The 72,089-nt window shown below is 36.5% G+C and overlaps 1 protein-coding gene, 1 non-coding gene and 3 pseudogenes across 2 annotated transcripts; 2 read left to right on the top strand and 3 right to left on the bottom strand.

The window, feature by feature from the left end:
* Nucleotides 1–8,833: 8,833 nt before the first annotated feature.
* On the bottom strand, nucleotides 8,834–12,211 carry LOC130963449 (uncharacterized; annotated as a pseudogene).
* A 12,429-nt stretch (nucleotides 12,212–24,640) lies between these two features.
* On the top strand, nucleotides 24,641–25,093 carry LOC130963448 (uncharacterized). Its single transcript, XM_057889562.1, has one exon. The coding sequence runs from the start codon at nucleotides 24,641–24,643 to the stop codon at nucleotides 25,091–25,093; it is 453 nt and encodes a 150-aa protein (XP_057745545.1).
* A 75-nt stretch (nucleotides 25,094–25,168) lies between these two features.
* On the top strand, nucleotides 25,169–25,737 carry LOC130963447 (uncharacterized; annotated as a pseudogene).
* Nucleotides 25,738–52,832: 27,095 nt separating this feature from the next.
* LOC130964779 (small nucleolar RNA R71) lies at nucleotides 52,833–52,940 on the bottom strand. Its single transcript, XR_009080853.1, has one exon. It is a non-coding gene; the product is annotated as a small nucleolar RNA R71 (small nucleolar RNA).
* Nucleotides 52,941–63,039: 10,099 nt separating this feature from the next.
* LOC130961677 (uncharacterized) lies at nucleotides 63,040–65,907 on the bottom strand (annotated as a pseudogene).
* Between the last annotated feature and the right edge of the window lie 6,182 nt (nucleotides 65,908–72,089).

Raw genomic sequence — 72,089 nt, 5'->3', positions numbered from 1 at the left:
TCCTCTCTTCTAAGCCATCCTTGCCCTATAACTTCTGAAATCACTTAACACACGGATCACGGCATCAAATAGTGATAGAGGAGGATTGAAATATATCTAATTTAATGTAAAAGAAGTATGTTTTCATCCATGAAGCAAAATCAGGAAAGGAACACAAAATCATGCATTTTCATAGGAATAAGTGTGAAAGACCATTGATAAATCCTCAAAATCTATACAAGATAAATCCTAAAAATGGGGTTTATCACTATGGTGTTGGAGGAACGGAGGAAATGTGGGATTTGTTTGGTGTTAAGGTTAGGACCAGAGTAGGCAAGTTTAGAACTACCCTGCTCGCGTACGCATGAATCACAACTCGAAAGGGTTGGTCGCGTCGTGACCAGCTGGACACGTACGCAAATACCGGGTCATGCGTAGGCATGGGTCACGCGTACGCGTGAGCGTACATTTTTCCAGAAATTTACTAAGTTTGATAAAGCTACAGAATTCCATTTTAAAACCCTAAACTTTCGACACGCATCACTTTTTTGTTTTAAAATATTTTTCATTCGTTCTTCGAACGGCGTAATCTTCACGGACCCAATTTTCATGAGATAAATTTGAAACCATTTGGGGGTCTGAAAGTCATGTTATGCTTCGCCGAATTTCGGCAAAAAATCAATTTTACACAGAAAGCTCCAAACCTCAATTTTCATTAAACCAAACTCAAATCACACTTCCATTACATATATTTAGCATATCCACATACCATTTATTTTACCAAAGTCATCCACAACTTGCTTCAATCAATTATACATCAATATATTCCTAATATCATACCTATTTCTCATGACTTTAGTCACAACATACACCAGAAACTCATATTCATTCCTTTTCCTACTTTACAAGCACCAATAAGTCATCATTCAACAGCCCAACTCCAACATCAACAATTAAGCAAAAACTCATCATTTATCATTAAGTACTAATCAATTTACATGTTCATACATTCATTCCTATCTTAAAGTCAACTAGCCTAAGTCTTCACAGAACATTATATATTATGTACGTGAAACCTAAACCATACATTGGCCGATTTCCACATATTTTCCGAGACACCACCAAGGCACTAAATACAACTCTCAAGGTTCAAAATCTCCAAGGCAAGATCTCCCAAACTCCAACAGGCCTCCAATGTACTCAAGCAATCTCCAACATACACATTTACAAGCCTAATACACACATATCACACATACACACCAAAATTCAATACCCAACATAATCAAAACAATGAATGGCTAGGGTTCTAGGATTCTTACCTTACCTGAACGCCAAATAAGCGAGAGTGAATGTTTTCTATAACATCAAAGAACCAAAATCTCAACATCACTCTAATAAATTTTGAAAATTGGGAGAAAGAGAGGCTGAGAATCAAACTGAAGGTTCCTTACCAAATTAATCACTGGGCTTTGCAGAGCTCAACGCCACAGACGTGTGGCCGTAAACGGTGCGGCAATCGGAGTTCGGAGCGAAAAGTTACGTGAGATTGAAGTGGAACTGAAGGTTTGGAACTTCACCCTCGTTCTTCTCCCTTTCCTTCAGCCCCAACGTGAAAATGAAATGTTTTTGGGGAAGGAAACTGAATCTCTTGCTTTTTATGTGTTGGGCTTTGGGCTCGGTTTGGACTCCTTTTAATCGGTTCGATCCGTTCAGCCCAATTTTAGGCTAAATTTTTTGAAATTAGTGTCAAAATTCTTATTTACTTAGCTTTATCTTATTTTAACATAAAATTCACATTTCTAATTTTTTTTTTAATTAATTTATTGATTAATTATTTATTAATTTTTCAAGATTTACATATTTTATCGTACTGCAAAATAAATTAAATATCAAAGAATTAGCATCCACAAAGCTATTAAAAAGAATTGTCTTTGACTTGTACAATGGTATACTTATAAAATTAACTTAAAATACAAATTACAAATATTTATAAGAATTTAATTTTGATGCACTGAGAGTGTAAAGTAGTTTTACACGTACATTCAATTACGTAATGACACATCAGTTAAAATAACTACCTTTCACATTGACTATGTGGATGGTCATCCAAAAGAACGGATGTGATTGCACAAACTGAGTAAAACGCTTTTCACTACCAGTGCCTCAAAGTTAAACTTTATTTATAAACTGAATTTAGCATACATGAAAAAAATTAGTAAAAGAATCAACTAATCTTATCATCTATTAGAACTATTTCTATATAAGTTGTCTTACTCTTGTCAAACTTGGATGGGACTTTCTATAGCCTTATAATTCTTGTCTTTATTTTCCATACTTTCTCTTCGTATAATCTACTATAAGTGATACTATTGATAGGATCATAGACAGTAGACAGTAGCCATTAGGTGTGAAAAAAATAGAATAAGAACTATGTCGAAATTATAAATTTTCTAAATGATAAACATGTGAGAAAATTCACTATTGCTTATTATATATACTAATAATATATCAACATTTTTAAAAATATATCAATAATACTAATAGTTGAAAGATAATTGTACTTGTACTATAGTTATAATAAATTTAGTTATTATTCTAAATAAATAAAATAAATAACATATTCCAAAACTAAAGAAAAAAGGATTAGCGGTAATTACATTTGGAATGTTTCCATGTTTTTTTATTCATTTTTATTTGTCATTTTTTTACCGCAATGTTAGATCATAAAAAATCTAAATTTGAAATATAATAATGAATGTCTTGTGATAGAAAAATAATAAGATATATATATATATATATATATATATATATATATATATATATATATTATTGTAGTAAAATATCACACTATGAGCAATTATATTTTTGAAGTAAATTTATTTATACACTATATCTATTATATTATTTTATGTAAAATTAAAATCTGCTCTCATAATTAAGCATCATATATATTTGCTTCCAACATTGCCCAAAATTATATTGGAATTATGTGACAATCTTAACACAGTAAACGAAGTATAATATATATATATATATATATATATATATATATATATATATATATGTGTGTGTATATATATATTGCTTTTGATATTGTCCAAAATTGAATTGAGATCATGTTCACAATCTTAATACCGTGTAACTAGAGTATAATTAATACCTAAAATTTTAATAATTAAATGCCTAAAATAAGTTAATTAAATAACAATAATTAATGCCTAAAATATTGAAACGAAATTTTTATTAAATGTGAGAAATAAAAGTAAAAATAAAAATTGATAAATATTAATAAATGTCATTATTATATCCAAAAAGAATACTTTTATTTAGGAGGGAAACAGAGCTCATAAAAAATTAGTACTTCACTTTTATTAATCGGAAAAAAACTCAATTTTGTTGTAGAATAAATAAATAAAGAAGACTATAGTATTAATATTCACTATAATTACTATCTCAATATAATAAGAATGATTAATATATTTACTAATATTATTATTGTAACTTAAGACTACAGGAAGAGAAAGAACTTATATTATGATGTAAGGAGAGAGAGAGAGAGAAATATTTTTTTGTTTTATTGCTTGTGTCTTTTACTCAGAGGCAAAAGCCTCTATTTATAAGCGTATAGGAAAGTAGTTTTTCAAACTACATTAAATGAGATTCTCCTTGAAACCCTGAGACTTGTGGGAAAATGGGCATCCACCAAGGCTATCTTATCACAACACTCCCCCTTGGATGACCATTTAGGATTATTGCCTCGTTAAAACCTTACTAAAGAAAAACCTAGTGGGAAAAAACTTTAGTGAAGGAAAAAGAGTACAATATCCTTCGTGATAGAGATTGCCTCATTAAAAACCTTGTCAAGAAAAACCCAATGGGAAAAAAAACTTGACCAAGGGAAAAAGAGTACAGTCTCCCCCTCTTGCCGACATCATTTAATGTTTCAAAATCGGCGCATCCCAATCTCATGTACCAATCTTTCAAAGGAAGATTTTGGGAGTGACTTTGTGAAAATTTTGCCAGATTATCACTTGAGCGGATATGTTGAATATCAATTGTCCCTTGATTTTGAAGATCGTGAGTGAAGAAGAATTTGGGAAAAATATGCTTTATTTTATCACCTTTGATGTATCTGCCTTTAAGCTGAGCAATGTATGCTGTATTATCTTCAAACAAGACAGTTGGAGCTATCTTATGATCAATCAGTCCACATGATGACAGGATATATTGGATCAAACTCCTCAGCCAAAAACACTCGCGACTTGCTTCATGAATTGCTAGTATTTTGGCATGATTAGAGGATGTTGCAGCAATCGTCTGTTTCGTGGACCTCCATGATATAGCTGTTCCACCATATGTGAACAAGTATCCTGTTTGAGATCTCCCTTTATATGGATCAGAAAAGTATCCGGCATCTGCATAGCCAACTAGTTGTGACTTGGATCCATAGGGATAAAACAATCCCATATCAACCGTTCCATGAAGATATCGAAAGATTTTCTTGATTCCACTCCAATGTCTTCTGGTTGGAGAGGAACTATACCTTGCTAGTAAATTCACAGCAAATGATATATCGGGTCTTGTATTATTAGCAAGATACATTAGCGCTCCAATGGCACTAAGATATGGTACTTCAGGACCAAGGATATCTTCATTTCCTTCTTTAGGACGGAATTGATCCTTCTCCACATCCAAAGATCTTACGATCATTGGGGTACTCAAGAGATGTGACTTATCCATATAAAATCTCTTCAAGATCTTCTCTGTGTATGTTGTTTGATGAATAAATATCCCATTTTTTATATGCTCGATCTGCAGGCCAAGACAAAATTTAGTTCTTCCAAGATCTTTCATTTTAAACTCTTCTTTTAGAGTTTTTATAATTGTTGGAATCTCTTCAGGAGTCCCAATGATATTTAAATCATCAACGTACACAGCAATTATAATGAACGCAGATGTAGTTTTCTTTATGAAAACACATGGGCAGATACCATCATTCTTGAATCCATTTTTGGCCAGATACTCAGTAAGACGATTATACCACATTCGTCCAGATTGCTTCAGACCATATAAAGATCTTTGTAATTTGACTGAGTATAACCCTTGCGAATATTCATTGGATGGTTTAGATATATTTAGTCCTTCAGGGACTTTCATATAGATATCCCGATCTAATGAGCCGTATAAATAGGTTGTTACCACATCCATTAAATGCATATGCAGTTTATAATATGCAGATAAACTGACCAAATAACGCAATGTTATCGCATCCACTACAGGGGAGTACGTTTCTTCATAATCTATACCGGGCCTTTGTGAAAAACCTTGTGCCACAAGTCGGGCTTTATAGCGCACAACTTCATTTTTCTCATTTCGTTTTCTCACAAATACCCACCGGTATCCAACAGGTTTTACATCTTCTGGTGTACGGACTACAGGTCCGAAGACTTCACGTTTTGCAAGTGAGTCTAATTCAACCTTCATGGCTTCTTCCCATTTTGACCAATCATTTCTTTGTCGACATTCTTCAACTGATCTTGGCTCAAGATCCTTACATTCATGCATGATATTTAATTCCACATTATATGCAAATATTTCATTCACAATTGTCTTATTTCGGTCCCATTTCTCTCATGTAAAGACATAATTTATCGAGATCTCGTCATTTTCACAATTTTCAGGTACCTGAACGTCTTCTGGCGTTAAATCAGAATTTTGGACAACTGCAGGTGTCTCTACTATGTCTTTTTCGACAGGAATAGTATTTACCTCTTTTCTCTTTCGAGGATTTTTGTCTTTGGAACCGACAGGCCTGCCACGCTTCTGGCGTGTATTTGCTTCAGTGGCTATTTGTCATACTGGGACATCAATTTTCTGCCCTGCCACGCTTCTGGCGTGAATTTGTTTCAGTGGCTACTTGTCCTACTATGACATCAATTCGAATTGGGGCATTTTTCACTGGTATATAAGATTTGGTAATCCTCTTTGTATCGGAAAATGCATCAGGCAATTCATTTGCTATTCTTTACAAATGTATAATCTTTTGAACTTCCAGTTCGCATTGCCCTAATCGAGGATCTAAATGCATCAACGATGATGCATTCCAGTTAAGCTCCTTTTCAGGAAGCTTATTCTCTCCCCCTAATGTTGGAAATTTTGATTCATCAAAATGACAATCCGCAAACCGGGCTTTAAATACATCTCCAGTTTGTATCTCAAGATACATCACTATAGAGGGAGAATCATATCCAACATATATCCCCAATTTTCTTTGGGATCCCATTTTGGTGTGATTAGGTGGTGCAATGGGGACATATATCACACACCCAAATATTCTTAAATGGGAGACATTTGGCTGCTGGCCAAAATCTAATTGCATAGGAGAGAACTGATGGTAACTCGTTGGCCTCAAACGAATAAGTGCTGCAGCATATAAAATAGCATGCCCCCAAACCGAGGTTGGGAGATTTGTTCTCATAAGTAAGGGTCTAGCAATTAATTGGAGGCGCTTAATAAGTGATTCTGCTAACCCATTTTGTGTGTGAACATAAGCTACTAGATGTTCAACACTTATTCCATTAGCCATACAATAAGCATCAAAAGCTTGGGAAGTAAATTCACCAGCATTATCAAGACGAATTGCTTTGATTGGATTTTTTGGAAATTGTGCTTTTAATCGAATAATTTGAGCTAGTAATCTCGCAAACGCCAGGTTGCGAGAAGATAATAAGCACACATGTGACCATCTCGAAGATGCGTCTATCAGGACCATAAAATATCTAAAAGATCCACATGGTGGATGAATAGGTCCACATATATCACCTTGAATCCTTTCTAGGAATTCAGGGGACTCAAATCCAATCTTTACTGGTGATGGCCTTAAAATTAACTTCCCTTGAGAACATGCAGCACAACAAAATTCACTAGATTTAAGAATCTTCTGGTTCTTTAGTGAATGTCCATGAGAGTTTTCAATAATTCTCCTCATTATGGTTGTTCCTAGATGACCCAATCTATCATGCTAAGTTATGAATTCATTTGGGCTAGTAAACTTCTGATTTACAATGGCATGTGATTCAATTGCACTAATCTTAGTATAATACAATCCAGATGAAAGTGAGGGCAACTTTTCTAATATAACTTTCTTATCATGAGTTGTGATACATAAGTACTCATGATTTCCCTCATTCATAGTCTCAATATGATATCCATTTCGACGAATATCTTTAAAGCTCAACAAGTTTCTTCGAGACTTTATAGACAATAGTGCATTATTTATTATGAATTTTGTTCCTCCAGGAAACAAAATTATAGCTCTTCCGGAGCCTTCTATCACATTGCCCGAGCCAATAATAGTATTAGCATATTCTTCTTTTGGCACAAGATGGGTAAAATATATAACACTTTTAAGAATAGTGTGCGAACTTGCACTATCCGTAAGGCAAATATCTCCAGGATATGTCCTTGCCATTTTTCTTCAAAGACAAATAATAATAATAAAATGAGTAGAAGTACATACACAGTAAAATTATTAACATGAATACTTAACAAACACAAATATTAAACTATTCCATCATTGATCAAATAGCCAATATTTCCTTCAGGATCCTTAAAGAAATTAGATACATCATAATGAGTGGTGAAATTTTCATCATTTGAAACAAAATTTGTTTTCTTTCCTTTGTCATCATTTTTCAAGGATGCTTAATAAAGATCAACTAGGTGCCTTGGGGTACGACAGGTACGTGACCAATGGCCCTTTCCACCACAACGGAAGCATTTATCCTTAATTGATTTACTTTGCCCATTATTTCTTTCTTTATCCCACTTCTGGTGAGATCTTTTCTTGTGAACATAATTTCTTTTCCTTCCATAATTTTTCTTGTTATCAAAATCTTATCATTTACCTCTTCCGGGGTTATAATTTGCCGCATTTGCTTCAGAAAATGGGGCGGCACCATCTGGGCGCGCTTCATAATTTCTCAAAAGTAACTCATTGTTGCGTTCAACAACAAAAAAAAAGGCAAGAAATTAACTCAAAATATTTTTAAATTATTTTTCTCGATACTGCTGCTGCAGGAGCACATTCGAGAGGTATGGAAGGTCGAGAAAATTTTCTCTAACATATCGGGCTTGAGGAAGTATCACCGTTTTTTTCATAATTATACCTTTTTCAAGGTCTTTCCACAGATCTGCAGGATCTTTTAATGTGGGATATTCATTTTTCAATCATACTTCAAGATGACGACGAAGGAAAAAAATATGGCTTTATCTTTATCCTTCTGGGATGTATTATTTTCAGCCTCAATGGTAGTATCTTCAAGATCCATTGAATCAAGATGGATTTTAGCATCTAATATCCATGGTAAATAATTATTTCCAGATATATCAAAAGCATTATATTCAAGATGAAAGAAATTCGACATAATAAAAATTTGTTACTTGAAGTCTTCCTAATAATTTCGTTAAAGTTTCGTGCTGATAACGTGTTATAGAATAAATAAATGAAGAAGACTATAGTATTAATATCCACTACAATTACTATCTCAATATAATAAGAATGATTAATATATTTACTAATATTATTATTATAACTTAAGACTACAGGAAGAGAAAGAACTTATATTATAATGTAAGGAGAGAGAGATATATATATTTTTTTGTTTTATTGCTTGTGTCTTTTACTGAGCCTCTATTTATAAGCTTATAAGAAAGTAGTTTTTCAAACTACATTAAATAAGATTTTCCTTGAAACCCGAGCCTTGTGGGAAAATGGGCATCCACCAAAGCTATCTTATCACAACAAATTTTACTATATTAAGTAGAAATCAAAAAAATTTGGTTTTGTGGATTAAAACAATGAATTTTCTAAAGACGTAACTGGGCTAAGTTGTAGTCACAATAATTGTATTCAACAGTTTTGATTTTAACAATAAGCCATCCCTAATCACCCCAACATATATATATACATGTTACAAACAAGACAAAAGATGAAAATATAGTTAGTTGTCGCCAGAAGACAACTTTTGCTTCTTCCACTGGTATGCAGCTTCTAAGATCTTAAGATTAGTCGTCTGAATTTCTTCAGGGAACAAATAGTCGATGAATTCCCCAATTCTGCCAAATCAAAAGAACAGGAGTTAATATGAAATCTAGTAAAGGCTTTTATAACCAGAATGGCAAAAATAGAATATTGACAGTAACAAAATACAAACCTGGCAGAACCATCTTCAGTAGTAACTTGTCTTCTCTTTTTGAGCTTCTTCGGCAGCTTAGACTGGACTAAGCTAACATCACCAAGCTCCCCAGAAGCAGCCTCCATGTTGAGCCATTTCTCCAATAGCATTGCCCTTTCCTCCTTCAGTTCCGGAGCTAACGATCTGAAGTAGTTAAGAGCTTCCTCAAATACCCCTGATTTAATTTAAGCACGAAACAAAAGTAGAGTGAATCAGGATATCATTCCAATTCAGATCAAAGAATAATCAAACAACAAAAGCATCGGGATCACATACTTCTAGCACGCTGAAGGCATTCCCTCTCTTGCTCTTCTTCTGTCAAGTCTAAACTGTTCTGATCTACTGCCGTTGCCTCAAATTCCGCATAGCTTATCCATACCTTCAGCTTCAAGTGCTTTGTTCAATTAAGAAGCCTTTCATAAAGCGCTCTTGCTCTCTCAAATTCACCTTCTGCAGTCTCAAAGTCAATATATGCCTGTTTTGAAATCACAAATTGATAGACAGGTTAGCACAAAAATGCACATAGCATATTAGAAAAACTAAGCATTACATAAGATGTTATAAATAATACATAAGAGAAAAGAAATGATGAAAGAATGATGGAACAAGAACGGTTAGGCATTGATTGGTACAAGGCAATAAATGTACCTTCCACAATAGCTCAGGCATATCCAATGCTGGTTGAGCGATTGCAAGCTCGAATATTGCTCTAGCTCGATCAGTCTCAGATAAAAAGATCTCCAATTCTGCATACTTGCTCCAAGCATAGCAATTTTCAGGCAACCACTCCAGATACTTTTCATATAGTTTTCTGCATCTATCTATGTTACCGAGCTGCAGTTCTATCTCTATATACTTCTTGAAAATCTGTTGTCCAGAGAGCAGGGCTGTGTAAGATAACCATGCTCCAATAAAAAGACATCATTGCAGTTACATCAACATATATATTACCTTGTCTTTTGGAGCCTTTCCAATGGCATGTCCTAATATCTGTCGAGCACCCTTGAGATTCAGCTGACATATTTCAAACTGGGCTGCTAGAAGCCATATCTTTGCAAATGAAAACTTACTGTGTGGTATCAAGTTGAGACACTCCCTATAAGAAAGAAAGCCACGGAGAGTAGCAGCAGTGTCAATATACAATACAAAAGATCAACACTGGAGTTTGGCTTCAATGCCACAGATGTTGTGATATTCATTTATAATTATTGAAATTGCAGTGCTATGACCATTATCCAAATCAAATTACTATATGTTAGACAAGGTTATGCTATATCATAAAGCTAATTATCATGGTGACTCCAACCAATCAATTTGATAGGGTTCAAAATTGAATCTATTTTGAGTCTACAGTGTCTTGAAGCACATAAGATACTTTAAATGCAGTACATATGCTAACTGAAGTAACACGTTCTCTATAGACTCGAGTCCACCTATTCACTAATTCCAAAATTACGAAATTTATGAGCAATTTTATTTTATTATAAGAACTTAAAAATTGAAGCAAGAGCCACAAACAGATGCGAACATTATATTGAAATTTAGAAGAATCCCAAAATTAATTTCTGAACTTCAGTACTACAAGGCACAAACCTGTATACATCTCTTGTCCGATCCACATCTTCAGCATCAAGCTCTTCGTAGAGTGCATAATTAATCCTAAGTAACACAGATGAATGGAAAATATTAGGGGGCAAATGAAAAAAGTAAAAATCCCGAATAAAAACATATTAAGGAATAAAGTTATTCGAATCAAACAAACCACAAATAGATGTATCGCTGCCAGAATCGCTTCTCCTCTGCAGGAGGAACATTGGCTATAGCTCTCTCATACACTTCCCTGATCCTTTCCTTATTGCCCACACTCTCCTCCAATCGTATATAGTCAAACTATGAATCATAATTCAACGGATTTTTCCTCACTTCATCCTCATACTGAAACCTCCTTTTGCCGACAATAGCATCCTCAATCCTTTCCCTGTCACCATACTGCTTCTCAAATGCCACAAGCTTACGGTACAAGTCTTCTGCCCTCCCCTTGGGGATATGATCAAGCGCAAACATATATATACACCTTGCACGCGCAGTCTCCTTACATCTCTCCTCAAACTCAGCAAAAGCAACAAACAGCTGCTCAGCTTCCTCATCATCAGCAAGCTTCACCACCGCTCTCTCATAAACATTCCTAGCCTTTGCCACCTCCCCATTCTTCATCTCGAACTTGGCATACCGAATCCATGCCCCAACCCTAGGGTGGCACTGCACAAAACGCTCGAATATCCCCCTGGCTCGCTCAATTTCATTGTACCTAAGCTCAAACTTGATGTAAGAGAGCCATCCCTGCTGATCAGGCATCCACTTCATCCACCGCTCGAAAACCTGCCATTGTGAAAAGTGATGTTACTTAGTCTTCATATAATCAGTAATATTCGTTAGCTATTAATTGTTTCAACTTATGCAGCAGTAGCATCAGAGACATATAAAGTGTGATGTTATATAAACTGTAATCCATGTGTGAGTAATTTAATTCAGTTCATTCACTCATAGAATACCTGTCTGGCACCAGCAACATTGCCAAGCAGTTCCTCCATATGTATATACTTGTACCATAACTGGTCGATCCTCGGTAAGTGGGTGACAGCGTGGTCCCACACATTTCGCGCATGGTTGATGAACTTGTTCTTCATCTCCACCTCTGCATACTTGAGCCAAAGGGCGTGGTTCTTGTAGTCAACTTGCAGTGCTCTCTCCCAAATGGAGCGTGCTCTCTCAAAGTCCTTCTGAGACGCTTCCCACTGTGCATACTTAATCCACACGCCAATGTTCCGTCTCACACACCGAATTAAGTCCTCAAACTCTTTTCGCTTGCGGAGGCGGTACTCGCCAAGCTCAGTGGCACCGGCGATCTTCTGCTTTGGCGGGCGGATCTCAGCCTCTTGCCGCTCCCGAGCCTCCCGGAGAATCTGCTCCGCTGTGATTTGAATCGGAGCAGGTGTCTTTTAAGAATGTTGGGTTTGCTTCTTTTAACAAAGACATCGCCCCAGTTGAAGGGTGCAGTAAAGCGAAGGATTTTCCTGTAGGAAAATCGCGGTTGCGGAATTTGAAGCGTTGGTTTAGTCAGCTACACTTTCTAACTAATTACTTAAAATTAGAATAATTTTAAACAAATGCTATATCAAATTATCAACTTTGAACTTCAGAGAAATTAACTAGCAAATAAGGAAAAATAACAAGGTTTTGTACCTATCTGGCTAGAACGGCGACAGTCGAGAGAGAAAGAGAGGAGAGGCAAAAGAAACCAACAACACGACCCTGGGGAGTACCTGGCGGCGCGATTGAGAAGCGTTGGAGACACTGTGGCGCGCCTTGCTCGACGGGATCCTTGCCGGTGCTGCCGGCGGCGGGGTTGACCGGAGGATTCCTTCACTGCTCGAGCTCAGGCTAGAGGAGAAAGGGGAAACTGAGACTGAAAATTGAAATAGGTGGGGGTTAGGGTATAATTTTAACTTTATAATTAAAGATTTTTTTTTGGCGACTAACTTTATAATTAAAGATTAAATTATCTTTTGAACATTTCTTTTTAAAATTTATTTTTTTAATTGTATTATAAATTTAAAAATATAATTTAATTTATAAATATTAAAAGATTCCCTTCATCATAATTTTTAAAAAACAAAATACTTTTTTAGAATTAATTTTAAAAGACGAAAATATTCTTTTTGAATTAAAATTGTTTATATAAGTATATTTGAATTTTTTAAAAATAATTTTAAAAAGTATTTCGTCTTTTTTTAATATATTTTTTATTTGCTTAATAATAAAATCTCTTTTAATTTATTGATTCAATAGATGGGTTATTATCTATGAAAGATTTTATTTGAATTTAACTAAGAATATTTAAATTTAAACCGATTTAAATTAAACCGCTCATCAAATCCTATCCAAATTGAAAATCAATTAAAACTATATTAATTTAGATTTAGTTGGATTCTAGTTTTTGCAAATAATTGGAACGGATCGAATTTCGAATCTATTGCATAACTGATCCAATCCAATCCAAATCGCACAATGTGCTATAATATTATTATTTTGAATTTGGATCTTTTAACTTTTGAATTTTCACTTTAGAGGGTAAGGTGTGATCTCTCACCTTGAATGATTTCTCTCTCATATTTTTTCTTGATCCTACTTATGAAATAAATGGTGAGAAATCACACTTTACTCTCTAAAGTAAAATTCAAAATTTAGAGGATATAAATCTTTATTATTATTTAATAAATATTTCATGTTAAAAATATTTATTTATTTATTTATTTTGACTAACCTATAATTTATTTCTGTTGTTATGTTATTGTTAGTTTTTTAAGATATTATTGAGACTTGTTATGTCATTGCTAGTTACTTAAAATTTGATGTTGAGACTTGTTATATATATTTAATTTTTTTAATTTATAAAATCGCAAATTCAATCCAATCCAAACCGCTTGAAATTGGATCGAATTAGATTTTTTTTTAAAAAAAAAGTCATCATATCCAAACCACATTGTGATGTGCAGATTAGTGTCGGTCTAAAATTTCACAAGGGTCAGTACAACTACCTTTCAATTTAGTACGAAGTTATTAGTGTATTGATTCGTTGCATGGGTGTGTATTTAAGGGAAAAATATTAAAAATATATATGAGCTCATGTTAATCATAGAATATCTTGTAATAATGTATTATATATTGGTTTCTAGCTAATAAACAATTAAATTCTTGCAGCCTCCTTATAAAAATAGCAATGGAATTTTGTGGGTTGGTATTTTTTTAGCTTTTGGAAAAAAAACATATTTATATAGGTATTAATAGAATTTTTTTTGAAATAATATAACAATAAATTTTACACAAAGTAATTTAATATATTTTGATTGAAATTTTAAAATTAATAATTTATTTATTGTAAAAATATAAAATAAAAAAAGTAAATTAAAAAGAATAAGAATTCATCTATACCAATAGATCTTATATAACGGAGGGAAAGTAGAACAAAAACAAAAAACAAGGACATCATTAATTCAACTTTAACTTCTATTTTATGTTAATCTTGTAATAATTTTGGTGCAAAGAAATATATTCTAGACAGTGCTTGACGTTTTGGAATCGAATATAAAAAGTATAAAGGTTTTTAATTCGCCAATAATAAAGAGAGTCAAACTGTGAACCAACCTTTAATTCTTGACCACGAATAAGTTTTTTTTTTTAATTGGTACTCTGAAGAAATTCTCATTTGCGATAACTTCATGCTGATATAATCACTTATAAATTTCATTGTCATGAGAAAATGACTTTATAGAACATTGATCCTTGAATTCCTTGCTTTATATAACACTTTTGTGTAGGTCAATATTATCCAAAATATGTCCCTTCTTTTCAAGGCTAAGCTAAGATTGAACCAAAAGTCCAAAACCACTCCTTATTATGAAAGTAAACCCGACATAAATATAACTGAGATAATAAATTAGTTTAAATGATAAAAAATTAGTCATCAGTGACATGTTGTTCCATCAATAGTTTTTATTTCTACATAAGAAATGCTTTCGTTTTTATTCTAAGGATTTACCTATCTTATGAAGGCACATTTTAATAATTTTTTTATATATTTATTATATTAAAAATATATGAAAAGTTATTTTTTCATTAACTTCAATAAAATATTTTTAATAATACTTTTAAAATGTATCTTTAAAACACATGTTAACAGGATCGATCTTTATTTAATAAAATTATATCAATCAAATTATTATTATACTCGGTAGAATTTTATTTTATTTTTTTCTATGAAGAAAAATTTTAGAGATTGCTCTATAATGGTGAATATAAAAATATTAAGACATAAATTTATTTTTAAAATTTGTTGTATAAAAATAAACAGAGTATATCTATCATAAAATATATAATATTCTTTTTTGTTTATTCTTCATATCTAATGCATGCCTTTTTATGCTGAGATAATAAAGAAATAAAATGTATTTGTTACACAAGAATATCCTTTATAGAGTAAGAATTTCTTACATTTATAATAATATTTTTTCACGTTGAACATAAGGACAAAATAAATAAAAAATGACTTCTTCACTTCCATGCTACATCACACAAAGTAGGCAAGTAATATAGGAAAACTAAAAGGGGATAAGTACAATCTAGTTATTTTGTCCTCAAATCACAACATGAAATAAACAAAACTAATGAGAAAAGATCGTGTTTTAGACTTTTTTCTTAAGTCCCACATCATCACCTTGATATCTTTGCAACTTGAAGTAGAATTGCTAAGCCTTCTAGCCCAGAGAATATGGTGCTGATGCTGATTTAAGAGGGAAAAATGAATCATTTGATGAATTAACGGACGAACTAATATTTCCAGTTCGGTAGATAAATGATTAATTCATCGCAGATCGGAGTTCCATTTAAGAATTTGTCGTTAGCTAATGAGTTGCTGCATGCATAAGATAGGATTCAAAATCTCAACACTTATTTAAATAGACCAATGAACTAATCACTAGACCAATTCAAGTTGGTTGTCATCGAAGATAATTAAGTGAGATATGAAATCTAAAAGTATTATCCATTACAAAATGTGCTTGGTTTTTACTTAATTAATCAATAGAGGAGAAAGCTAATAGAAAGACATAATATGTAACTAATAGTAATAGATGGAGGTTAAAAATAAAAAGGTTAATATAGAATGAAATATTAGATGGAAATCAAGTTAAGTAAATAATCGTAATAAGGTTGGTATTATTACAAGTTTTATAGCTTTTTAAGAATTAAAATTTTAGAACATTTATAAGTGAATGACATCTCTCGTCTCTTTAACTAACTTTTGAGATTAGTTAGTCCATTCAATTCTAATAGTTGGAATTTTGATAAGAATTCATAATGAATTTAACGGAATATTTATGTTTATTTGTGAAATGGTTATGGAGTTTGAGATAGTGTAATTGATGGAAATAATGAATTAAGTGTATGAATGTGTGGTATAATCGAGAAGTGTAATTTTGGTGATGTTTTTCCAATGTAACAATTTTACCACTAGTCTCCACTCTTAATTGTTTTTCCTTCAAATTTTCTATCTTTTATAACCAAAATATCTTCAACGCAACCGATTAAGGACTCTTCTTGAAGGAACAATAATAAAGCAATTTCAAGTTTTGAGTCCATGATTTCTTGAGAAAAGTCAAGGGAGGAATTGCATGAAAGGTTTATGTATCTAGGATTAGCACGTTCTTTGTGCAATTTACTCGTGGGGTCATTATAATTAAGATCCAAACTATGACTATAGTTAAGGTTAACAACATAACCAGTTTAAGAAAATATGCTTCCATTCAACAAGTTGTAACTTAAATCTAGTGTTACAGGACAAGTGCGGATAGGAAATGGAGTAGAGCCTGTTAATCATTCATCTTAAAACTAACAAACATGCCTAAGATTGCATCCTTTAATGTCAAATTTTCATGATTTAAGTTATAGCTATTGAGCCATGAATTGATGGATTGAAATTTCAAAGAAAGATAATGGCAGTGGTGACTGTCCGGAACTAGAAAGTTGTTGAGACACTTGTAACATTGATGGTCTTGAATTTGGTTTCGAATGCAAACATGCTAGTGCTATTGTAACCACAAGAGCATATCTTGAGCATCTTTCTGACTATAAGGCACATGAATTTGTGAATCTAACAGATCTTTCAACAACATGTTTTGTGGAAAAGTGTCAAATAGAGATGAGATTAGCTCTCTCGGATGCCTTCCCATCAATGTTTCCATTGCCACTACTCCAAAACTATAAACATCACATTTTTCTGTCATAGTCCATGAATATGCAAGCTCTGCAATGGATCAAGAAACCAAGGTAGTAGTAGTCAATGAACACAACTTTTGATAACAATAATTAATAGTCAAATTTATGTATGGTATAGTATAGAAAAGAAAAGAAAAGAAAAACTATACCTGGGCAACATAGCTATATGTTCCAACTCAAAGAATCAGGATCAATAAATCGAGCTAGACTGAAGTCTGAGACAACTGCATCAAGCTGTGAATTCAACAAAACATTGCTACTTGTCACATCTCAATGAACAATTGGAGGAATACAATCATGGTGCATGTAAGACAATGAAGTTTTCTTTGACCACAAGAGCTTGAAGTACATTTTTGACCAAAAGAAACTCAACACACTACAATATTTTGGGTCTATGGCCACAGTTTTTTTTTGTCACAGTAAAAAACCGTGACCATAGACCCTCTATGGTCACGGTTTTTTTGGGTGACTAAAAAAAGAAGCTATGGTCACTGTTTTTTTAAAAAGGGTGGCCTAAAATGGTCTATGGTCACAGTTTTGAGGGGTGACCTAAAGGGGTCTATGGTAATGGTTTTTTACAGTGACCAAAAAGGGTCTATGGTCATGGTTTTTCAAAAAAGAGTGACCTAAAAGGGTCTATGATCACGGTTTTGGGGGGGTGGCCTAAAGGGGTCTATGGTCACGATTTTGGGGGGTGGCCTAAAAGGGTCTATGGTCACGGTTTAGGGGGTGACCTAAAGGGGTCTATGGTCACGGTTTTTTACAGTGACCAAAAAGGGGCTATGGTCACGGTTTTTCAAAAAAGGGTGACCTAAAAGGGTCTATGGTCACGGTTTTAGGGGTGACCTAAATGGGTCTATGGTCACGGTTTTGGGGGTGGCCTAAAAGGGTCTATGGTTACGGTTTTAGGGGGCCTAAAGGAGTCTATGGTCACGGTTTTGGGGAGTGGCCTAAAAGGGTGTATGGTCATGATTTTAGGGGTGATCTAAAGGGGTCTATGGTCACGATTTTTTACAGTGACCAAAAAGGATCTATGGTCACGGTTTTTCAAAAAAAGGTGACCTAAAAGGGTCTATAGTCAAGGTTTTGGCGGGTGACCTAAAGGGGTGCATGGTCACAGTTTTGGGGGTGGCCTAAAAGGGTCTATGGTCACAGTTTTAGGGGTGACCTAAAGGTGTCTTTGGTCACGGTTTTTTACAGTGACCAAAAAGGGTCTATGGTCACGGTTTTTTACAGTGACCAAAAAGGGTAGCCTAAAAGGGTCTATGGTCACGGTTTTGGGGGGTGGCCTAAAAGGGTCTATGGTCACGATTTTAGGGGTGACCTAAAGGATTCTATGGTCACGGTTTTTTACAGTGACCAAAAAGGGTCTATGATCACGGTTTTTGGGGGTGGCCTAAAGGGGTCTATGGTCACGGTTTTGGGGGGTGACCTAAAAGGGTCTATGGTCACGGTTTTGGGGTGACCCAAAGGGGTTTATGGTCACGATTTTTTACAGTGACCAAAAAGGGGTTATGGTCACGATTTTTCAAAAAAGGGTGACCTAAAAGGGTCTATGGTCACGGGTTTTAGAGGGTGGCCTAAAGGGGTGTATGGTCTCGGTTTTAGGGGGTGGCCTAAAAGGGTCTATGTTCACGATTTTAGGGGTGACCTAAAGGGGTCTATGGTCACGATTTTTTACAGTGACCAAAAATGGTCTATGGTCACGGTTTTTCAAAAAAGTGTGACCTAAAAAGGTCTATGATCACGGTTTTGGGGTGACCTAAAGGGATCTATGGTCACGATTTTGGGGTGGCCTAAAAGGGTCTATGATCACAATTTTGGGGGTGACCTAAAGGTGTCTATAGTCACGGTTTTTTACAGTGACCAAAAATGGGTCTATGGTCACGGTTTTTCGGAAGGGTGACCTAAAAGGGTCTATGGTCAAAGTTTTGAAGGTGACCTAAAGGGGTCTATGGTTACGGTTTTTTACAGTGACCAAAAAGTATCTATGGTCACGGTTTTTCAAAAGGGTGACCTAAAAGGTCTATGATCACGGTTTTGGGGGGTGACCTAAAAGGGTCTATGGACACAGTTTTAATCATTTGAGTTTAAATTAATTAAGATTTTTTTATGTATTTTTTAAATAATTTTAAATATTTTATCTTTTAAAAATTTTAATATTTAAAATCTAATAATAATTTCATATGATTTATTTTAAATATTAAAAATTTAAATTTAATTTTATAAATAAAAAATTAAGTTTAATACTATTAATTTTAAATTAAAAAAAATTAAAACTTAATAACATAAAAAATAATTTAATAATGAAGGTGTTATATAATTAAATTTAAGAAATTTCTATTATGAATAAATTATGGTTTATTTATTAAATTGAGTTCTTAGAGTTAGAGATTAATTTATTAGGAATTATTAAATGGATTTTTGCAAATACTTTAGATTTAAGTCAATTAATATTTATGTATAACTTTTATTTTAATTAGTTATTTTATATAAATTGAAATTAAAGTTATGATGGTGAAATAAGGAAAGGTCATATAATTTAATTTAGGTAATTGATATTTTGAATTTAACCGTATTTTATAAAATATAATTAGTATGTTTACTTTATAATTTAAATTAGAAATAATTATTTGAACTCAATGATATTTTGATAAATGAAATTTTAACTGTTATGAAAATAATCCTTACAATATTATATTTAAATTCTAGATTACTATTCTATTGCAAATATTTTATAAAATTGTTATATTACTCATATATATTTAACTCTAACTCTAAAATTCCTAAATAAAACCCTAATTCCCCAATTCCTAAATCAAAACACAACGCACTGCACACACACGTTCAAAAAAGGAAGGAAACGAGAAACAGGGAGAGCTCGAGGGGGAAGAAGAAGGGAAGGAGAGGGAGAAGAGCGTGCCGGCGTCGCGTCCAGCTCGTCACCGTGGAGCTATCGCCACTCTCATCACGGGCAGTTGCTCGTTGTCGCTGCAAGGTTCTTCGTCAGCGCTACTGCAGATAAGAAGAGAAAGAGAGAAAGTCAGCACGAGAGAAGAGGATGAGGGGCGTTGTCTCGCGCCGTTACTGTCACGCCTTATTGTCGCAGCTATGGAAACTGCCACCGTTGTTGGAATCGTCAACTGAGGATAAAGGGAGAGCGACGTTGAGAGAGATTGACGAAAGCCAGTGAAGCGCGTGAGAGAAGGGGAGCCGATTTTCGTCACCGCCATCGCACCCAGTCGCCACCGGTGGAGCTCGCCGTCCCAGAAGGTGAATCGGTGTCGCGTCCTTGCTGCCAATAGTAGGTACATCTCTACATCATCTTGGAACTATCATATGTAATGCAAAATGAACATAATGCTTAGTTTCATATGGTAAAATAAACTGGTGGTTCTATTCTGGTTTATATTTATATTTTGTCAAGATTTGAAGTCTAAGATGGTGGTCTTCAAGGCCGAGTTAGATAAAGGGTTTGAATGTGGAGCTTGAATCCAAGAACAAGAAGCTCAGTGAGGATCTTGTTGCTGCTGAAGCTAAGATGGTAGTAGCTGTTGGTACCAGTGGCAAGGTATGAAAAGCTTTGATTGGTTTGTAATATATATATATATATATATAAAGTTTGCAATCCAATACATGCGAAGAGCAATTCAAAAGCTTTTGGGTTGCACCGAAGAAAATCCAGAAGAAAGGAAAGGGTGCTGCCTAATTGTTCTATTCTCATACTTGTATTTTGGATGAGATGGAATGAGTCTTAAAAGGACATTAGTTATCTACATGTAATATTTTGATGTCTTGTGTACTTTTTGAAACGAGATTTTACGTGTTATTACATGTAATGAATAATTACACTCTATTTTTATTTGTGTTGTTTGGACTAAAAACAAATCAAGCTTATAATAAAACTTTTATGATTTAGATTTCTTGAATTTCTTATTTTTAGATTTATTTGGTGATTATCATCGTTTTGGGATGTGATTATGTTTTAAAAAAAATTAAATCCCATAAAACAAAACAGGCTATGGTCACGGTTTTTAAGTAGGGCTATGGTCACGATTTTAAGGAGGAGTGACTATAGAGGCTATGGCCATGGTTTTAAAGAGGGGTGATCGTAGAGGCTATGGCCACGGTGAAAACTGTGACCATAGATAAGGCTATGGTCACAGTTTTCAGGAGGGGTGACCATAGAGGCTATGGTCACGGTAAAAACCGTGACCATAGATAAGGCTATGGTCACGGTTTAAGGAGGGGTGACCATAGAGCTATGGCCACGCTAAAAATCGTGACCATAGATAAGGCTATGGTGACGATTTTAAAGAGGGGTGACCATAGATAAGGCTATGGTCACGATTTTCAAGAGGGGTGACCATAGAGGCTATGGTCACGATGAAAAATGTGGCCTAAAATGTGAGAATTTGAAAATTGTAACCGTGACCATAGAAACCGTGACCATAGATAAAAAAACCATGACCATAGACCTATGTCTACGAGAGAATAGGCCACGGTAAAAAACCGTGACCATAGGTCCAAAACCATGACCATAGATCTATGGTCACCCTTTTTCTTAGCTATGGTCACGGATTTTTACCGTGACCATAGGCCTTTTTTTTTGTATTGACATGAGGCAAAGGAGATGGATGAAATTCTTAAAGGACTACGACTTTAAACTAAACTATCATCCCGGAAAGGCAAATGTGGTCGTGGACGCCCTTAGTAGGAAGAATGCAAGTCTCTCCTGGATGAAAATTAAGGAAGAAGAATTAAGGACTACTTTTGAAGGACTTAAGCTGGGACTAAAAGTGACTTCACGGGGAATGTGTTTGGCACAGATGCAGTTAGCTTATGACTTTAAGACGGCGATCCGACGAGTTCAAGCTCAGGAGTCAGAGATGACCAGGCTTTTGTCATGTGTCGACAAGGACCAACAGAGAGAAGTAAGATGGGATGCAGAAGGGCTATGGCGATTCAAGGGTAAAATATGTGTACCAGAATCCGATAATCTGCGACATGAAATATTAAGGGAGGCACATCATGGAAGATTTTTTATCCACCTTGGTATTACTAAGATGTACCAAGATTTGAGTCAGATGTTTTGGTGGCCCGGAATGAAGAGAGACATTGCTACCTTTGTTTCCAAGTGTCTCACATGTCAAACGATTAAGATTGAGCACCAGAAGCCGACAGGAACTCTTCAACCTCTAAAAGTGCCATAGTGGAAATGGGAGGCAATTACCATGGACTTTGTTTCAGGACTGCCAAGGACCACATCCAGAAATGATGCCATCTGGGTAATTGTGGACAGACTGACCAAGTTTACTCACTTTTTACCAATTCGAATGGACTATTCAATGGAAATTAGGCTCGCACAACTTTATATTCGGGAAATAGTCAGGTTGCATAGGGTACCATCTAGTATTGTGTCAGATAGGGACCCGAGATTCACTTCACGATTTTGGGGAGCTTTTCAAAAAGCATTCGGAACGCGTCTGCACATAAGTACAGCTTATCATCCTTAGACGGATGGCTAGTCAGAAAGGACTATTCAAACACTGGAAGATGTGTTACGAGCATGTGTCCTAGACCAGAAAGAAAGTTGGGAAAGATACTTGCCACTTGTAGAATTTGCCTACAACAATAGTTTCCATGAAAGCATCGAGATGGCACCATACGAAGCACTCTACGGTCGCAAATGCCAATCACCACTATGCTGTGTTTTTAACCACGAGAAATTAACTGCGGTTAACTATAGATAAACATGTCATTATGATGCTGACTGTGTTTCCTCGAAATCACACCCTTTCTCTCTTGCTATCAGCCTATTTCTATCTAATTTTTCCATCCCACTTTTACTACATTTAATTAGGTTAGATTTCAAATTTTTATTTAAGACAATTACCAAGCAAAAATTCAATACCATTTTACCATAAAGAGAAGATAAGAACTGTGAGTGAGAGAGGAGAAACAGAGAAAATTTTGCATGCACTACCTGCATTTTTAGCCTCTTATTTTACCATTCATACACTATTCTTCAAGTTTTCTTCAAGGACTCAAACCATACAAGTACAAACTCTTGTCCGTTTTCTCCAATCTTTGCGTTTATACCGAATTTGACTAGGTAAACTCTTGTTCTTTCTCCTTTTCTTTTTCTTTTAAAAAGAAACAGTAACCATTATGAATCTTTACTCTCCTCTATGTATAGAGAACTCCTCATGAAGCACCCGTGGAGCACGCCTAAGGAGTTAAGGAGTTTCGAGCTCACAGTGGCTGAATTTCGACGTTTTGCGACACTTTAGGCCCTAAAACAAAACTCACCACCACCAACTGTGTTTCTGCCCTTGTAGGCACATTTTCTAGTGTGAGAAAGGTTTAATAACTGAATTACATAAGAGGTAAGGGTTAGGATTAGTTAGAGTATGGTTGTGCATATTTTCGGTGCTTATGTGAGCCACTTTGTGGTGAATTTCTGCTTGTTTTGAATTTCTGGAAATTTTGTGAGTTACCACAGTTTTGGCTTGATAAATATGTGTAAAATATTCTTATATTGCCTCTGGATTTTGTGTGAAAACAGCTGGAAACATGGAAGCGCTTGGGGTTTTAAGTTTCAAGCTTTAAACGTCACAAAAAGTGAAGAAAAACATAAAAACTGCACCTCTACAATTTCAGTCACTAAGAGCACGAAAATCATGGTAAAAAAGAGTTAAAAAATAGTTACAAAAGTAGTTTTAATCCTATGGAACGAAGGTAAAAAGATAAAAAGGGGTGTTATGGTCATTTTTGGGTAAAGAGAAAGTTAAAAATGTGTAATTTAAATGAAAAATAAGTAAAATTCTAAATTTAGAGGATATAAATCTTTATTATTATTTAATAAATGTTTCATGTTCAAATTGTATTTATTTATTTATTTTAACTAACCTATAATTTTATTTCTGTTGTTATGTTATTGTTAGTTTTTCAAGATATTATTGAGACTTGTTATGTCATTGCTGGTTACTTAAAAATTGATGTTGAGACTTGTTATATATATTTAATTTTTTAATTTATAAAATCACAAATCCAATCCAATCCAAACCACTTGAAATTGGATTGGATCGGATCAGATTTTTTTTTTAAATAATCATATCCAAACCGCGTCGTGATGTGCGGATTAGTGCCGGTCTAGAATTTCACAAAATAGGAACTCGTTGCAAGTATAGTCTAGGCCAACAAGAAATTCCCACAACCAAACTTTAATTTAAAGGTTTGTCACAATCAAAACAAATATTAACCAGGAGTTTTAAGTCCCAGGTCGTCTCCCTCGAACCCTGCAACTTAGGTGAACATTCTTGGTTGTGAAATACGGGAGTGGTAAGACATTTATTTGGAATGGACTTTCTTCTGCTATTCGGTCTAGAGGAAAGATTGTTTTAAATGTCGCATCCAGTGAAATTGTGTCTTTACTCCTACTTGGTGGTAGAACGGCTCATTCTAGATTTTCAATAACCATTACAATTACTGATGAATCTACTTGCAACATCAAGCATGGCAGTTTGAAGGCTAAGTTGCTCATCCAAAGTAGCTTAATAATTTGGGATGAAACTCTAATGCTCAATAAAATGTGCTTTGAAGCACTTGATCGAATGCTCAGGGATCTTATGCCAGTTACCGATCAACATAAGACACATCAACCATTTGTCGGTAAGGTTGTTGTTCTAGGAAGTGATTTTAGACAGATACTTTCGGTGATTCCGAAAGGGAGTAGACACGATATATTGTCATCAGCTATTAACTCATCCCATCTGTGGTCATTTTGTAAGGTTCTGAAACTGCATACAAACATGAGACTTCTAATGTCTTCTTCGGATCAAGATGAAAGTGAAATGAAGAGATTTGCTAATTGGATACTAGATATTAGAAATGGAAATATTGGTTCCATTGTTGGTGATGAATCAGAAGTTGAAATTCCAGATGATCTGTTGATTACAACTACTGATGACCCTCTCTCTCATTTGGTAGACTTTGCATATCCAAATTTATTGCAAAATATGTCAGATTATAGGTATTTTTAGAGTAGGACAATTCTTGCACCCACGTTTGAGAGTGTCGAAAAGGTAAACGATTTTGTCTTGACAATCTTTCCAGGGATGAAAAAAGAGTATTTGAGTTCTGACACAACATGTCAAGCTGATGAGAATGAAGATGTAAAACAAGAGTGCTTTGCACCAGAGTTCCTAAATGATATCAAATGTTCGGGACTACCCAATCACAAGTTGACTTTGAAGCCAAGAGTCGCTGTAATGCTAACATAGACCAGAATTCATGTTTATGCAATGGGACAAGATTAATAGTTAACGAACTTAGCAACAACGTAAATTGGAGCAACGGTAGTGACCGGTAGAAATATTGGAGATAAATTGTACATTCCAAGAATGAACTTGATACTTTCAAATTCAGGATTGCCATTTAAGTTTCAACGGAGACAATTTCTATTAAAAGTATGCTTTGAATGACCATTAACAAGAGTCAGGGTCAATCATTATCATATGTAGGACTTTACTTGCCAAAATCAATGTTCACCCATGGATAACTTTATGTTGCTTTGTCAAGAATTAAGAGTGGCAGTGGCCTCAGGGTTTTACTTCTGGATGAAGATGGCAATCCAAAGTCATCAACAACAAATGTTGTGTTCAAATAAGTTTTTAATAATATTTAGGTAAGAATAATATTATTTTCATTTTAATAGCATGTTATGATTTACACTTTTGTACAAATATTTACTGTAGATATAACTAATTTATCTATAACTCTATTTTCCGATTTGAGATGAAATGTGTAACAGGAAGCACAACATCATATGCCAATTGCTTTTCTAATGAAGTTAGTAAGATACTAGGTTGTCGATAAATTTTTATTACCCTTTTGATATAAAGTTTAGTGTAAAATTGACATGCTATTATTACAGTTATATATGTTCGTATTTTTTCATGTCTACTTCCTTATCGTTCAAGAATATTATAGACTTTAAAATCTTCCATTTGCATTTTACTTTGAATAAAAATAAAACAGCATATTCAGTATGTTTACTATATAATGACAATGATAAACTCGAAAAATTTATGATTATAAAATATTATTTTCGATTTAACATGTCAAATTTAAATATAAGCCCATGCATCGCACGGATTTAACACTAGTTTATTGATTCAGTAGATGGGTTACTATGTATGAAAGATTTTATTTGAATTTAACTGGGGTATTTAAATCCAAACCGATCTAAATTAAACCACTCATCAAATTCAATCCAAACTGAAAATCGATTAAAATTATACCAATTTAGATTTAGTTGGATTCTATTTTTTGCAAATTATTGGATCGGATTAGATTTCGGATCTATTTCTCATAACCGATCCAATCCAATCCAAACAGCACAATGTGCTATAATATTATTATTTTGAATTTCGATCTTCTAACTTTTGAATTTTTACTTTAGAGGGTAAGGTGTGATCTCTCACCTTGAATGATTTCTCTCTCATATTTCTCTCTCATATTTTCTCTTGGTCCCACTTATGAAATAAATTGTGAGAGATCACACTTTACTCTCTAAAGTAAAATTCAAAATTTAGAGGATATAAATCTTTATTATTATTTAATAAATATTTCATGTTCAAAATGTATTTATTTATTTATTTTAACTAACCTATAATTTTATTTCTGTTGTTATGTTATTGTTAGTTTTTCAAGATATTATTGAGACTTGTTATGTCATTGTTGGTTACTTAAATTTTGATGTTGAGACTTGTTATATATATTTAATTTTTTAATTTATAAAATGGAAAATCCAATCCAATCCAAACCGCTTGAAATTGTATTTGGATCGGATCAGATTTTTTTAAAAAAATCATCATATCCAAACAGCGTCATGATGTGCGACTTAGTGCTGGTCTAAAATTTTACAAAATAGGAACTCGTTGTAAGCATAGTCTAGGCCGACAAGCAATTCCCACAATCAAAGTTTAATTCAAAGGTTTGTCACAATCAAAACAAATATTAACCAGGAGTTTTAAGTCCCGGGTCGTCTCCCTCGGACCATGCAACTTAGGTGAACATTCTTGGTTGTGAAATAGGGGAGTTTTGAAGTATAAAATAGAAAATGTAAAAGAACTAAGGAATAAAAGAACTAACAAATGATCAAAAAGGAAATTAATGCAATTAAAAAGAAGATAAGGTCAAAAGTAGTGAAAATGCTATAATTGTATAAAAGAGCCTTGACTTGGGAATGAAAATTAAAGAATCCTATCATCGTCATAGCCACAACTATGGCAACTATGATGAGTTAATCTCACTTCGTCAACCCCTAACATCGAGGAGTAAGTCAAGCAAGCATAATTGACCTTAATCCATAAGTCTTAGCTAACTTACTAATTAACTTAGTAAAAAGCTAGCGTCAATGGAAACAAGAGCCAACTAACAACCCAAGAATTACCACTAAATGTCGGACATGACTCTAGTATCCTAGGAATTCATTTTCCAAGTCAAGGTGTGAAAATCTACTCAAAATCTATAGTTGGCATTTTCACAAACACTTTATGGGCATAAAAACAAAACATAGTAAATTACAAAGGATAATAAGAACTATAACCAAAATATTCACAGTATCAACAATAGAAACTCAATCAAGCATATAGCAATCATAAATATCAAATTCATAAACAAAAGATTCAAGAAATCAAAATTGTTTATATTAACAAAGTAACTTGAACCAAAAGAAAATATAACAAGAGTAGTGTAATTAAAGGGAAATTAAAGAGTACTTACAATGAGATAAGCAAGATCCAAGATCAAAACTTGAAGTATAAAATTCTACAATGAAACCTAATTAAACCCTAAGAGAGCATTTTCTAAACTACACTACTCCTACTCCTAATAATGTCTTCTAATGTCTAAAAGTGAGCTCTCCTTCATATGAAATGATCATCCTTTGATAAAGCACTCCAAATGAGCTTCCAGCCTTCTGAAATTGGGCCAAGAAGCCCCCAAAATCGCGAGCCACGTGCTTCATTAATGAAGTGTGTGCGTACGCACACTTGCTGATTTCCACTTGTGCGTACGCACAGGAGGTTGTGCGTACGCACACTTGACTGTGTGCTTCTCCTTTGTTTTCTTCATGAAATCTCCCTTCTTGCATGCTTTCTTCCACTTCTACCAAACCATTTTTGCCTAATTGACCTGAAATCACTTAACAAACACATCAAGGCATCAAATGGAATTAAAGTGGAATTAAAATGACCAATTTAAGCACAAAATCGCATGTTTTCTCATTTAGGTCCAATCTAGAGAGAAATCACAAACGTATGCAATTTGGTGGTTAAGTGTGAGTTTATGGGATGAAATTTCTCCAATTCAAGCCAAAACTTATCATCAAATATGGACTCATCAATTCTCCCATACTTAAATGTAAATCTCGTAAAATTAGTGAATACTTAATCAATAAATTAATTTTTAATAAAAGAAATTAAAAATGTGAATTTTATAGTTTAATAGGATAGAGCTAATTAAAACAAGAATTTTGACACTAATTTCAAAGAATTTGGCCCAAGATTGGGCCAAACGGACCGAACCAGTTAGACCAGGCCCAAACCAAAACTGTGGGCCCAACCAACTCATAAAACAAGATGAGCTCAACTCATTCTTCATCATTCAAAGCTACTCCACGCTGAAGAAAATAAGGGAAGGTGAGGAAGGGTTTTAAAACCCTTGAATTCACTTCAATCTCATATAACTTCTTGCTCCGAACTCCGATCGTCGCACCGTTTGCGGCTACGGGACCACAGCGTCGAGCTCTACAAAGCCCAGTCAATAATTAGGTAAGGAAACCACTTGTGTTCAATTTCTTCCTTCCCGATTTCGAAAGTTATGAGCAATTATGTTGAAAATTGTTTAATTCCGGTGTTTAGGCTCGAATTAGCTTGAGGAGAATGTTCAATCTTGCTTCTTTGGTGCTTGTGTAATGTGAGAATCCTAGAACCCTAGCTAATTCATTGATTAAGTGTTTTGGGTATTGAATTTTGGGTATGTATTTGTGATAAATGTGTTAGGTGTATGTATATATGTGATATGAGGCAATTGGATATGTTGGAAGCTTAATTGGAAGCTTCGAGTGAAATCTAGTTGCTGAATTTTGGTGGTTGATGTAACACCCTCACTACCAGAATGTCATGCTTCCGGCTGCGCCACTCTGATAGCAAGAAGTATTACGACTACTTTATATACTTAATATTAAAATAGGAGCCTATGACTCGACACCGTATCGCTGATTTTTTTTTTTGAAAATCGGAAATAAATACTTTACCTTAAAAAAAAAAACAAACAGGCATAGATTCATATACAAGACTTCTTACATAATAGCTTATAATGTAATATACATATAAAATATACAACCCTATCCCTCTTATAAAATTGTAATAACAAAGACGAGGGAAGAAAAATTATCTAATTAATACAATATTATATAAACCAAAACACAGTATAACTCTTCATAATGCTCCTTCGCCCGATTCCTGACAAGTAGGGGTGTAAGTTACCGAACCGGACCAAAAATTATCGCAGAACCGAACCAAATTTTACAACAACCGATTGAAAAACCGAAAAAACTGGTTTTTTTTTGTTTTTTCGAACTAAACCGATCGGTTTGGTTTGGTTTTTGGTTGCCTTTGCTAAAACCGAACCGAACCGGACCGAACCGAAGAATGAGGGTTCAGTGGAGTGTAATTTTACTAAGTTGCCCTTTAACCTAGGTATAAAAGGGCAACTCAGCCACATAACCTAGCTTTCTTCTTCCCCTTTTACGCCACGAACCCTATACCCACTACCCAGTCTGCCAGTCACCCACACTTCTCTCCCCCATTCTTCGAAGGTTCCACCTCCGACCTCCATGCTTGAGAGAAGGAGAGGCTGAGGGAGACAGAGAACTCGCCAGTCGTAGCTCGAAGCCTCGAAGTCGCTCATTCATCGCCGTTGAAGGGTCGCCGTCGCAGGGTCACCGTTGCAGGGTCGCCGCCGCAACAAAGCCAAAGCCGAGCAGCACTCCAACGTCCAACCAGTTCGTCGCCGAGCATCAAACAATTCGCCGAGCAGCAGTCTGTCGCCGAGCAGTAATCCAGTCGCCGAGCAAGACTCCAGTGGCTGAGCCGCCGAACAACCAGTCCCTCTCCTGCAAAAACCCAAAACGGAACAGAACGATGTCTTCGTCGGGGGTTAGATTTTGTGCTTGGTTATAATTTTTTTTACAGTAATTAAGTAATTAATGTATATATTGTCAACAAAATCCTTATCTGCAATATTTTCAGTGATATTGGTACTTGATTTAGTGGGATTTTTAGTGATATTTGTACTGTTATGTGAGTTTCTGATTGTATATTAAGTGAATTGAAAGACTTATTTAAAAATATACAAAGTTAATGAACAGAAAAAATGAAGTTCTGGAGTTATTAGATATGAGAAAAACTTTGCAACTTTTGTTTTTTAGTTAATGTTGCTGTGTTGTTTTTGTTAACTACTAATGAGTCTCTTTGATTGCTCTTTCTTGTTCTTGTGATACTGATTATTGCTGAAGCCTTAGAAAAATTTATGTAACAGTAACTCTTTGCTGAACAACACAAATATTACTTCGAATCCTCAATTTTTTTTAATAAAAAATACTTCCAATCCCCTGGTTAGGGCATTTTTTTACTACTTTGAACTTCCTAGGGATCCCATAAAAAGAATTTCAACTTTACAAGTCAACAGCAGCCAATCACAGAGAAAGGATATGGACAATTAAGCTATGAAACACCATGAAATTTAATATGCACATGTACTAATCCAATTAAATCTAATTTTGTACAGACATCAACAGCCATTAATCAAATTGGTTTTGCCTTACTTTACAAGCTTTGCACCAAATGCATATGATAATTCAAACTGATGGCCATTCAATGTTCAATATATCAGTGTTTATTGTATGCTTGGACATGAATTAGGATAGAAAATTCTTGTTCTGGTGGAAGGTATTGGTTTATTTTATATAGAGGTTGTCTGCACCTTTTTCATAGAAGTCTAGTTTCATCTTTGTTTATTAATGAACATGCTTACTTTGAACAAATATCATTTTGACTTCAGTACTGTTATCAACCAAATTTATTTTCTTCGTTAATATATAATTAATTGTTGATTGGCTGCTTATGAGCTATTGTGGTGCTGTTCATGAGTTAAAAATGCTACTTTTTCTTGTTTTATTTTTGTAGAAATTGCACCAACCGGAGAAGATGAGGATGAGTTTGGTGTGGATTCAGATTAAACATGGTGGCTGTTTAGTTTTTATTTGTTTTAAAGTGAATGTTTCGGTTTAAACTGTGTTTATTTTTGTTGTTTTGCTAGACATTTTTAATTGTCTTTGTTTTATGTTTAATTAAGTTGAATTTGTATTGGATTTGGATGTGATATACTCTTGTTATTCTAGTTTATTGAAGGTTTTAAATTTCATTTTATGGCATTTTAAATTTTGATAATTAGGTGTAAAAAAATCAAAAAAACCGACCGAACCAAACCGCTGTTGGTTCGGTTCGGTTCGGTTCGGTTGCTCAAACAGCAGCCAATCGAATGGTTGGCCTCTATGTAGAACCGATCAGATCGGTTCGGTTGGTTTTTGGTGCAAAACCGAACCGAACCGAGCCGATTACACCCCTACTGAAAAGGTAAAACTGTAGGGGGTGAGAACCTAACCACACGATCTCACCACGGAGTTTCAGAATTGTCATAAGAAGATATTTAATAAGAAAACTGTTTTCAAGCTTAGTGATTATCATAGCCTTACGAATCTCTTAAAAACCAGTAGCTAATCATTCAAAACCCTTTCAAAGAAACAATATTTAATCTTTCAGAAATCCAAAACCTTTCTTTTTTTATAAAAAAATCTTAATCAAAAACTAACCACGCAATCAATCAACTCAATCATCAATTCAGCACCAAAGCTTATTCTCAAAAGTAGCACACCATGACAAACACAGGCAAAATAGACAAAGAAAGCACATGTTTAGGTAGCAGTTACAGCAAATAGTTCAGGTAGTAGTTAAGAACAGTTTAATAATTAGGCAAACCAAAACAAATTCAAACCCAAGCAAAGCATACAAATGCATATGATGCATGCCTATCCTATGGCTAATAAGCTCATCTGTCGGTTATACAGCCAACCCGACAAGTCCGGTTTGCTAAACCATTGGACTATCCCCCGACGCGCATCCCCATGAGTCTATGCATAGCTTTTTCTATATATATATATATATATATGAGACTCATGTCTCAGATAATTCAAATTTATAAGCCATATGAATAATTCATTCATCATTCATCAATATCTAAGCCATTTCCAATATCATCATCAATAGTCAATCCATATCTCACTTCCAAATTCATTCAAAAATCATATTTCAAATCAATCCTCATCATCCTTCTTTCCATTCCATTAATCAACAATCCCAATCCAAAACATAATTCTTTCTTTTCTAAATAAATCAATCTTAAAACATATAATGTTTAAAAACTAAATCTTTTTAAATAATTACTTCAAACGAAACTTCCAATTTTATAAAATTTCGGTAGCATCTCCTCTAAAACTCGAATTCTGCCACCCTTTTTGGGTCCCAACCAAACCAAACCAAACGCCTGTTAATCAGTCAAATCACTTCCAATAACCATTGTCACAACAACAACACTCAACCCAAGGAAATTACAAAATCCAGAATTCAATCAACCAATCCTATAAATCGTAATTTAAACCAACTTCATTCAACAGCGTCGATCAATAATTAAGAATTCTCGGTCTTCTCAAACAGTTTCAAACCAAACCATTCCTCAAACGCTGTTCGAACCATTTCCAAAATAGCAAATCATTCTCAATAAACAAATCGTTTTCAACTATTAAGTCCTTTCCAAATTTGTTTTAAAATCAAATTTCTATATTAAATCGGGTCCAATATCAAATCAAATTTCAATATTAAATCTTTTCTAAAATTATGTCATTTTCAAAATTAAACTAAAAGCCAATATTAAATTTTTTCCAATAATTCAAAGAAAACCACTATAACAACATCAGTCAACTAATCAGAATATTCAACTTTCTCAATTGATCAATCAATCAATCGAACTAATAATCTCATTCATCCAAAGCAACTCAATTCAATTCATAAGACTTACGAAACCACAAAATGTATTTTATGCATTAATATCGATTTATAACAACTCTGGAAAGTAAAACAAGTTTAAGAAAAGTGCCCCTACCTCGACTAGCTGAATTCACATAGGTTAAACATGGTAACTCCCTTCCCTTTTTGTTTCATGGCAACAGCGGTGATTCCAACGTGACCGAAACGGTGGCAGCAGCACTAATTTTAATTTTTCAAACATACCTTGGCAAAACTAAAACAGAGACATACGCTGTCATAATTAAAAGAAGATCATAGCAGAAAAATAAAATGGCAGCAGAGCAAGGATAGAAGAGTTACGTATTCAAAAATAACAAAATTGAGATTGAAACTGGAAAAGGGCAGTGCTGATTTGAAGACAAGAACAGAGGTGGCTGTGGTGGTTGAATGGGACCGAAGTAGTGACTAAGGTAGTTCAGTAGTAGCGGTGTTCAGAACACTTCTCTAGCGGCAACCACGGTGACTCCAACGGTAGTGATAGCTAGGGTTCGGAAGCGGTGGATCCTTCTGGTGGCAGCTCAGACGGTGGACGCCATGCACAGCGACGCTCTCCTCCACAGACCTTAGCAGCAGCGGCGATGGAAAAGCAACGCCGCTTCCCCTTCTCCCTTGCGAACTCATCTCTTTCCCTCTCCTCTGTTCGCGGTTCACGGCGGCGGCAGAAGCTTCATCAACGGCGATGCAGCAGCGGTGAAGGAACGGCGGTCTCTGACAACGAGCTCGGCAGCGACCAGGCACGACAGAGCTGGCGCCATCCTCTTCATTTGCGACAGCGACGCGGGCTCGGCTCTATGGAATGGTGGCGACGGCGTAGTGGCTTTGCGGCGGCAACAACAGGGCATGACTCCTCCATCTCTCTTTTCTTCTTCCTCCATTCGCAGCTGTCTCTTCCCTCTCTTCCTCCATACTGCTGCCGCCGAGCTTGGTAGGGTTTAGGGGAAACATTGGTGGTTAGGGTTAGTTTAGAAGGGGGTTAGGGGTGTTAATTTGGGGAATTAGGGTTTTGTGTATGAAATTGGGGATTTTGGGTTAATCTGAAATATAATTAAATCTCTAAAATTACTTTAAAATATTATTTATTGTATTAAAATACTAATTGATTTGAAATCAAATACTCTAATTGAAATTATAAGGTAATATAATTGATTTTCTTTATTTATAAAAATATTAGTATTAAATACCGAAATCTCAATTATTTAAACCAAATCATATAAAAATTCTTATCATTTTATATTTGTTGAAATTTATAATTTAAATATAGAAAATAATTTCGATCATTATAAAATCAGATAAAACCTTAAATTATTTTAAACTCAATTAATCAAAATTTGCTTTAATAATCTTTAATAAAATAATTTCTAAAATTAAAGTACTTAATAAATAAATTGAAATTAGCTCTTAATAAAATTTTTCTGAAATTTCTGGGTCTTATAGTTGAGGCTTGCAATTTTGCCTTGTAGTAGTGCCTTTGGGTTATACGAGAAAATCGGCCAAGGTATGGTTTAGGTTTCTCGTATTTAATATATAATGTCTTGTGAAAACTTAGGCTAGATAACTATAGGATAGGTTGGAACGTATGAGTATGTTTAATGCTTAGCGCCCTTGATGATGATTGTGATATGAATCGAGTATTTGTTGGATGATTGTTATTTATAGTGATAATAGGATGTTAAGTGATGAGTTGATAATGATTAACATGATGATATAAATATATATATATTGAGTAGGTGGATGAAAATCATGTTGGCATATTTGAGAAATTGATGCATGAGATTGTTAAAATTAAGGAATGGTAGGATGTAAAGGTTGTTGTGTTGCTGAAAAGGATACATTATGTTGATGATTTTGTGTATGGTAGGTTGAGTTTGAGTTGGTTTTGGTGAAAATAGAGGTTTAAGAAATTTTGTAAAAAATTGATTTTTGGCCAAACTTCGGTGAGCCATAACTTAGCTTTCGGACCCCCAAATTGTTTCAAACTTGTTTTATATACAAATTGGGTTCGTGAAGTTTGTGCCATTTGAAGAACGGATGAAAATGTTTTAAAACGAGAAAGTTATGCGCGTTGAAAGTTCGGTATGTAAAGCTGAAATTCTGTAGACTTAGCATTTTGACTGATTTGCATTGTTTATGTACGCTAACCCCTCCATATGCGAAGGGTAGTCTATGTCTGTCATGTATGCTATGCAAACATGTGTATGCGTACGCATCATGGGCCAAAAGAGACATTTGCATATGCGAGCATGAGGCTTCATACGTTGACGGTTGATTCTGTCCAGCATACATGTGTACGCGTACCAGGCAATGCGTATGCATGATGAGCCAAACGCACCCCACGCGTACACGTGGCTCTTGTTTCTGCAAACATGGGTTTTGTGTTTTAAAGTTTAATTTCAAGCCTCTAAACTTCTATTTTCACCCCTTTAACCCTAGATCTTAGTAATAGGCCTAGTAATGAAATGAAGCTAGAAAACGGTGGTATCTTGAGGGCGAAGAAAGTTTGAGAAATGATGATTCAGGTATGAGGAGGTAGGGTGAATATGTATATGTATATATATACTACATAAATTATGAAACTGGCTAAAGAAAGGAATAATGTTATATCTGAGCACTCTTTCTTGAAAGTGCGACCCCAGGAGATGGTGGAAGGTGAGGATCCCCCTCTTTGTTCCTCCTGGTGCTGTAAAATTGCCCCCAATGAGATGGTGGGAGGTTAGGATCTCCTCCTTTGTTCCTCCTGGCATATGAGAACGTACCTCCTGGGTAGACGCAAGGGTTTTGGTTTTGCCCCACTTGCTCCAGGTTGGTTAGTATAGAGGCTCCTCGGGTAGACGCAAAAAGTTGTATGAGTATGAAATGATTATGTATAAGTAATGTTATGGCCATAATGAATGATTATGAAATGTTTATGAATGAATATGAAATGATTAACTGAGATATGAGTTTCCCTGGGTAAAGTACCGTGGCTTGCTGGTGCACGAAATTGCAATAACACTTTTGCAATCCCGCACAACTAACCAGCAAGTGCACTGGGTCGTCCAAGTAATACCTTGCGTGAGCAAGGGTCGATCCCACGGAGATTGTCGGCTTGAAGCAAGCTATGGTTATCTTGTAAATCTTAGTCAGGATATCAGAAATTATCAGGTTTGATTGTGAAAAGCAAAAGAACATGAAATAGGTACTTGTTTTGCAGTAATGGAGAATAGGTTGAGGCTTTGGAGATGCTCCATCTTCTGAATCTCTGCTTTCCTACTGTCTTCTTCATCAAACACGCAAGGCTCCTTCCATGGCAAGCTGTATGTAGGGTTTCACCGTTGTCAGTGGCTACCTCCCATCCTCTCAGTGAAAATGTTCCTATGCTCTGTCACAGCATGGCTAATCATCTGTCGGTTCTCGGTCAGGCCGGAATAGAATCCAGTTATTCTTTTGCGTCTGTCACTAACGCCCCGCCTGCTAGGAGTTTGAAGCACGTCACAGTCATTCAGTCATTGAATCCTACTCAGAATACCACAGACAAGGTTTAGACCTTCCGGATTCTCTTGAATGCCGCCATCAGTTCTAGCTTATACCACGAAGATTCTGGTTAAGGAATCCAAGAGATATCTACTCAATCTAAAGTAGAACAGAGGTGGTTGTCAGGCACATGTTCATAGTTGAGAATATGATGAGTGTCACGGATCATCACATTCATCCGGGTTAAGAACAAGTGATATCTTAGAATGGAAGCAAGCATGATTGAATAAGAAACAGTAGTAATTGCATTAATCCATCAAGACACAGCAGAGCTCCTCACCCCCAACCATGGGGTTTAGAGACTTATGCCGTGGAAGGTACACAAAGAAACGTGTAAAGTGTCATGAGGTTCAGATACAATGTCAAAAGGTCCTATTTATAGTAAACTAGTATCCTAAGGTTTACAGAAATGAGTAAATGACAGAAAAATCCACTTCCGGGCCCTCTTGGTGTGTGCTTGGGCTGAGCAATGAAGCATTTTCGTGTAGAGACCTTTTCTGGAGTTAAACGCCAGCTTTTATGCCAGTTTGGGCGTTTAACTCCAAGTTTTATGCCAGTTCCGGCGTTTAACGCTGGAATTCCTGAGGGTGACTTTGAACGCCGGTTTGGGCCATCAAATCTTGGGCAAAGTATGGACTATTATATATTGCTGGAAAGCCCAGGATGTCTACTTTCCAATGCCGTTGAGAGCGCGCTAATTGGGCTTCTATAGCTCCAGAAAATCCTCTTCGAGTGCAGGGAGGTCAGAATCCAACAGCATCTGCAGTCCTTTTCAGTCTCTGGATCAGATTTTTGCTCAGGTCCCTCAATTTCAGCCAGAAAATACCTGAAATCACAGAAAAATACACAAACTCATAGTAAAGTCCAGAAAAGTGAATTTTAACTAAAAACTAATAAAAATATACTAAAAACTAACTAAATCCTACTAGAAACATACTAAAAACAATGCCAAAAAGCGTATAAATTATCCGCTCATCACAACACCAAACTTAAATTGTTGTTTGTCCTCAAGCAACTGAAAATCAAATAAGATAAAAAGAAGAGAATATACTATAGACTCCAAATTATCAATGAAACTTAGCTCCAAATTAGATGAGCGGGACTAGTAGCTTTTTGCCTCCGAACAGTTTTGGCATCTCACTTTATCCTTTGAAATTCAGAATGATTGGCTTCTTTAGGACTCAGAATCCAGATAGTGTTATTGATTCTCCTAGTTAAGTATGATGATTCTTGAACACAGCTACTTATTGAGTCTTGGCCGTGGCCCAAAGCACTCTGTTTTCCAGTATTACCACCGGATACATACATGCCACAGACACATAATTGGGTGAACCTTTTCAGATTATGACTCAGCTTTGCTAAAGTCCCCAATTAGAGGTGTCCAGGGTTCTTAAGCACACTCTTTTGCCTTGGATCACAACTTTATTTCTTTCTTTTTCTTTTCTTTTTCTTTCTCCCCTTTTCTTTCGTTTTTCTCCTTCTTTCTCTCTTTTTTTTTTGTATTCACTGCTTTTTCTTGCTTCAAGAATCATTTTTATGATTTTTCAGATCCTCAATAACATGTCTCCTTTTCCATCATTCTTTCAAGAGCCAACAATTTTAACATTCATGAACAACAAATTCAAAAGACATATGCACTGTTCAAGCATACATTCAGAAAACAAAAAGTATTTCCACCACATCAAACTAATTAAGCTAGTTTTAAAGATGAATTCGAAATCCTGTACTTCTTGTTCTTTTGTGATTAAAACATTTTTCATTTAAGAAAGGTGATGGATTCATAGGACATTCATAACTTTAAGGCATAGACACTAAGACACTAATGATCATAAGACACAAACATGGACAAACATAAGCATAAAAAAAAAATTCGAAAAACAGAAGAATAAAGAACAAGGAGATTAAAGAACGGGTCCACCTTAGTGATGGCGGCTTGTTCTTCCTCTTGAAGGTCTTATGGAGTGCTTGAGCTCCTCAATGTTTCTTCCTTGTCTTTTTTTCTCCTCTCTCATGATTCTTTGATCTTCTCTGATTTCATGGAGGAGAATGGAGTGTTCTTGGTGCTCCACCCTTAGTTGTCCCATGTTGGAACTCAATTCTCCTAGGGAGGTGTTCAGTTGCTCCCAATAGTCTTGTGGAGGAAAGTGCATCCCTTGATGCCTCTCAGGGATCTCATGATGAGATGGGTCTCTTGTTTGCTCCATCCTTTTCTTAGTGATGGGCTTGAGGTCATGCCTTCTCAGTTGAACCGGCTTCCTTCTTGAATCTCTCTTTCATTGAACGCCCTCTTCATAAATGTCTATGAGGACTTGGTCCAACCTTTGATCAAATTTGACCCTTCTTCATGGCCACAACTTCATAGAAGTGGTCTTGATGCACCCTTGAGATGAATCTCTCCATCTCCCATGACTCGGAGGAGGAGGCTTTTGCCTTCCCTTTCCTCTTTCTAGAGGTTTCTCCGGCCTTGGATGCCATAAATGGTTATGGAAAAACAAAAAGCAATGCTTTTACCACACCAAACTTAAAAGGTTTGCTCGTCCTCGAGCAAAAGAAGAAAGAAGAGAGTAGAAGAAGAAGAAATGGATGAGATGGGAATGGCTTTTGTTTTCGGCCAAGAAGGGGAAGAAGTGGTGAAGAGAAAGAAGGGATTTGATAGGTGAAGGGTTTTTTTTTTTTTTTGGGAAGAGGTGTTGAGGTGATTGGTGAATGGGGAAGAAGAGAGAGAGAGTGGTGGGGTAGGTGGGGATCCTGTGGGGTCCACAGATCCTGAGGTGTCAAGGAAAAGTCATCCCTGCACCAAATGGCATGCAAAATCACGTTTTGGGCCAATTCTGGCGTTAAACGCCGGGCTGGTGCCCATTTCTGGCGTTTAACGCCAGGTTCTTGCCCTTTCCTGGCGTTTAACGCCAGTCTGGTGCCCCTTTCTGGCGTTAAACGCCCAGAATGGTGCCAGACTGGGCGTTAAACGCCCACCTGCTAGCCTTACTGGCGTTTAAACGCCAGTAGGTTCTTCCTCCAGGGTGTGCTATTTTTCTTCCTGTTTTTCATTCTGTTTTTGCTTTTTCAATTGATTTTGTGACTTCTCATGATCATCAACCTATAGAAAACATAAAATAACAAAGGAAATTAGATAAAATATAACATTGGGTTGCCTCCCAACAAGCGCTTCTTTAATGTCAGTAGCTTGACAGTGGGCCCTCATGGAGCCTCACGGAGGCTCATAGCAATGTTGGAACCTCCCAACACCAAACTTAGAGTTTGGTTGTGACCTCCCAACACCAAACTTAGAGTTTGACTGTGGGGGCTCTGTTTGACTCTGTTTTGAGAGAAGCTCTTCATGCTTCTTCTCCATGGTTACAGAAGGAGAACCTTGAGTCTTATAGTTTGCACTGTCTGCAAGCCATGGAGTTTCCTGAATAGCAAACAATTGCTCATCCGGAAAGATTTCAGAGATCTCAGTAGGAGGGAGGGATGCTCCTGCTACTGGTCTAGAAGGTTTATCTTCTTCTTGAGAAATTTTCAGAATTTCTTTTATTTCCTTTAGTTCCTCCAGATCAGGATGAACATCTTTAAAGATGTCATCTAGCTCTGATTCAAGACTTTCAGTCATATTGACCTCCTCCACCAAAGAGTCAATAATATCAATGCTCATGCAGTCATGTGATGTGTCTGGATGCTGCATAGTTTTGACAACATTCAACTTGAACTCATCCTCATTGACTCTAAGGGTTAATTCCCCTTTTTGGACGTCAATGAGGGTCCGTCCAGTTGCTAGGAAAGGTCTTCCTAGAATGAGAGTTGCACTCTTGTGCTCCTCCATTTCCAGCACTATAAAGTCAGTTGGAAAGGCAAATGGCCCAACCTTGACAATCATGTCCTCAATTATGCCTGATGGATATTTAATGGAGCCATCAGCGAGTTGGAGGCATATCCGGGTTGGTTTGACTTCTTCAGTCAACCCAAGCTTTCTGATAGTGGATGCAGGTATTAGATTGATGCTTGCTCCAAGGTCACACAGGGCTACCTTGGTGCAAGCACCTTCTAATGTGCATGGTATCATAAAGCTTCCTGGATCTTGAAGCTTTTCTGATAAGCTTTTCAGGATGACTGCACTGCATTCTTCAGTGAGAAATACTTTTTCAGTTTCTCTCCAATCCTTCTTATGACTTAAGATCTCTTTCATGAACTTAGCATAAGAAGGTATTTGCTCAAGTGCCTCTGCAAACGGAATCTTTATTTCAAGAGTCCTTAGGTAGTCTGCAAAGCGGGCAAATTGCTTATCCTGCTCCGCTTGGCGGAGTTTCTGAGGATAAGGCATCTTGGCTTTATATTCTTCAACCTTAGATGCTGCAGGTTTATTCCTTACAGAAGTGGTTGGAGAAGCCTTTTTAGAGGGGTTACTATCAGCACTCTCAGGTGTCTGAATCCCCTTTTTCTGGCGTTTGAACGCCAGAACTGGGCAGGGAATGGGCGTTTAACGCCAGCTTTCCCTCCCTTTCTGGCGTTTGAACGCCAATAGCATTCCTCTCTGGGCTCTTACTGTCCTCAGAGGGATTTTGGATAGTGGTTTGGCTATCCTCTGTCAATTGTTCCTTATTTGGCTTTTTGCCACTTTGAGCAATGTTATTCAATGTCTTCCCACTCCTCAGTTAAACTGCTTGGCATTCTTCTGTTATCTGTTTAGATAGTTGCTGCCTTGTCTGATTCAATTGTGCTTCCATATTCTTGTTAGCAATTTTAGTTTCTTGGAGCATTTCTTTAAATTCAGCTAACTGTTTTGTCATCAGTTGTAATTGCTGATTAAGCTCAACCATCTGTTCTTGAGGGTTAGGATCAGTGGCTACTGCCATAACTTCTTCTTTTGTAGAGAACTCATTGCTAGAGTACAAATATTGATTTCTAGCAACAGTATCTATAAGCTCTTGAGCCTCTTCAATCGTCTTCCTCATATGTATAGACCCACCAGCTGAGTGGTCCAAAGACATCTGAGCTTTTTTTGTGAGCCCATAGTAGAAGATGTCCAACTGTACCCACTCTGAAAACATTTCAGAGGGGCATTTTCTTAGCATACCTCTATACCTCTCCCAGGCATTATAAAGGGATTCATTATCCTCTTGTTTAAAGCCTTGGATGTCCAGCCTTAGCTGTGTCATCCTTTTTGGAGGGTAAAAGTGATTCAGGAATTTGTCTGATAACTGTTTCCATGTCTTTATCCTTGCTATAGGTTGGTTATTCAACCACCTCTTAGCTTGATCATTTACAGCAAATGGAAACAGTAATAGTCTGTAGACATCCTGATCTACCTCTTTATCACGTACTGTGTCAGCAATTTGTAAGAATTGTGCCAGAAACTCAGTAGGTTCTTCCTGTGGAAGACCAGAATACTGGCAATTTTGCTGCACTATGATAATGAGTTGAGGATTTAGCTCAAATCTGCTTGCTTTAATGGGAGGTATACAGATGCTACTCCCATATGCAGTTGTAATGGGGTTAGCATATGACCCCAGAGTCCTTCTGGACTGCTCAATTCCACTTAGGTCCATGATGGAGAAAGGGAAATGATATGAATTGCAAGTAGATTATTTACTTATTTAATTTTTTTATTTTTTATTTTTTAATTTTTTTTAAAGTGACCGAAAAAAAATATAAAATAAAATAAATAGAGATTAAAATAAATTTTCGAAAATTAACAGAAAATAAGATCAAAGCAAATTGAAAACTGAATCAATTAGTTAATTAAAAAGATATGATTGATAATTATTTTGAAAAAAGATATGATTGAGAAGATATGATTGCAAATAAAAATGATTGAAAAGATATGATTTTGAAAATCTTTGACTAATTTAATGCAAAATTTCGAAAATTATGAGTGAAACAAGGAAAGGATATATTTTTTTATTTTTAAATTTTAATGAGGAAAGAGAAAAACAACAGAATGACACTAAACTTAGAAATTTTAGATCAAAGCAAAGATAACAAACAAGAAAACTTTGAATGTCAAGATGAACACCAAGAACACTTTGAAGATCAAGATGAACACCAAGAACAAATTTTTGAAAAATTTTTAAGTGAATAAAAGCACAAAAGACACCAAACTTAAAATTTTTAGAAAATCCAACACAAATTTTCGAAAACTTAAAGGAAAACACAAAGAAGACACCAAACTTAAAATATAGAACTAAACTCAAATAAAAGACTCTAAACCAACAAAAATAAAACAGTCCTAATCTAAGCAACAAGATAAACCGTCAGTTGTCCAAACTCGAACAATCCCCGGTAACGGCGCCAAAAACTTGGTGCACGAAATTGCAATAACACTTTTGCAATCCCGCACAACTAACCAGCAAGTGCACTGGGTCGTCCAAGTAATACCTTGCGCGAGCAAGGGTCGATCCCACGGAGATTGTCGGCTTGAAGCAAGCTATGGTTATCTTGTAAATCTTAGTCAGGATATCAGAAATTATCAGGTTTGATTGTGAAAAGCAAAAGAACATGAAATAGGTACTTGTTTTGCAGTAATGGAGAATAGGTTGAGGCTTTGGAGATGCTCCATCTTCTGAATCTCTGCTTTCCTACTGTCTTCTTCATCAAACACGCAAGGCTCCTTCCATGGCAAGCTGTATGTAGGGTTTCACCGTTGTCAGTGGCTACCTCCCATCCTCTCAGTGAAAATGTTCCTATGCTCTGTCACAGCATGGCTAATCATCTGTCGGTTCTCGGTCAGGCCGGAATAGAATCCAGTGATTCTTTTGCGTCTGTCACTAACGCCCCGCCTGCTAGGAGTTTGAAGCACGTCACAGTCATTCAGTCATTGAATCCTACTCAGAATACCACAGACAAGGTTTAGACCTTCCGGATTCTCTTGAATGCCGCCATCAGTTCTAGCTTATACCACGAAGATTCTGGTTAAGGAATCCAAGAGATATCTACTCAATCTAAAGTAGAACAGAGGTGGTTGTCAGGCACATGTTCATAGTTGAGAATATGATGAGTGTCACGGATCATCACATTCATCCGGGTTAAGAACAAGTGATATCTTAGAATGGAAGCAAGCATGATTGAATAAGAAACAGTAGTAATTGCATTAATCCATCAAGACACAGCAGAGCTCCTCACCCCCAACCATGGGGTTTAGAGACTCATGCCGTGGAAGGTACACAAAGAAACGTGTAAAGTGTCATGAGGTTCAGATACAATATCAAAAGGTCCTATTAATAGTAAACTAGTATCCTAAGGTTTACAGAAATGAGTAAATGATAGAAAAATCCACTTCCGGGCCCACTTGGTGTGTGCTTGGGCTGAGCAATGAAGCATTTTCGTGTAGAGACCTTTTCTGTAGTTAAACGCCAGCTTTTATGCCAGTTTGGGCGTTTAACTCCAAGTTTTATGCCAGTTCTGGCGTTTAACGCTGGAATTCCTGAGGGTGACTTTGAACGCCGGTTTGGGCCATCAAATCTTGGGCAAAGTATGGGCTATTATATATTGCTGGAAAGCCCAGGATGTCTACTTTCCAATGCCGTTGAGAGCGCGCCAATTGGGCTTCTGTAGCTCCAGAAAATCCTCTTCGAGTGCATGGAGGTCAGAATCCAACAGCATCTGCAGTTCTTTTCAGTCTCTGGATCAGATTTTTGCTCAGGTCCCTCAATTTCAGCCAGAAAATACCTAAAATCACAGAAAAACACACAAACTCATAGTAAAGTCCAGAAAAGTGAATTTTAACTAAAAACTAATAAAAATATACTAAAAACTAACTAAATCCTACTAGAAACATACTAAAAACAATGCCAAAAAGCGTATAAATTATCCGCTCATCACTTGCCACCATGTGTTCCGAGTTGAGACTTGATACTCTATTGACCCTACGTCGTAAGAGGTAACCGGGCACTTATAAATTCCCGAGAAGGTTAACCCCCATTGAACAATTTTATATATATATATGAATTATGAATGAGAAGAGAAAAAGCTATGCATAGACTCATGGGGATGCGTGATGGGGGGACAGTCCAAGGTTTAGTAGCCGAACTTATCGGGTTGGCTTGATAACCGACAGGTGAGACTCATCAGTCATAGGACAGGCATACATCATGTACATATTGTTTGCTTTGCTTGTTTGTGCATTAATTAGGAAGGCCTAAGTGAATTTACTATGTTAATTGTTATATTCGCTAATTGTAGTACTTGTATAATAGTTGTGTTTTCCCTTGCTTGCTTGTTTGTTTGTGCGGTATCACTGGTGTTGGAGGATCGGAGGAAAGGCTGGGAAGTTAGAAAGTTTAGTCAAGTTTAAGGTCTAGCTAAGTTAGAATCTTAGAAGACCACCCATTTATGGTTTCTGTTTTACTTCTTTAAATTTTATAATCTGAGTGTCGGCGTTCTAGGATTGCCTCTTGCATTCCCAAGACCTTATATCTTATGTACGTGGCACCTTTACTACGCTGAGAACCTACAGTTCTCATTTCATACGGATATTTGTGGTTTTCAGATGCAGGTCAGGCGGCACCTTGCCGAGGAATGCTGGAAGCTTCTGATAGCGGAGATCCTTGTCTTTGGGGCTTTATTTTGGATATATGTATATATGTAGATACTTTTATCTCTACTGCTTATGTATTTGATGTTTAAACTTCAACTTAGAGAGGCTATTTTGGAGAAATAGCTTCTGTAACTCTGTATTTTGGGCTTATTTTTTGGTTCTCCTATATATATGTATATATACTTATGTGCTCAGACCGGTTTATCTTCACGAGCCGAGTCTTGAGCTTTGATATTTGTACCATGGAACACTCTTTCGGTTATATTTATGTTAGCTTCTCCTACCTTTTTCATTTAACATTATGTGTCGTGAGTGTTGCGCTTTTTATTTTACCATTTTCGATTTTAAACTTTTCTTCGAAAGCTCCCAGAATAAATCTTCTTCAACTATATTATATATCTAAGTTTTTATTTTTAGATGTCGTAGCGCCTCACCACCTCTATTTTACATCCTAGGTGTAAAGCTCCGTGTGGTAGGGTGTTACATTATGGTATCTGATGTAGGATTATTATCAGTTTAAGAATTTCTCAATAGAAAAGGAACTTCGTTGCAAGCATAGTTCCAAACCAACAAACAATCCTCAGTCAAAGTTTAATTGTTTGTCACAAGTATAAACCCAATAAAAATCGAGAATATTTAAACCTCAGGTCATCTCTCAAGAAATTGTAGAAAAGTGTGCATATTATTGGTTATAGAGTGTATTTTGGGCTTTTGGGTTTGATAGACAAGGAAATAAAATTAACAAATAAGAAATTATTAAGCTAAAAGTCACTCAAGGCAAGAATCAAGAGTCAAGGCTTCCTATCTTGGATCATTGACCACAACATGGTGATTACAAAGGGTTAATTCTACTTAGTTGCCCTCTAACATCGGAGGATTAAGTCAAGTAGACGTGATTGGTCCTAAATCCAATTAACAACCCTGAATCACCAATGAAACTGGACATCAATAATCTCAAGGGACCTAAGTCCTCAATCATAGGTCAAGAGTACAAAAATCTACTCTAAAATCCAACCAAGCATTTTATCAAACACTTGGAAGGCATAAAAAGAAAGCATGTTAAAATTGCACAAATAATAAAATCTAACAACTACCAATTGCAATAAATTAACAATAACAACTAAAGAAAGCAATAATAATATGAAAACATAAATTGCATTAATAGAAACAAAAATCCACAAGGGTGCTCATAAACATAAAAATGACATAAAAGGAGAATTAACAATGTAAACTAAGAGAACAATGATAGAGGAACAATGAATTGCAAGTGAAACTAAATCAAAACAAGAATTAAACCTAAATCTAGGGAGATTCTAACCTAATCTAACATAATTCTAGAGAGAAGAAAGAGCTTTTCTCTCTAGAATTCTGCATGGTAAAAACTCCCTAATGACTACTTGGTTCATTCTCCATTCAATCCCTGGTTCAATAGCATCAGAAATGGGTTGGATTGGGCCCAAAATGCTTCAAAAATCGCTGGTCACGTGATGCCTTTTGTGAAGCACGCTGATCCTATCACGCGTACGCGTGACCTAACTGCATGGCAACTATGGCAAATTGCATATCATTTTTAATCCCCGGATTTAGCTTTCCAATGCAACTGAAACCGTCTCATTTAGACCTCTGTAGCTTAAGTTATGATCGATTTAGTACGAAGAGGTCATAATTGACAGCTTAGCAATTTCTTCAATTCTTCATGAATTCTCCTACTTTGCATGCTTTTCTTCCATTTTCTTAAGTCATTCTTGCCTTCAAAACCTTAAATCACTCAAATAAACATACCAAGACATTGAATGGGAGAAAAGTGAATTAAATTTAGCAAATTAAGGGCCTAAAATGTATGTTTTCATTCTTAAGCACAATTTAGGAAAATTCACAAAACTATGCTATTTCAATGAATAAAAGTAAGAAAAGTTGATAAAATCCACCAAATTCAATACAAGATAAACCATAAAATTGTGGTTTATCAATCTCCCCACACTTAAACAATAGCATGTCCCTATGCTAAGCATCAAGAAAGACAAGAAAAGGCCTCACCGGATGTATATACACTCTAATCGCTCAAGTGTTTAGGGTTGATTCTCTCAATTCTCCTCTAATCATGCTTTCTAAGATTTGTTTTTCATCTAACAATCAACAATTATTTAATGCATGCATACAAATATCATGAGGACTTTTCAAAGGTTGTAATAGGGCAAGGGTCAAGGTAAGGATATATATGGTCAAGTGAGCTTGAAATTCGAATCTTTGATTAACTTAAACTCTCAGCAAACACATATAACAACCTATATAATTCAAATGCACACCTAACTACCCATTCTTCACTTTTTTCACACACTTATGCATTCTTTTCAATTCACATCTCATATGCATTGATTATTATTGAACTTTCCTTTGGAGCATTTTATCCCCTTTTTATTGCTTTATTTTTCTTTTTTTCTTTTTCTTTTTCTTATTTTTTCTTTGTTTTTCTTTTGTTTTTCTCTTTTTTTTTTAAATAAAATATATACAAGAGTATTAATGCATATGATTTAAACATCTAATGCATGAGTATGTACCCAATTCCCAATATCTTCAACAAAAATACAAAAATACAGTTTTATATCAACCAATGTTCCCAAACTTTCCCACACTTGAATGATACACACTTTCACTAGCCTAAGCTAGTCAAAGATCCAAATTAAGGACATTTATTATTTTCATTTATGGATAGTGATGTGCTAAAATTAAGAACAAAAGGGGATTAAAATAGGCTCAAAATTTGTTAACAATGGTGGATAAAAGGGGTAAGGCTATTTAGGTAAGTGAGCTATTTGAAATGAAGGCCTCAATCATATAAATACATTCATACACAAAATAATGGACATAAAGAATCAAACAAATCAAAGATTACAATCATAGAAAGAGAATAATATACACAATAATGGAAATAGTGGTTATATGATGCAACCACACAATTAGGCTCAAAACTCACAAGGTTGTGTGTTCTTAGCTCAAAAACATGTTCCACAATATATAATTCGAGCAAGTTTTATAAAGAATATATCAACTCAAATCAATTGGGATGTCAATTCCCTATATAAGAGGAGTTTTCTTGGAAAATTTTATTATTTTGACTAAGCTTATTATATATGTGCAATACCAAAAAAAATGCAACTAAAAATTCTAAAAGACCTAGTAATAGAAGAAAAATAAATGAAATGTGAAAGTGTTAGGATTAGAATTTGTCACCCAAAAATTGCTGATCGGTCAGACGACCTCCCCACACTTAAAAGTTTGTATCGTTCTCGGTACATTCAAAGATGAGCAAGGGGGTACGGCGAATTTTCGGATTGCCACCTTCAACTGGTGGATCAACCAGCTACTGCGTGTTCTTTTCTCCGCTTCCCTTTTCGCTTATGGTGACTTATCCTAAAAATAGAAAACAAGATAAGAAGACAAGTAAATGCAAAAGTAAGGAAGCATATATTGTTGGAAAGAGGTAAGAATTACTAAAATGAAGTGAGTGAATAAGTGTGTGACATTACGAAAAAATAGTGTGTGAGTTCTAAGTTTGCGCGCAGTTTAGAACACATACACTAGCATGAAAGGCTATGTCACAATTACATAAAAGAAGTGAGCGCTTCACTCATTCTAGTGTGCTTGAGATTTTAACGACCCAACTTCTAGCCTGTCATGACCAAGGCTAGCAGCCTGATGAGCGGATAATTTGTACGCTTTTTGGCATTGTTTTTAGTATATTTTTAGTATGATTTAGTTAGTTCTTAGTATATTTTTATTAGTTTTTAGTTAAAATTCACTTTTCTGGACTTTACTATGAGTTTGTGTGTTTTTCTGTGATTTCAGGTATTTTCTGGCTGAAATTGAGGGACCTGAGCAAAAATCTGATTCAGAGACTGAAAAGGACTGCAGATGCTGTTGGATTCTGACCTCCCTGCACTCGAAGTGGATTTTCTGGAACTACAGAAGCCCAATTGGCGCGCTCTCAATGGCGTTGGAAAGTAGACATCCTGGGCTTTCCAGCAATATATGATAGTCCATACTTTGCCCAAGATTTGATGGCCCAAACCGGCGTTCAAAGTCACCTACAGAAATTCCAGCGTTAAACGCCGGAACTGGCACCTAATTGGGAGTTAAACGCCCAAACTGGCATAAAAGCTGGCGTTTAACTCCAAGAGAAGTCTCTACACGAAAATGCTTCATTGCTCAGCCCAAGCACACACCAAGTGGGCCCGGAAGTGGATTTTTATGTCATTTACTCATCTTTGTACACCTTAGGCTACTAGTTTTCTATAAGTAGGACCTTTTACTATTGTATTGTAGATCTTTGGATCGATAGAGAGTCTTTTGATCATGTTTTGATGATTGAACTCACTTTGGGAGGCTGGCCATTCGGCCATGCCTAGACCTTGTTCTTATGTATTTTCAACGGTGGAGTTTCTACACACCATAGATTAAGGTGTGGAGCTCTGCTGTACCTCGAGTATTAATGCAATTACTATTGTTCTTCCATTCAATTCCGCTTGTTCTTTTACCAAGATATCACCTGTTCTTCAACTTGATGAATGTGATGATCCGTGACACTCATCATCATTCTCACCCATGAACAAGGTGACTGACAACCATTCTTGTTCTACAAGCATCTGAGGCTTAGTGAATATCTCTTGGATTCTTTAATCGGAATCTTCGTGGTATAGGCAGGACCTGATGGCGGCATTCAAGAGAATCCGGAAGGTCTAAACCTTGTCTGTGGTATTCTGAGTAGGATTCAATGATTGAATGATTGTGACGTGCTTCAAACCTGTAACCTACTGGGCGTTAGTGACAGACGCAAAAGAGGGATTCTATTCCGGTAGGGGAGGGAACCAAACCGGTGATTGGCAGTACTGTGACAGAGTGCGTGCATTAGCTTTCACTGCGAGGATGGGAGGTAGCCACTGACAACGGTGAAACCCTACACGAGCTTGCCATGGAAAGGAGTAAGAAGGATTGGATGAAGACAGTAGGAAAGCAGAGAGACGGAAGGGAAGACATCTTCATACGCTTATCTGAAGCTCTCACCAATGATATACATAAGTATCTCTATCTTTATCTTTTATGTATTTTCGTTCATCACCATTATACATTTGAATCTGCCTGACTGAGATTTACAAGGTGACCATAGCTTGCTTCATACCACCAATCTCCGTGGGATCGACCCTTACTCGCGTAAGGTTTATTACTTGGACGACCCAGTGCACTTGCTGGTTAGTTGTGCGAAGTTGTGTTTATGCCATGGTAGTGAGCACCAAGTCTTTGGAGCCATTACTAGGGATTGTTTATGTTTTGAAAAGTATTGATCACAATTTCGTGCACCAAGTTTTTGGCGCCGTTGCCGGGGATTGTTCTTGTGTATGGACAACTGACGGTTCATCTTGTTGCTTAGATTAGGTATTTATTTTTTTTCGAAATTCTTGAAGATGAATTCTAGAGTTTCATGATGATTTGTTGAAATCTGGCTGGCTGAGAAGCCATGTCTAATCTCATTGGACCGAGGTTTCAACTTATCATCACAGAAGCTTGTTGAATTTTTATCAATCTTGCTTTTGGAGCAGTGATCTGCTAAGGCTTGGCTGGCCTTTGGCCATGTCTAGTGTTTTGGACCGAAGCTTTCTTTGAAAGCTTGGCTGGCTGTGAAGCCATGTCTAATTCCTGGACCGAAGTCTTAGACTAGCATTGCACTGATTCCTGGAATTCTCATCAAGAATTTTGATAGCTTTTTCCACTTAATTTTCGAAAAACACAAAAAAAAAAAATTAGAAAGACATAAAACCAAAAATACTTCTTGCTTGAGTCTAGTGTCTCATCTTAAGTTTGGTGTCAATTGCATGCATTCATTCATGTGTCTTAAAGATCTTCAAGTAATTCTTGATGATTTCTTACTCTGATCTTTGAATTCTTTTGACTTGAGTGTTTATATGTCTCATATAGTGTCAGTAGTATACAAACTGCAAAGTTTGGTGTCTTGCATGCATTGTTATTTAATTCTTGTTGCATTTTGATTATTAAAAATCCAAAAATATTTTTAATTGGTGTCTTTTCAAGTCAATAATACAAAGAATTGAAGATTCAGAACATACTGCAGAGGAATTATACAGAAAAAGCTGGGCATTCGAAAATGCCCAGTGAAGAAGGCAGACTGGCGTTTAAACGCCAGCCAGGGTACCTGGTTGGGCGTTTAACGCCCAAAAAGGGTGCATTTTGGGCGTTAAACGCCAGAATGGATACCATTCTGGGCGTTTAACGCCAGGATGGTGCTAGGGGGAAGATTTTGTTTTCAAATCAATTTTTTTTCAAGTTTTCAAAGTTTTTCAAAATCAAATCTTTTTCAAATCATATCCTTTCAATCAAATGTTTTCAAAATCAATTTCTTTCCTTTTTCAAAGATACTTACTAACAATTAATGATTTGATTGAACATTTTTTGCCTTTTCTGTTAAGGAAGGTTTCATGTATGAATCATATCTTTTCTTGTTAGGCAAGTCATCAATTTTTAAAATCAAATCTTTTCAATTGTTTTCAATCATATCCTTTAAAATTGTTTTCAAATCATATCTTTTCAATCAAATGTTTTTAAAACCAATCATATCTTCTTAACCACATCTTTTTCAAAATAGTTTTCAATCAAATCTTTCTAACTTCTAATTTCAAATCCTTTTTCAAAAATCACTTGATTTCTTTTCCACTTTTATTTTCGAAAATCAATTAGTGTTTTTCAAAAATGTTTTCAAAATATTCTAATTAATTTTCGAAAAATTACTTCCCTCCTTCTCACATCCTTCTATTTATGGAGTACCACTCCTTCTCAATGCACAATTCGAACCTTATCTAAGTAAAGTTCGAATTCTTCTTCTCCTTTTTCTTACTATTTCTCTTTTCCTCTGACACCTCAAGGAATCTCTATACTGTGACATAGAGGATTCCACATTTTCTTGTTCTCTTCTCTTTCATATGAGCAGGAGCAGAGACAAAGGCATTCTTGTTGAAGCTGACCCTGAACCCGAAAGGACCTTGAAGAGAAAGCTAAGAGAAGCCAAAGCACAACTCTCTTTAGAGGACCTGACCGAATTCTTCAAAGAAGAAGAAGACATGGCAGCCGAAAACAACAATAATGCAAACAATGCAAGGAAGGTGCTAGGTGACTTTACTGCACCTACTCCCGATTTTTATGGGAGAAGCATCTCTATCACTGCCATTGGAGCAAACAACTTTGAGCTTAAGCCTCAATTAGTTTCTCTAATGCAACAGAATTGCAAGTTCCATGGACTTCCAATGGAAGATCCTCATCAGTTTTTAGCTGAGTTCTTGCAAATCTGTGACACAGTCAAGACTAATGGGGTTGACCCTGAGGTCTACAGACTGATGCTATTCCCTTTTGCTGTAAGAGACAGAGCTAGAATATGGTTGGACTCTCAACCTAAAGAAAGCCTGGACTCTTGGGAAAAGCTAGTCAATGCCTTCTTGGCAAGTCTTTCCACCACAAAGATGGAGTAAGCTTAGAGTGGAAGTCCAAACCTTCAGACAGAAGGATGGAGAATCCCTCTATGAAGCTTGGGAAAGATACAAACAATTAATCAGAAAATGTCCTTCTGACATGCTTTCTGAATGGAGCATCATAGGTATTTTCTATGATGGTCTCTCTGAACTATCCAAGATGTCTTTGGATAGCTCTGCTGGAGGATCTCTTCATGAAGAAGATGCCTACAGAGGCTCAAGAGCTAATTGAGATGGTTGCAAATAACCAATTCATGTACACTTCTGAAAGGAATCCTGTGAACAATGGGACTAGTCAGAAGAAAGGAGTTCTTGAGATTGACACTCTGAACGCCATTTTGGCTCAGAATAAAATATTGACTCAACAGTCAATTTGATTTCTCAAAGTCTGTCTGGAATGCAAAATGCACCAAGCAGTACTAAGGAGGCTTCATTTGAGGAAGAAGCTTATGATCCTGAGAACCCTTCAATGGAAGAGGTGAATTACCTAGGAGAACCCTATGGTAACACCTATATTCTTCATGGAGAAATCACCCAAATCTCTCATGGAAGAATCAAGAGAGACCTCAACAAGGTTTCAATAATAATGGTGGAAGAAACAGGTTTAACATGGCAAACCTTTTCCATCATCTTCTCAGCAACAGACAGAGAATCCTAAGCAGAACCCCTCTGACTTGGCAACCATGGTCTCTGATCTAATTAAAACCACTCAAAGTTTCATGAATGAACAAGGTCCTCCATTAGAAATTGGAAGGACAAGTGGGACAGCTGAGCAGAAAGTTACTGAACTCCCTCCAAGTACTCTCCCAAGCAACACAGAAGAAATCCAAAAGGAGAGTGCAAAGCCATAACATGGCCGAACTTGGAGATGATGGAGAGGCAGTGAACACCACTGAGGAAGACCTCAATGGGCGTGCACTAGCCTCCAATGAGTTCCCCATGAGGAACCATGGGAATCTGAGGCTCAAAATGAGACCATAGAGATTCCATTAGACTTGCTTCTGCCTTTCATGAGCTCTGATGAGTATTCTCCTCTGAAGAGGATGAGTATGTCACTGAAGAGCAAGTTGCTAAATACCTTGGAGCAATCATGAAGCTAAATGACAAGTTATTTGGAAATGAGACTTGGGAGGATGAACCCCCTTTGCTCACCAAAGAACTGGATGACTTGTCTAGGCAGAAATTACCTCAAAAGAAACAAGATCCTGGGAAGTTTTCAATACCTTGTACCATAGGCACCATGACCTTCAAGAAGGCTCTGTGTGACTTAGGGTCAAGTGTAAACCTCATGCCTCTCTCTGTATGGAGAAGCTAGGGATCTTTGAGGTACAAGCTGCAAAATCTCACTAGAGATGGCAGACAACTCAAGAAAACAAGCTCATGGACTTGTAGAGAATGTTTTGGTAAAGGTTGAAGACCATTACATCCCTTCTGATTTCATAGTCTAGAGACTGGGAAGTGCATGGATGAAACCATCATCCTTGGCAGACCCTTCCTAGCCACAGCAAAGGCTGTGATTGATGTTGATGGAGGGAACTGATCATTCAAGTGAATGGAGAATCCCTTGTGTTTAAGGCTCAAGGATATCCCTCTGTCACCATAGAGATGAAGCATGAAAAGCTTCTCTCAAATCAGAGTCAAGAAGAGCCCCCCACAGTCAAACTCTAAGTTTGGTGTTGGGAGGCCACAACCAAACTCTAAGTTTGGTGTTGAACCCCCACATTCAAACTCTAAGTTTGGTGTTGGGAGGTTCCAACATTGCTCTGAGTATCTGTGAGGCTCCATGAGAGCCCTCTGTCAAGCTACTGACATTAAAGAAGCGCTTGTTGGGAGGCAACCCAATGATTATATTTTATATATTTCTCTTTGTTATTTTATGTTTTTTTGTAGGTTGATGATCATAAGAAGTCACAAAATCCATTGAAAAAGCAAAAACAAAATGAAAAACAGGAAGAAAAACAGCACACCCTGGAGGAAGAAGCTGCTGGCGTTCAAACGCCAGTAAGCCTAGCAGTTGGGCGTTTAACGCCCAGTCTGGCACCATTCTGGGCGTTTAACGCCAGAAAGGGGCACCAGACTGGCGTTAAACGCCAGAAAAGGGCAAAAACCTGGCGTTAAACGCCAGGAATGGGCACCAGCCCGGCGTTTAACGCCAGAAATGCCTCAAAACGTGATTTTGAGCAACATTTGGTGTAGGGATGACTTTTCCTTGACACCACAGGATCTGTGGACCCCACAGGATCCCCACCAACCCCACCACCACTCTCTCTCTTCTTCCCCCATTCACCAATCACCTCAATACCTCTTCCCCAAAACCCATTCACCTATCAAATCCCATCTTTCTCTTCACCACTCACATCCATCCTTCATAAAACCCCACCAACCTCACCCAAATTCGACAACTTTCTCCATAAACCCCATCTCCTCTCTCCTATAAATACACTCCTTCATTTTCACACAACTAAACACTGGCCATTCCCTTCTTCTTCATTTCTTCTTCTTCTACTCTCTTCTTTCTTCTTTTGCTCGAGGACGAGCAAACATTTTAAGTTTGGTGTGGTAAAAGCGTTGCTTTTTCGTTTTTCCATAACCTTATGGCATCCAAGGCCGGAGAAACTTCTAGAAAGAGGAAAGGGAAGGCAAAAGCTTCCACCTCCGAGTCATGGGAGATGGATAGGTTCATCTCAAAGGTGCATCAAGACCACTTCTATGAAGTTGTGGCCTTGAAGAAGGTGATCCCCGAGGTCCCCTTTTCACTCAAAAAGGGTGAATATCCGGAGATCCGCCATGAGATCCAAAGAAGAGGTTGGGAAGTACTCACCAACCCCATTCAACAAGTTGGAATCTTGATGGTTCAAGAGTTCTATGCCAATGCATGGATCACCAAGAGCCATGATCAAAGTATGAACCCGGATCCAAAGAATTATCTTACTATGGTTCGGGGGAAATACTTGGATTTTAGTCCGGAAAGTGTGAGGGTGGCGTTCAACTTGCCTATGATGCAAGGAGATGAACATCCTTACACAAGAAGGGTCAACTTTGATCAAAGGTTGGACCAAGTCCTCTACCTTAGCAAGGTTAGCCTTTCCTCACCTCATTTGTCACCTCTGTTATTCAGTTGGAGTTGACATAGAGGGAGACATCACCATTGATGAGGATAAGCCCATTACCAAGAAAAGGATGGAGCACACAAGAGACCCTTCTCATCATGAGATCCCTGAGATACCTCAAGGGATGCACTTTCCTCCACAAAACTATTGGGAGCAACTAAACACCTCCCTAGGAGAATTAAGTTCCAACATGGGACAACTAAGGGTGGAGCATCAAGAACACTCCATTCTCCTCCATGAAATAAGAGAAGATCAAAGAATCATGAGAGAGGAGCAACAAAGGCAAGGAAGAGACATTGAGGAGCTCAAGCACTCCATAGGACCTTCAAGAGGAAGGAAGAGCCGCCATCACTAAGGTGGACCCATTCCTTGATTTCCTTGTTTTTTATTCTTCTGTTTTTCGAATTTTTTATGCTTATGTTTGTCCATGTTTGTGTCTTGTGAGCATTAGTATCTTAGTGTCTATGCCTTAAAGTTATGAATGTCCCATGAATCCATCACCTTTCTTAAATAAAAACGTGCTTAAATTGAAAAGAGAAGAATTGCATGAATTTTAAATTTTATAACAGTTTAATTATTTTGATGTGGTGGCAACACTTTTGTTCTCTGAATGTATGCTTGAACAGTGCATATGTCTTTTGAATTTGTGGTTCATGAATGTTGGCTCTTGAAAGAATGATGAAAAAGGAGACATGTTACTGAGGATCTGAAAAATCATAAAAATGATTCTTGAAGCAAGAAAAAGCAGTGAACACAAAAAAAAAAAGAAAAAAAAAGAAGCAGAAAGCAAACGAAAAAAAAAAGAAAAGAGAAAGAGAAAGAAAGAAATAAAGTTGTGATCCAAGGAAATAAGAGTGTGCTTAAGAACCCTGGACACCTCTAATTGGGGACTTTAGCAAAGCTGAGTCACAATCTGAAAAGGTTCACCCAATTATGTGTCTGTGGCATGTATGTATCCGGTGGTAATACTGGAAGACAGAGTGCTTTGGGCCACAGCCAAGACTCAATAAAGTAGCTGTGTTCAAGAATCATCATACTTAACTAGGAGAATCAATAACACTATCTGGATTCTGAGTTCCTAAAGAAGCCAATCATTCTGAGTCCCAAAGGATAAAGTGGGATGCCAAAACTATTCAGAGGCAAAAAGCTGAATGCCCCGCTCATCTAATTAATACTGATCTTCATAGATGTTTTTAGAGTTCATTGCATATTCTCTTCTTTTTATCTTATTTGATCTTTAGTTGCTTGGGGACAAGCAACAATTTAAGTTTGGTGTTGTGATGAGCCGATAATTTGTACGCTTTTTGGCATTGTTTTTAGTATATTTTTAGTATGATTTAGTTAGTTCTTAGTATATTTTTATTAGTTTTTAGTTAAAATTCACTTTTCTGGACTTTACTATGAGTTTGTGTGTTTTTCTGTGATTTCAGGTATTTTCTGGCTGAAATTGAGGGACCTGAGCAAAAATCTGATTCAGAGACTGAAAAGGACTGCAGATGCTGTTCGATTCTGACCTCCCTGCACTCGAAGTGGATTTTCTGGAACTACAGAAGCCCAATTGGCGCGCTCTCAATGGCGTTGGAAAGTAGACATCCTGGGCTTTCCAGCAATATATGATAGTCCATACTTTGCCCAAGATTTGATGGCCCAAACTGGCGTTCAAAGTCACCTACAGAAATTCCAGCGTTAAACGCCGGAACTGGCACCTAATTGGGAGTTAAACGCCCAAACTGGCATAAAAGCTGGCGTTTAACTCCAAGAGAAGTCTCTACACGAAAATGCTTCATTGCTCAGCCCAAGCACACACCAAGTGGGCCCGGAAGTGGATTTTTATGTCATTTACTCATCTTTGTACACCTTAGGCTACTAGTTTTCTATAAGTAGGACCTTTTACTATTGTATTGTAGATCTTCGGATCGATAGAGAGTCTTTTGATCATGTTTTGATGATTGAACTCACTTTGGGAGGCTGGCCATTCGGCCATGCCTAGACCTTGTTCTTATGTATTTTCAACGGTGGAGTTTCTACACACCATAGATTAAGGTGTGGAGCTCTGCTGTACCTCGAGTATTAATGCAATTACTATTGTTCTTCCATTCAATTCCGCTTGTTCTTTTACCAAGATATCACCTGTTCTTCAACTTGATGAATGTGATGATCCGTGACACTCATCATCATTCTCACCCATGAACAAGGTGACTGACAACCATTCTTGTTCTACAAGCATCTGAGGCTTAGTGAATATCTCTTGGATTCTTTAATCGGAATCTTCGTGGTATAGGCAGGACCTGATGGCGGCATTCAAGAGAATCCGGAAGGTCTAAACCTTGTCTGTGGTATTCTGAGTAGGATTCAATGATTGAATGACTGTGACGTGCTTCAAACCTGTAACCTACTGGGCGTTAGTAACAGACGCAAAAGAGGGATTCTATTCCGGTAGGGGAGGGAACCAAACCGGTGATTGGCAGTACTGTGACAGAGTGCGTGCATTAGCTTTCACTGCGAGGATGGGAGGTAGCCACTGACAACGGTGAAACCCTACACGAGCTTGCCATGGAAAGGAGTAAGAAGGATTGGATGAAGACAGTAGGAAAGCAGAGAGACGGAAGGGAAGACATCTTCATACGCTTATCTGAAGCTCTCACCAATGATATACATAAGTATCTCTATCTTTATCTTTTATGTATTTTCGTTCATCACCATTATACATTTGAATCTGCGTGACTGAGATTTACAAGGTGACCATAGCTTGCTTCATACCACCAATCTCCGTGGGATCGACCCTTACTCGCGTAAGGTTTATTACTTGGACGACCCAGTGCACTTGCTGGTTAGTTGTGCGAAGTTGTGTTTATGCCATGGTAGTGAGCACCAAGTCTTTGGAGCCATTACTAGGGATTGTTTATGTTTTGAAAAGTATTGATCACAATTTCGTGCACCACAGCCAGGCGCTACTATATATTTAGATGACTTTAGATACTTTAGATCATATATTAAGTGTATACATATGAGCCTATAGTGCTAGTCGAGAATCCTGTATCTAGTCGCGCATATTGAAATAAGTGTAAATCAAGCAGTTAATACAAGAAATGGAAAAGCATAGCATAGCATACTCATAATACATGAAACGCCCGGAGGCTTAATTCATTACAAAACACAAGTTCATACGTAATTGCTTACTATATTATGTACATACTCTATCAATTATGCTTACAAGTCCCGGCTCACAAGAGCCACCCTAGACTAAGACCCATTCTATATTATTAAATAAATAAAAGAGCTAACCCTCTAAAAAGACTATTCAAGAGTGAAGGCAAGGACCACTATTATTAAGACTACTACTATTGCTGCTGATACTAGATGTAAACCCTGTAAAATTAGCGAATAATTAGTTAATAAATTAAATTTTAATAAAGGAAATTAAAAATGTGAATTTTTTACTAAATTAGGATAGAGCTCATGAAAACGAGAATTTGACACCAATTTCAAAGAAATCGGCCCAAGATTGGACCGAACCGGTTGAACCAGACCCAAACCGGGCTCGTGGGCCCAACCGGCCTAGCATATAAATGAGCTAAAGCTCATTTTCTTCTCTAAGAACACAACAGAAGCAGTGCTAGACGCAGGGAGAAGAAGAGAAGGGTACAAAACCCTTATTTCCATTTCCAAACACCGTAACTTCTCTGTTTGAGCTTCGATCGCCGCACCGTTCGCGGCCACGCATCCAGCGCGTCGAGCTCTACGTTTCTATCGGATCAATTTCACATGTAAGCCTCAATCTCATTTCAGATTCTCTACCTCCTTTCTATTTGTGAAATTGAGCCCTTGTGATGAGATTTTGCCTAATTTGGTGTTTTAGGTTCGATTTAGCTTGCGAAGCTTATCAGGTTTAAGTTATTGTGTGCGTCGGTGCGGTAAGGATCACCTAAACCTTAGCCAAATCTCGAATTTATTATATGAAATCTGAATTTGAAGTATACATATGTATTAGGTGTGAATTAAGTATGTATGTATATATATATGCATTGGATTTGAATTGTGGACATTTGGAGGCTTGGTGGAAGATTGGTTCAAAGGCTTTGGTTTTGGTTGATTTCTCAAGCTTGAGGGGTGACGTTAGGATTTTTGCCAGTAAAGAATTTTATAAAAACAGTCGCATTGTAGATATAGTCTCTAAACCAACAGAAATTTCTTTCGTACAAACATTTTGGTTGTCACAAGTAACAAACTCCTTTGAAATTGATAACCGAGTATTCAAACCTCGGGTCGTCTTCTCAAGGAATTGCAGGGAGATATGTTCTTATTATTGGTTATGAGTCTTGTAAATTAGGGGTTTTGGAAGTAAGGAGGGAATATGTTATATGACAAGTAAAATAAAATAATAATAATAAAATCTCTTGGCAAGGTATAAGAATTGAAATTCCTATCCTAGTTATCCTTATCAGGTGTGAAGAGAATTGGGTTTTAATCCCACTTGGTCAGCCTTTATTAAACAAGGAAGGTTAAGTGGACTGATTAGCTTGATTCTCAAGTCCTAGTCAACTCCTGTGGAGAGACTAGTGTTAGAGCAATCCTAGCTCAAGCAGAATCTGCCAATTTCAATCACTTGTTGAGTTTGATAACTCAAGTACTACCAATCACTTGACCAAAGCCAAAAGGGAGAAAAATATCTAAATTAAATTAAAAGCATCAATATAAATAAAGCAAAGCAATCTTAAATCTGAAAATACCTCGAATTGCATTAACAAAAGAAATTAAATATGGCATAGATGTTCATAAATTAAATTGAGAAAATAAATAAAAAGAAAATTGAACCTGGGATCGAGAGTCACTCCTAAAACTAAGAGAAATCCTAATCCTAATCCTAGGAGAGAGGAGAGAACCTCTCTCTCTAAAAACTACATCTACTCCTAAAATTGTGAATTATGAAAGATTATGATGAATGGATGCATTCCCCCACTTTATAGCCTCTAATCTGTGTTTTCTGGGCCGCAAACTGGGTCAAAAACAGCCCAGAAATTGCTGGAGAAGAAATCTGCCACGTTGGTTTTTTGTCACTGCGACGTGTCCGCATGGAGCACGCGACCGCGTTGCCTAGCATCAGAGCAACTATGGAATATTATATATCAAATCGAAACCCCGGACGTTAGCTTTCCAACGCAACTGGAACCGCATCGTTTGGACCTCTGTAGCTAAAGTTATAGCCGTTTGAGTGCGAAGAGGTCAGGCTGGACAACTTAGCAATTTCTCCAACTTCTTGTATTCCTTCCACTTTTGCATGCTTCCTTTCCATCCTCTAAGCCATTCCTGCCCTGTAATCTCTGAAATCACTTAACACACATATCAAGGCATCTAATGGAAATAAGAGAGGATTAATAATAAGCAAATATAAGATCAAAGAAGCATGTTTTCAATCATAGCACAAAATTAGGAAGGAAATATAAAACCATGCAAATATTATGAATAAGTGGGTAAAGAGTTGATAAAATCCACTCAATTGAGCACAAGATAAACCATAAATATTGGTTTATCAAGGGGCTGTCTGTGTGACTAGTATGGCTGCCTTGGACCAAACGTGGTGATCGGCCAAGCTATGGTTTAGGTTTTGTGCAATTAATATGTAAGGCTCTGTGAAAACTTAGGCTAGAGAACTATAGGATAAGTTGAAATGGTTGAATGTGTTAAATGATTAGCTTTTGTGATATTGATGGATAAATAGGTGTTGGGTTTGTGTTGAGCAATTGACAATGTGGGTTGATCATATATATATATATATATATATATATATAAGATTTATGATTATGGCATTGTAATGATATGATTGAGATTGAGTGGTGTTTATTTGGATTTGTTGGTATTGACATAATGAATAATGTTGTGATGATGGTTGAAGAGTTTCATGATGGTGACAATATGTGTATGTAGAGTAATATGCTAGTTTGTGACTAAAACTTGTAAAGTTGGGTTGAAATGTGATGTTATTGAGCTGAGGTTGCAAGAATTTTTGTGCTATGGTTAAGGGCAAGTTATATTGATGGTTATGGTATGTTGGATTGAGTGGGAATGGATTTTGAAAAGAAAATGAGGTTTGAAGTCTTTTTGAAAAACTTGGTTTTCGGTCGAACTTCGGCGACTCATAACTGAAGCTTCAGATTTTTGTTGGAGATGATTTTACAAGCTTTTGGACGGTATAAATTTTGTGAAAAACAGAATTTTGTAGCAAAAGTTATGAGCGTCGGAAGGTTAGGTGTGGATTATGTTTATGCAGGTGGGTAAAGCAAATTTCTGGGCATTATGCAGCTTCCTGGGCGAACTGTGTTTTTTTTTAACAACGTACGCCCATAAATAATGAATAAATGTGAAATCTATGCATAGACTCATGGGGATACGCGACAGGGGACAGTCTAAGGTTTTCAGACTTGTCGGGTTGACTGGATAACCGACAGATGAGCCTCATCAACCATAGGACAGGCATACATCATGTGCATTTGTTTGTTTGTTTGCTATGCATTACCTGGGTTTGCCTAATTGAGTATATACCATGCTACTTGTTGTATTTGTTACTTGTACTATCTGTTTCCTACTTGTGCGTGTTATTGTTTGATTGCTTGTCTCTGCTGAATCTATGGTGTTGGAGGAACAGAGGAAAGGTGGGATTTGTTTGGTGTTAAGGTTAGGACCAGAGTAGGCAAGTTTAGAACCCTTTAGATTACCTACCTCTTTTATGGCTTCTGCATAGAGTTTAAGTTTTATAACTGTATGTTGGAGTTTTAGGATTGCCTCTGGCATTCCCAGGACCTTATATATTATATGCGTGGCACCTTTATCATGCTGAGAACCTCTGGTTCTCACCCGATACTGTGTTATTGTTTTCAGATGCAGGTCGAGAGGTTCTTCAGTAGTAACTTGTCTTCAGTAGTAACTTGTCTTCTCTTTTTGAGCTTCTTCGGCAGCTTAGACTGGACTAAGCTAACATCACCAAGCTCCCCAGAAGCAGCCTCCATGTTGAGCCATTTCTCCAATAGCATTGCCCTTTCCTCCTTCAGTTCTGGAGCTAACGATCTGAAGTAGTTAAGAGCTTCCTCAAATACCCCTGATTTAATTTAAGCACGAAACAAAAGTAGAGTGAATCAGGATATCATTCCAATTCAGATCAAAGAATAATCAAACAACAAAAGCATCGGGATCACATACTTCTAGCACGCTGAAGGCATTCCCTCTCCTGCTCTTCTTCTGTCAAGTCTAAACTGTTCTGATCTATTGCCGTTGCCTCAAATTCCGCATAGCTTATCCATACCTTCAAGTGCTTTGTTCTATTAAGAAGCCTTTCATAAAGCGCTCTTGCTCTCTCAAATTCACCTTCTGCAGTCTCAAAGTCAATATATGCCTGTTTTGAAATCACAAATTGATAGAAAGGTTAGCACAAAAATGCACATAGCATATTAGAAAAATTATGCATTACATAAGATGTTATAAATAATACATAAGAGAAAAGAAATGATGAAAGAATGATGGAACAAGAACCGTTAGGCATTGATTGGTACAAGGCAATAAATGTACCTTCCACAATAGCTCAGGCATATCCAATGCTGGTTGAGCGATTGCAAGCTCGAATATTGCTCTAGCTCGATCAGTCTCAGATAAAGATCTCTCCAATTCTGCATACTTGCTCCAAGCATACCAATTTTCAGGCAACCACTCCAGATACTTTTCATATAGTTTTCTGCATCTATCTATGTTACCGAGCTGCAGTTCTATTTCTATATACTTCTTGAAAATCTGTTGTCCAGAGAGCAGGGCTGTGTAAGATAACCATGCTTCAATAAAAAGACATCATTGTATTTACATCAACATATATATTACCTTGTCTTTTGGAGCCTTTCCAATGGCATGTCCTAATATCTGTCGAGCACCCTTGAGATTCAGCTGACGTATTTCAAACTGGGCTGCTAGAAGCCATATCTTTGCAAATGAAAACTTACTGTGTGGTATCAAGTTGAGACACTCCCTATAAGAAAGAAAGCCACAGAGAGGAGCAGCAGTGTCAATATACAATACAAAAGATCAACACTGGAGTTTGGCTTCAATACCACAGATGTTGTGATATTCATTTATAATTATTGAAATTGCAGTGCTATGACCATTATCCAAATCAAATCACTATATGTTAGACAAGGTTATGCTATATCATAAAGCTAATTATCATGGTGACTCCAACCAATCAATTTGATAGGGTTCAAAATTGAATCTATTTTGAGTCTACAGTGTCTCGAAGCACATAAGATACTTTAAATGCAGTACATATGCTAATTGAAGTAACACGTTCTCTTTAGACTTGAGTCCACCTATTCACTAATTCCAAAATTACGAAATTTATGAGCAATTTTATTTTATTATAAGAACTTAAAAATTGAAGCAAGAGCCACAAACAGATGCGAACATTATATTGAAATTTAGAAGAATTCCAAAATTAATTTCTGAACTTCAGTACTACAAGGCACAAACCTGTATACATCTCTTGTTCGATCCACATCTTCAGCATCAAGCTCTTCGTAGAGTGCATAATTAATCCTAAGTAACACAGATGAATGGAAAATATTAGGGGGCAAATGAAAAAAGTAAAAATCCCGAATAAAAACGTATTAAGGAATAAAGTTATTCGAATCAAACAAACCACAAATAGATGTATCGCTGCCAGAATCGCTTCTCCTCTGCAGGAGGAACATTGGCTATAGCTCTCTCAAACACTTCCCTGATCCTTTCCTTATTGCCCACACTCTCCTCCAATCGTATATAGTCAAACCATGAATCATAATTCAACGGATTTTTCCTCACTTCATCCTCATACTGAAACCTCCTTTTGCCGACAATAGCATCCTCAATCCTTTCCCTGTCACGATACTGCTTCTCAAATGCCACAAGCTTACGGTACAAGTCTTCTGCCCATCCCTTGGGGATATGATCAAGCGCAAACATATATATACACCTTGCACGCACAGTCTCCTTACATCTCTCCTCAAACTCAGCAAAAGCAACAAACAGCTGCTCAGCTTCCTCATCATCAGCAAGCTTCACCACCGCTCTCTCATAAACATTCCTGGCCTTTGCCACCTCCCCATTCTTCATCTCGAACTTGGCATACCGAATCCATGCCCCAACCCTAGGGTGGCACTGCACAAAACGCTCGAATATCCCCCTGGCTCGCTCAATTTCATTGTACCTAAGCTCAAACTTGATGTAAGAGAGCCATCCCTGCTGATCAGGCATCCACTTCATCCACCGCTCGAAAACCTGCCATTGTGAACTTGTTCTTCATCTCCACCTCTGCATACTTGAGCCAAAGGGCGTCGTTCTTGAAGTCAACTTGCAGTGCTCTCTCCCAAATGGAGCGTGCTCTCTCGAAGTCCTTCTGAGACGCTTCCCACTGTGCATACTTAATCCACACGCCAATGTTCCGTCTCACACGCCGAATTAAGTCCTCAAACTCTTTTCACTGGCGATCTTCTGCTTTGGCGAGCGGATCTCAGCCTCTTGCCGCTCCCGAGCCTCCCGGAGAATCTGCTCCGCTATGATTTGAATCGTAGCAGGTGTCTTGTTCTTGACCCGCGTTGGCCGTGGAAGCTTCACCTCCGTGTCCTTGCGCATGAGGTAACCCAATGTTGGGTCTGCTTCTTTTGACAAAGACATCGCGCCAGTTGAAGGGTGCAGTAAAGCGAAGGATTTTCCTGTAGGAAAATCGCGGTTGCGGAATTTGAAGCGTTGGTTTAGTCAGCTACACTTTCTAACTAATTACTTAAAATTAGAATAATTTTAAGCAAATGCTATATCAAATTATCAACTTTGAACTTCAGAGAAATTAACTAGCAAATAAGGAAAAATAACAAGGTTTTGTACCTATCTGGCTAGAACGGTGACAGTCGAGAGAGAAAGAGAGGAGAGGCAAAAGAAACCAACAACACGACCCTGGGGAGTACCTGGCGGCGCGATTGAGAAGCGTTGGAGACATTGTGGCGCGCTTTGCTCGACGGGATCCTTGCCGGTGCTGCCGGCGGCGGGGTTGACCGGAGGATTCCTTCACTGCTCGAGCTCAGGCTAGAGGAGAAAGGGGAAACTGAGACTGAAAATTGAAATAGGTGGGGGTTAGGGTATAATTTTAACTTTGTAATTAAAGATTTTTTTTTGGCGACTAACTTTATAATTAAAGATTAAATTATCTTTTGAACATTTCTTTTTAAAATTTATTTTTTTAATTGTATTATAAATTTAAAAATATAATTTAATTTATAAATACTGAAAGATTCCCTTCATCATAAATTTTAAAAAACAAAATACCTTTTTAGAATTAATTTTAAAAGACGAAAAGATTCTTTTTTATTTAAAATTGTTTAAATAAGCATATTTGAATTTTTTAAAAATAATTTTAAAAAGTATTTCATCTTTTTTAATATATTTTTTATTTGCTTAATAATAAAATTTCTTCTAATTTATTGATTCAGTAGATAGGGTACTATATACGAAAGATTTTATTTGAATTTAACTAAGAATATTTAAATTTAAACCGATCTAAATTAAACCGCTCATCAAATCCAATCCAAATTGAAAATCGATTAAAACTATATTAATTTAGATTTGGTTGGATTCTATTTTTTGCAAATCATTGGATTGGATCGGATTTCGGATCTATTTCATAACCGATCCAATCCAATCCAAACCGCACAATGTGCTATAATATTATTATTTTGAATTTGGATCTTTTAACTTTTGAATTTTTACTTTAGAGTGTAAGGTGTGATCTCTCACCTTGAATGATTTATCTCTCATATTTTTTCTTGATCCCACTTATGAAATAAATGGTAAGAGATCACACTTTACTCTCTAAAGTAAAATTCAAAATTTAGAGGATATAAATCTTTATTATTATTTAATAAAAATTTGCATGTTAAAAATATATTTATTTATTTATTTATTTTAACTAACCTATAATTTATTTATGTTGTTATGTTATTGTTAGTTTTTTAAGATATTATTGAGACTTGTTATGTCATTACTAGTTACTTAAAATTTGATGTTGATACTTGTTATATATATTTAATTTTTTAATTTATAAAATCGCAAATCCAATTCAATCCAAACCGCTTGAAATTGGATCGAATTAGATTTTTTTAAAAAAAATCATCATATCTAAACCACGTCGCGATGTGCAGATTAGTGCTGGTCTAAAATTTCACAAGGGTCAGTACAACTACCTTTCAATTTAGTACGAAGTTATTAGTGTATTAATTCATTGCATGGGTGTGTATTTTAGGGGAAAAATATTAATAATATATATGAGCTCATGTTAAGCATAGAATATAGTGTAATAATGTATTATATATTGGTTTCTAGCTAATAAATAATTAAATTCTTGCAGCCTCCTTATAAGAATAGCAATGAAATTTTCTGGGTTGGTATTCTTTTAGCTTTTGAGAAAAAAACATATTTATATAGGTATTAATAGAATTTTTTTTTTGAAATAATATAACAATAAATTTTACACAAAGTAATTCAATATATTTTGATTGAAATTTTAAAATTAATAATTTATTTATTGTAAAAATATAAAATAAAAAAGTAAATTAAAAAGAATAAGAATTCATCTATACCAATAGATCTTATATATCGGAGAAAAAGTAGAGCAAAAATAAAAAATAAGGACATCATTAATTTAACTTTGGCTTCTATTTTATGTTAATCTTGTAATAATTTTGGTGCAGAGAAATATATTCTAGACAGTGCTTGACGTTTTGGAATTGAATATAAAAATGATAAAGGTTTTTAATTCGCTAATAATAAAGAGAGTCAGACTATAAACCAACCTTTAATTCTTGACCACAAATATTTTTTTAATTGGTACTCTGAAAAAATTCTCATTTGCGATAACTTCATGCTGATATAATCACTTATAAATTTCATTGCCATGAGAAAATGACTTTATAGAACATTGATCCTTGAATTCCTTGCTTTACATAACACTTTTGTGTAGGTCAATATTATCCAAAATATGTCCATTCTTTTCAAGGCTAAGCTAAGGTTGAACCAAAAGTCCAAAATCACTCCTTATTATGAAAGTAAACCCAACATAAATATAACTGAGATAATAAATTAGTTTAAATGATAAAAATTAGTCATTAGTGACATGCTGTTCCATCAATAGTTTTCATTTCTACATAAGAAATGCTTTTGTTTTTATTCTAAGGATTTACCTATCTTATAAAGGCACATTTTAATAATTTTTTTATATATTTATTATATTAAAAATATATGAAAAGTTATTTTTTTATTAACTTCAATAAAATATTTTTAATAATACTTTTAAAATGTATCTTTAAAACACATGTTAACAGGATCGATCTTTATTTAATAAAATTATATCAATCAAATTATTATTATACTCGGTAAAATTTTATTTTATTTTTTTCTATGAAGAAAAATTTTAGAGGTTGCTCTATAATGGTGAATATAAAAATATTAAGACGTAAATTTATTTTTAAAATTTGTTGTATAAAAATGAACAGAGTATATCTATCATAAAATATATAATATTCATTTTTGTTTATTCTTCATATCTAATGCATGCCTTCTTATGCTGAGATAATAAAGAAATAAATTGTATTTGTTACACAAGTATAACCTTTATAGAGTAAGAATTTCTTACATTTATAATAATCTCTTTCCACATTGAACATAAGGACAAAATAAATAAAAAATGACTTCTTCACTTCCATGCTACATCACACCAAGTAGGCAAGTAACATAGAAAAACTAAAAGGGGATAAGTGTAACACCCTAAATTAAATCCTATCTTTGAAGGTCTTTAAATAAGGTGCCACACTCGATAGAGAAAGAGAATGAACTTAATCGTTATGCAAGGAAGGAGGAAGTGCGCGTGAAGAGGAAAACGAGTAGCACTAAAACGATGGAATTTGGATATAATAATTATGAAATAATAACTTATCCATGAGTACGGTTCAAAATAAAATGCTTAGAGGTAATTATAACAAAAGAAGAAGAAACTAATACTTGTGTCCTATCCTAACCTTGATCGGGACCCTTCAGTTATTCACGAATCGAGGTACCAGTGGTTTTCCTCCAACACCTTTTCGCACAGTAAAGATCTGATTTCCGTTGTGTGGAATGAACTAAGACTCGACAGGGTGCCGAAGTGGGGGTATAGGGTATGTATTCTACCTTTGGACTTCCGCAAGGGTTCAGCTCCTCCTCTGGATCCTCCTCCCATGGGAATCCAGAGTTATGGAGAATTCTGTTAAGGATGTTACAATTGATGATAAGGAGGATGGTGCACAACCTCCAAAGCTAATCTTTTATGAAGAACTAGACAGGATAATTTCAGAAGCAAGTTTCCTTGATGATGATAGTCACAAATCAAGTTCTCCTAGTGATGGACTTGCATCCGCAAGCGAATTCTCTGAGATCGAAGACTCTTCCCCAGATGAATACGAAGATGACGCGGAGGTAGATTTCTCTAAACCGCCCATTTATGATTAAAGTGATGAGAAAGACATAGAAGACTTTGATCAGGACGATGTTACATTTGAAGAATTCTGTGAGGAAGTTGAGAGATTCACAGAAGAGCACAAGGGAGTAGAACCTACAGAACCACTGGAAACACCTATCCCAAGGCCATTACCACCCAATACAAGCTTCAAGTGGGTACAATCCTTAACCCTTAGCTTTTTTTTTTCCACTTGAATATGATTTACTTGAAACAGATGGCCAGCTTAGAGCTCTCTGTGGCTTTAAGAGTAAGAGGGAAATGGCTCATATTCAGAGCTGGTGTACAAGGTTCAATAAGGTTCCACGCTTCAACTCGAAGTGCACGGATTGGTATCATGCTCAATTGAATGGATCACGGAGAATTTTTGGTCACCGTGGTGAGAATCTACTTTTTAAACCGCCCGGATGGAAACATGTAGATCAAAACGGAGGCGGATTTAAAAGCAAAGCTTGGGATCATGGATTCTATTCTGACATTCGTTATCCCGGGAGCCTGAAAATTTGTTTAAAGCTGCTCAGAAGCTTTACATGCCTAGTTTGGGACCCTGGAGGCTATTGGCATTCCAAGCATTGGTGGAGATTTTTGGATGAATTTAAACATAAGCCACCATAACAGGAAGCTCCTCCAATGTCCAACTTAAGGACTTTAACTAAAAGTGCTAGGTGGGAGACAACCCACCAAGGTATGATCGTCCCTTTTTCATTTTTTTATTTGGTTTTATTCGTTTTCAAGTTTTATTTTATTTTATTAAATTGAACCTGGAGTCTTGCATCTCATTCATATTAATCATTGCATTCTGCATACTGCATAATTGATTATCTGCATAAAAAAAGAGGTGCACGACGCGACCGCATCGCTCATGCGATCGCGTCAAATTGCGAAAAACACTACCCACGCGACCGCGTCATCCATGCGGCCACGTGATCTGGGGATCGGCGTAAACATTCAACGTCCAGAAAGTTAGGCTGGAATCGTGCGGCCATTGTGCGTTTTGCACAAATGACCCACGCGATCGCGTCCCTGACACGATCGCGTCACCTGCACACACCCAATCCCACGCGACAGCATGAGCAACGCGATCGAGTCGCATGGATTGCACAACACCCTAGAAGGAGACAGAGAGTTGCGCGGAAACGACGCTGGATTCGTGCGTTTAGCACAAATTCCAGCGACGCGATCACATTCCCCAAGCGATCGCGTCATTCACTCTTTTAGCCATTCCATGCGATCGCGTGCCCTATGCAATCACATCACCTCCCATTCCGCTCCAGCCACGCGATCGCGTGCCCCACGCGATCGCGTGGATTTAAAATTATAACCCCCCAGTCACGCGAACCCTATCAGTCGCGCCCCTCGAACCCTTCTCTTCCCTCTCTTCTCTCCAACACACCACCACCACCCAGCCACCACCACCGCCACCGCCAGACGCCGCCAACCATCCAGACCCCGCTGCCACCTACCCCCCTTCCTCCTTACCCCTTCTTTCTTCTTCTTCCTTCTTCCTCCTCCCTCCAACACCACGGCTCCTTTGCAATCACCACCACCACGCCGCTGTCACCACCGCCGCTGGTGCACGAAATTGTGATCATCAATGGCGCCATCAACATGGTACGCTCATTGCAATCTCAACTCTCTATCACAACTCCGCACAACTAACCAGCAAGTGCACTGGGTCGTCCAAGTAATAAACCTTACGCGAGTAAGGGTCGATCCCACGGAGATTGTTGGTATGAAGCAAGCTATGGTCACCTTGTAAATCTTAGTCAGGCAGACTCAAATGGGTATGGGTGATATATGAATAAAACATAAAGATAAAGATAGAGATACTTATGTATTTCATTGGTGAGAGCTTCAGATAAGCGTATGAAGATGCTTTGTCCCTTCCGTCTCTCTGCTTTCCTACTGTCTTCTTCCAATCCTTCTTACTCCTTTCCATGGCAAGCTTATGCAAGGGTTTCACCGTTGTCAGTGGCTACCTCCCATCCTCTCAGTGGAAATGTTCAACGCACCCTGTCACGGCACGGCTATCCATCTGTCGGTTCTCAATCAGGCCGGAATAGAATCCAGTGATTCTTTTGCGTCTGTCACTAACGCCCCGCCCTCAGGAGTTTGAAGCACGTCACAGTCATTGATGAGCGGATATTTTATACGCTTTTTGGGGGTAATTTCATGTAGATTTTAGCATGTTTTAATTAGTTTTTAGTTAAATATTATTAGTTTTTAGGCAAAAATCATATTTCTGGACTTTACTATGAGTGTGTGTATTTTTCTATGATTTCAGGTATTTTCTGGCTGAAATTGAGGAAGCTGAGCAAAAATCTGACTTAGGCTGAAAAAGGACTGCTGATGCTGTTGGATCCTGACCTCCCTGCACTCGAAGTGCACGGATTGGTATCATGCTCAATTGAATGGATCACGGAGAATTTTTGGTCACCGTGGTGAGAATCTACTTTTTAAACCGCCCGGATGGAAACATGTAGATCAAAACGGAGGCGGATTTAAAAGCAAAGCTTGGGATCATAGATTCTATTCTGACATTCGTCATCCCGGGAGCCTGAAAATTTGTTTAAAGCTGCTCAGAAGCTTTACA

The sequence above is a fragment of the Arachis stenosperma genome, chromosome 2, assembly GCF_014773155.1.
Source record: "Arachis stenosperma cultivar V10309 chromosome 2, arast.V10309.gnm1.PFL2, whole genome shotgun sequence".
Taxonomy (NCBI): Eukaryota; Viridiplantae; Streptophyta; class Magnoliopsida; order Fabales; family Fabaceae; genus Arachis; species Arachis stenosperma.
This window is presented reverse-complemented; position numbering and strand designations above follow the sequence as displayed.

What these genes read in the sequence shown, in the direction of transcription:
- LOC130963448 (XM_057889562.1), top strand. Translation starts at nt 24,641, where the DNA reads ATGTGCTTTGAAGCACTTGATCGAATGCTCAGGGATCTTATGCCAGTT.